The following is a 72089-nucleotide window of genomic DNA, read 5'->3' as shown; positions in this document are numbered from 1 at the left end:
GCCACAATTTTGACAATATTGCAGCATTCAGACATACTGAGTCAAACTCATCATTAGTGTAACTCCATTGCTGTTGGGTTTGCAAACTGGACCATTAGTGTAACCCCATTGCTGTTGGGTTGGCAAACTGGACAATTAGTGGAACCCATTGCTGTTGGGCTGGCAAACTGGACCTTGGGGGGTTGATTCATTTAGCACAAGACCTTTGGCTAGCCTAGTTGGCTGCAGAGGGCAGAGCTCAGTCATGTCTGCACTGAGCTGTGGTAGTAAAACAGAAAGGCACCATCATATTATTTGAAGAGTGATGCTTTAAAACATCTGGGGATTTGGTCTAGAACTGTCATGCATTTGGAAAGTGGCTTAGTGACCTAAAAGGGAAAAGACCATGCTCTCGTGTGGTAACTTCATTGTACTCTGTCTGGGAGATCCTGAAGGTACTGAGAGCTTTCTCATGTGTGATTCCACAAGGTTCTTGCCCTTGAAGTGCGCAAGGAGGCTTGCCTGTTCAGAGGTTGTGGCCCTTTCTCATGGATACAAGCCTTGCTACCATCACTTGCGCTTTTGTCCTTTCAAAGCTCTGCCTAGCGTTACACTCTAAATCAGCTTTGAAAAGCACATTGCTGCAGCAGGTGGTTGCAGTCCATTATTAAGTGAGCTATTGCATCAAGAATATGTGACATCACTGCTTTTGAATAAGCAATTAGCTGCTTCTCAGTTTCTGAATGGAGTTAAAGGTTGTTTCTGACCTGCAAAGCCCTAAATGGCTTGGGAACAGCTTAGCTGAAAGAGCACCTCTTTTCACAGGTGGCAATGCCATTGCTGAGATTTGTGCTTCATTTCTTTCTCACTCATGTAAAGGGGGAGCCTCTTGCATCCTGTTCTTGGGACTTGTGTACATGAACTTTGGAATTTACTGTTTGGAAATAGCTCAGATTTGGGACATGATGCAAACTCATCTATTTGGGCAGATGTTTTGAGATGTTAGATATTTAGAGACTTAAAAGGAGGCCCTGTTTTCCTTAAGGGGAAAATGAGCTAGAGATATTTTGTTTTTGCTGATTGACTTCTTTTGTGTGTAATTAAGTTGTTGGCTTGCTAATGCTGTTTCTGTCTTAGTTGGGTCCTAGTTTTAATTAGCTTTCAAGGATCTCCATCCACCTGGGAGAGGTTATCTTAGGACACATCTACATGGGCAGCTTCTGTTGACAAATCTGGGCTTTTGTCATCAAAACTTGCCAAGCATCTACACAGTTAAATGCTCTCTCGAAAGTTTGTCAGCAAAACTCAGCTGTTCAGTTGGCGGCGTTGTCCCTGTTCCTGATCAGGTATCTGTTTTGGAATAGGTGCTTTTCTCATAAAATGAGGTTTACCATATTCAAAATAACCGGACTGCTATTTAGTAATTATTTTGAAATAGTGATTGTGTTGTGTAGATGCTCACAATGTTATATGTTATTCTGAAATAATTTTGCTATGTAGAAACACCCATGGAGCCCCACTGAGGTTAATGATACTACAGAAAAGTGCAGAAGTTCAGAAACGAGTCTTTGGGATTGTCTCCATTAGAAAGTTTTGTCACTTGAACCATACTAGCTAGTAAAAATAGCAATACCTCCCCTTATCCAGCATGGATGCAGTGACTTTGGTATAAATGTGGTATGGTTTATTTTGGTTGGGAAAGGCATTTTTAAACATAAGCACATCCACACTAGGACTTATACCAGTATTACTACTGCTCACTCTGTTGGTAACAAAAATCATACATCAAACTGAAATATTTATATCAGCATAACTTTCTAGTATATGTCAGCCCATAAATAAGTTAGAGATCCAGGAATACAAAAGTGCTGATTTTAGATAATAGATAGTTAAAAATAAAAACAACCTTTGATGCTGTTAGACAGAGTTTGTTTTAAACTATGGTTAAGTGAGAGGCTTTTAACATACATAAGCAATATACATATATATGTATTTTTTCTGCATCAACAGCTATGTCTAGTCTAGAGGGATTTGTTGGCAGATGTTGTCAGAAGATATCATCCAATAAAACTTCTGTCGACAGATTGCAGCCAGACCATAGGGCTGATTGAAAGAGTGATACACTCTGTTGACAGAGAGCAGCCAGACTTCCTGGCTGATCTCTCAGCAAAGCAGCCAACCAGAAGTACAGCAGACAGGGTTGCCAGGTGTCCCAGAAGCCCTTTCTGTTGACAGAAGGCCCCCTAGAACATCCAGACTGGCTTTTTGTTGCCAGAGCTCTGTCAACAAAAGTGTTTTGCCTCATGGCAAATGGTACAGCTGTCGACAAAAGTGCTGCATTCTGTCGACTTACTGTTGCCCTTTGGAATCTGGACGTTCCACAGGTTTTGTAGGCAAAACGGCTGTTTTGCCAACAAAACCCTCTAGTCTAGACATAGCGTATTTTCCCCTGCTCCCCCTGCCACCTCCCCAAATATTCATGTAGTTTATAGCAGCTCGTAGAGTTTATTATGGTATTTGTAGTGGAAATCCCTAATCTGATATTTCTCTAGTGAGTTTAATGAGCCTGAAAAGTGTCATTTAGAGCTAGTTTTCTCTTTGTGCTTTGAAAAATGAAATACAAGTAGTTATCTGTTAAATGAGATAATTACATTGCTAGTTTGCTAAAGGCACATATTAGTGATTTTTAGCTTGTTTCACTTAATTAAAGCTTTACAAAATGCAGAGTGCCAAACCGTTAATAGACCTGTTGGAACAGTTACTGAGATTGTGAAATAAAACCAGTTGTTCTAAACAGGTCACAGAAAATAGACTGATAAAATGGCTGGTAGCTCAGACATAAATTTAAGCCTTGGCTGCATTAGAACAAATGTAATAATAGCTTTAAGTAAACCAATATTTTTAATTTTACTGATCTTACCGCAATAATTATATGGAACTTTTAATGTCTGTAATTAGAATGTTAGAGATAGGGTGGTTTAGACCAGTGCTACACTGTGTAAAATTGGATACTTACTATAATTGAGAATTAATCACTCTTCATTACTAGCAAGGGATGCAGTTATTATTTTCAATGGGCTAAGATATGTCATGCTAATTATGGGCAAATAAATTCACATATTTGAAGTTAGTAGCTTTTAGGCCAATAGGCAGTTTGCAGCAGTAGCAGACAGGCTGCTGACATAAAATTAGTTTATATTTAATCTATGGAAATTAGTATATATTTGTTTGACAAGAAATTGTTATGGTAAAAGTTCCTTTGTTAAAGGGTTTAATCACATTACAGTTACGTTCTATTAGTAATTCCAGTGCGTGATTTTGGCTTGTCTGAAACAATTTCATGTATGTGTTTACACTGAAACAACCTCATGTTGAGTGTTATAGTGGTGTGGCTGCCCCACTGCCACCAGAAGGGATTAAAGTAGGCTGGAGGAAGCCTGTGTAGAGCCCCAGCCAGTCCTATAAAAGCTCATAGGGAGCCAATCAGAGGACAGCTTGCTAATGATACGGCCAAGAATGACCTTGAGCAGGTTACTGCGGATTATGTGGCACTGGGAAGAAGGGTCAAAGAATTTGGAGCACAAGTGGTGTTCTCGTCCATCCTTCTGTCAAAGGGAAAGGGCTAGGTAGCGACCATCGAATTGAGAAAGTAAATGCATGGTTACGCAGGTGGTGTCGGAGAGAGGACTTTGGATTCTTCGATCATGGGACGCTGTTCTAGGCACAAGGGTTATTGGGAAGAGATGGGGTCTACCTAACCAAGAGAGGAAGGAACATATTCACATGTAGGCTTACAAACTTAGTAAGGAGAGCTTTAAACTAGGTTCGCTGGGGGACAGTGACCAAAACCCTGAGGGGAGAAAGGAACTTGGAGGCTGGGAAGAAATGCAAAGAGGAAAGTACAACAAAAATGGACCCCTGGTTCGAGTAGAGAGGGCAGGGAGATCGACTGGTTATCTAAGGTGTTTGTACACCAATGCCAGAAGCCTGGGTAACAAGCAGGAAGAATTAGAAGCCCTGGCCCAGTCCAAGAACTATGACTTGATTGGGATAACAGAGACTTGGTGGGATGACTCGCGTGACTGGAGCGCTGTCATGAAAGGGTATAAACTGTTCAGGAAGAACAGGCAAGGGAGAAGAGGAGGAAGAGTTGCACTGCATGTAAGAGAGCACTAGGATTGCTTGGAACTCCAGTAAGTAGAGGGAGAAAAGCCTGTTGAGAGTCTATGGGTTAAGCTTAATGGTGTAGGCAGCACTGGAGATGTGGTGGTTGGTGTCTGCTACAGGCTGCCAAATCAGGATGATGAGGTAGATGAGGATTGTTTTGGACAACTAAGAGAAGTTTCCGGATCACAGGCTCTCGTTATCATGGGGCACTTTAATTACCCAGACATCTGTTAGGAGACCAATAAGGCGGTACACAAGCAGTCCAGGAAGTTTCTGGAGAATGTTGGGGATCACTTCATGGTACAAGTGCTGCAGGACCCGACCAGAGGTTGTGCGTGGCTCGACTTACAAACAGGGAGGAACGAATAGGGAAGGTAGAGGTGGGTGACAACGTGGGAAGCAGTAATCATGAGATGGTAGACTTCAGCATCCTGACCAAAGGAAGGAACAGTAAATTACACACCTTGGACTTCAGAAATGGAGACTTTGGCTCCTTCAGGACCCCTGAGATGCTACCATGAAGGGAAAAGTAGTCCAGGAAAACAGGCAGTATTTTAAGGAAGCCCTATTGAAAGCGCAGAAAGAAACAATCAATGCACAGCAAGAGAAGTAGATATGGTAGGATACCAGACTGGCTTACTGGGGAAATCCTTGGAAAACTTACGAAAAAAGGGAGCTTACAAAAAGTGTAAACTTGGACAGATGTCTAGGGAAGGGTATAAATGTATAGCTTGAGAATGTAGGGCAGTTATCAGAAAGGCGAAAACGTAACTGGAACTGTGACTCGCAAGGAATGTGAAGGACAACAAGAAAAGTTTCTATAGGCATGTTAGCAAAAAGAAGGTGATCAGAGAGGGTGTGGGGCCCCTACTGGATGAGGGAGGTAACCTAGTGACAGATGATGTAGGGAAAGCTGAAGTACTTAATGCTTTGTTTGTCTCTGTCTTCACGGACAAGGACAGCTCCCAGACTAATGTGATAAGTGATGCACTGTGGGATGGAGGTGGACAGCCTTTGGTGGGGAAAGAACAGGTTAGGAGCTATCTAAAAAAGCTAAATATACATAAATCCATGGACCCAGACCTAATTTATCTGAGGGTTCTGAGGGAGTGGGCGTATGTCATTGATGAGCCCTTGGCCATTATCTTTGAAAAGTCATGGAGATCAGGAAAGATCCCGGATGACTGGAAAAAGGCAAATGTAGTGCCCATCTTTAAAAAACTGAAGAAGGATGATCCAGGGAGCTATAGGCCGGTCAGTCTTACATCAGTCCCTGGAAAAATCATGGAAGGGCTCCTCAACGAAGTCATTGTGAGGATCTTGGAGGAGGGGAAAGTGATCAGGAATAGTCAGCATGGATTCTTGAAGGGCAAGTCATGCCTGACCAATCTGATTAGTTTCTATGATGAGATAACTGGCTCTGTGGATAGGGGAAAGTCAATGGATGTGATTTATCTTGACTTTAGCAAAGCTTTTGATACGGTCTCCCACAATATTCTTGTCAGCAAGTGAAAGGAATGTGGATTGGATAAATGGACAGTAAGATGGATAGAAAGCTGGCTAGAAGGTCGGGCCCAGTGGGTAATGATCAATGGCTCGATGTTGGGATGGCGGTCAGTTTCTAGTGGAGTGCCCCAAGGTTCAGTTCTGGGTCCTGTTCTGTTCAACATATTTATCAATGACCTGCATGAAGGGTTGGCTTGCATCCTCAGCAGGTTTGTGGATGACACTAAGCTAGGGGGAGAGGCAGATTTGCTGGAGGGTAGGGATAGGGTCCAGAGTGACTTAGACAATTGGAAAACTGGGCTGCAAGAAATCTGATGAGGTTCAATAAGGACAAGTGCAGAGTCCTGCACTTGGGCCGGAAGAATCCCAAGGATTGTTACCAGCTGGGGTCTGACTGGCTCAGTAGTAGTTCTGCAGAAAAGGACCTGGGAGTTGTAGTGGATGAGAAGCTGGACATGAGTCAACGGTGTGCCATTGCAGCCAAGAAGGCTAATGGCATATTAGGTTGCATCAAAAGGAACGTTGCCAGTAGATCCAGAGAAGTGATTATTCCTCTTTATTTGGCTTTGGTGAGGCCTTATCTGGAGTACTGTGCCCAGTTCTGGGCCCTCCAACTATAGGAAGGATGTGGATACACTGGAGAGGGTCCAGCGGAGGGTGACCAAAATAATTAGGGGGCTGGAGCATATGACCTATGAAGAAAGGTTGAGGGAATTTTGACTATGTAGTCTGCAGAAGAGAACACTGAGGGAGAACTAGATAACAGCTTTCAACTTACTGAAGGGAGGTTGCAAAAAGGCTGGAGAGAGGCTGTTCACAGTGGTCATGGATGGCAGAACATGGAACAATGGTCTCAAGTTGCGGTTGGGAAGGTCCAGGTTGAATATTAGGAAAACCTTTTTCACTAGGAGAGTGATGAAGCATTGGAATGGTCTACCCAGGGAAGTAGTGGAGTCTCCATCCCTGGAGGTGTTTAAGTCTCACCTTGACAAAGCCCTGGCTGGGCTGATCTCTAGTGTTAGCCTTGGTCCTGCCTAGGGCACGGGGCTGGACTTGATGGCTTTTTTAGGTCTCTTCCAGCTCTATTGTTCTATGATTCTATGACAGCTCTGTTTATAAGAAGCATATCAGCGGAGCAGAGGGCAGGTGACTCCTGACTAGGGAAGGTGAGAGACTGATTTCCTGAGAGGAAGCACCTGGGATAAATCTGTGCCTGGCAGGTGCTGGGGAGAGGCTCCAGCCTGTTATCTCCCAGACTGTGTCCTTTATACAAGGACCAAGAAGTGCGAGGTAACAGGGGAAGTGGTCCAGGGAATGGGAAGCAGTAGAGGGGAATGAAGGCAGGCAGGACAAGGCTAACACAAGAGGGTCTATTGACAACTCGGAGCATGGCCTTTACAGACTAGCCCCTGGGGTAATGGGCTAGACTTTAGTTGGCTGTAGTTGGCCACAGTGGCAGGTGTGGAACTGAGGACTGCTGATACTGTCAGATGGGGGTGAAAGACTGGACTGGTGGCATTATTGGAGGGCAATGTCCTGAAGAGGACACCATGCTCCTGGGAGTGACAAGGGTCCAGAGCTAGAGAGTGGAGAGTGATGATGGGCAAGACACAAACCAGAAGAGGGTGCTCTGCCGAGTCACAGCTAATTCCTGGAGTGACCAGAAGGCAGCAATAATAGACTGAATAATTTGTGACTAGTGAGAGCCAGTCATAATTGAAATGAATGTACACATGGAATTGCCTTAGCAAAATTTACCAGTCAGCTCACCTTAATCATGATGTTAACTACAAGTTGAATATAAGTTGGTTAGCAAATGGCACAAATGATCAGTTAAAAATAGAGCTCACTCTGTGGTATTCAGTTACGTTGCAAAAAGGGTGTCATTTTCATGCTGATGGTGCAGAAGGAGGGCCACATCCTCAGCTGGCATAAAAATATATTGCTCTGTTGAAACCAATGGATAGCACTTGGGGAACTAGCCTGGAATGAGTAGATGGGGAAAAAAGAAACAACAATCAGAAGATCATCATTTTCTATACTGGCTGATGGCTAATTCCATATTGAGATTTCTAAATAAAAACAGATTGATTTTCAGAGGTGCTGAGCAACCATTCCACCAGAGGTTCCAGTAGGAGGTTTAGGAGCCGAACAGTGTTTTCATTTGCTAGAGCAAATCTAGACTCAGTCATTTAATTTAACACCCAAAGTTTGAAGACATAGAGTGTACAATTTATCAGCCACTCTCCACTGCTGTCCCAACTGTCCCGACACATGAAGTATATGTCCACATGAGTTAAAAATGGTGTTTCTATACTTACTGGGGTGTTGGTGCACCATGATCAATCTTCCAGGGATTGATTTTGCCACGTGTGTGAAGAAGCTGCAAAATCTCTCTCTCTGGGCGCGGCCATTGACGCTGGTACTCCATGCTGACACATAGAGTAAGGGATGTCAACGCAAGCCCAAAGAGATCCGATCTACACCAGGGAAGAAAATCGATCCTGGTACGTCAATTCTAGCTATGCAAATGGTGTGGTTAGAATTGTGTCTCTGGGATTGACTTTGATCCCTAGTGTTGACCAGGCCAAAGTTAAATTTATTGAAGTCAAGTTTATACCACTAGATTTTGTGAAATTGATTGTGACGCATGTTTAGAAAGTTGGCATATTGTATCCCCATTACCTTTGCAAAGTTTGACTGTGTCAGCAGTGCATTGTGGGTACCTATTCCACAGTTCCTGCACCCCCATTGCATTCTGGGTTTTTGTGCCAGTGTGTTTTGGGAAAAAATGCATGTCAAGTGTTGAGGGTGTCTAATGTCATCCCAGAGTGCATTGATCTCACTCCCCACTCCAGTTGAAAACGAACTGCCAAATGCATTTTTGTGCCATTTTTTCACAGCCTGCCCCGGCACATGCCATTACAAGGCTAGCAGTCCTGTCCTGAGGAATGTAAAGTGCAGAAATTAAAATCTGAAAAGCTTCAAGTTGGAGCTATTGAAAAGTTGTTTTTTTGATATTGTTGAAATGCTTCATTTTGACAGTGTTATTTTGACTCATTTCTTGTTGACCCGGCAGCTGCGTGGTGGTGGTGGTAGTGGGGGACAGCCAAAGAGCCTAGCAGCTGTGTGGTGGAGGGGCAGCTGCATGATAAGGGGGTTGAATCGGAGAACTTGGCAGCTTTGTAGTAGGAGATTCAAGCCAGACAGCCTAGCAGCTATGTGGTGGAGGGGCAGCCATGTGGTATGGAGGGCAGCCTGCGAGGCTGGCAGCCTCATGGTGCGGAGGGCAGCCAGAGAGCTCTGGCTGATTCCTGCTTCCTGTTTCCTATCTTCCTGATCACCTGGGGGGTGGGCAACAGTGGTGAAAGTGATGGTCAGAACGGACACATTGGGGACATTGTGGGATACTTCTGGAAGTCAATAAAATTGAATTAAATAACACTGTGTCTACATTTGCATTGTCAACATTGCAAATTTGAATTTGACGTTACTCCTCGTGAAAAACCTAGAGTAGAAAGTTGACCTGAGAACCCCTTAAAATCAACCTAATGATATTTGTAGTGAAGATAGGCATATTATAAATCAACCTAAGTCCCTTAAAATCAACTTTATGCTCTAGTGTCGACATAGCCTAATCTTTGCAAATCCACATTTGGAGATGTGATATTGTTTTGAGGACTGCTCTTTTTTTTTCTGTTTAAGGCTGTTTTTCAATGGAAAATTTAAGTTTTTGACCAAAGTGTATCCTTGCAGCAGAAGATTTTGACATTTTTCCAAAAAAAACAGAAAAAAGGTTGCACTTCCACCGATACAGCAAGGAGGAAGAATTTGAACACAAGAGTACAGGTTGTACCTCCATGATCAGGCATCCTTGGGACCTGAACCGACTCAAACCAGGGAATCTGCCAGACCAGGGGAGGTCAGTGTCAGTCCTTTTGCTGCTGCCAGCTATGGGGCCATGTTCCAGCAGCAGCAGCAGGACCAGCATTAACTGAGCAGGGATGGGGTGTGGGGGTGTGGGGATAGGCAGGGCATCTCCAGAACCTGACTCTTCCCCCGAGTTTCACCCAGCCCAGTTCCCACTCCTACCCCTCCCTTACCATGCTTGAGCACCACAAATGATCTGGTTGTAGTATCCTAGAAGCTCTGGGAGGCTGGGGGTGCAGCACCTGGATTTTTCCTGTGAGTGCTCTAATTTGATAGCCTCCATGGGGATGCTGGGCCATAGTTGTTGCCAGACTATGGAAGTCTGGACTAGAGAGTTGGAACCTGTATTCCCTATTCCTGTTTTATTTTCATATGCACAACAGTACTGGTTATATATGCTTTCTTTCCCCCTTGTCACCAGGATTAACAGTGATGTGGCACCACAAGACTGGGTGATCAATGACAAAATGTGTAGCAACATTAGAGCTTGTCTAAAATGGGCTAAGAATGTTATTCAATCTACAATCTTGTCTGAAACTTTCCCTCTAGTCAGTGTTATTCCTAAATTATATTTTTAAGAAATATTTTTAAAATTTCTTGGTCCATGATTGTTCCCCAGGCTGCAGAATTGCTGAAAACTGGAGAGAAAGATTCGGTAAGGCTAATGGTACAAAACAGCTCCTGTAACAATACATCTTCATATTCAAAAATATAGCTTATTGGCTATCCATATCCTTTGAGAAAAATCCAATGTTCTTAAGAGACAAACATTGCTTGTTATATAGACACTTATTAATGTTTATTAGAACCTCATCTCACTAACGTCCATGGCTTTATTGGAAGTTCCTTAAGTAGAAAATCCAATTTCCTTTCTTATGCTTATGCTTACTTAATTAGCATCAAGAATTGAATGAGTCAAACAAAGTCTGATATTCATTTTAATAAGATATATAAAATAGCCTCATTTCATTGCATGCATTCTTCCTAGTTCACATCATGCACATGCAATGTCTTTGTAACTGTTCACTTTATATTTTTGTATCATATAGGTTAGATAACGTAGCAACTAATGAGACAGGAAACAGAGGAAAGGAATGGGTGAAGAAAAAATCAGAAACAAAACCCTTTACATCTGATACTCTGAAGGCTATGGAACAGCAACAACAACAACGAAAGTACATTGTGCTGCACTTGTAGCTGAACTAGTTTAACAAAAATTGGGACCTGATACTGCAAACAGATGTGTCACCTGAAAACTGAACTCAATGGGATTCCATTTATGGATCCTTGAAGGATCAGCACCTAAACCAAGAAACACTTGTGGTTCATTCTTGCCAAAAGGTTACAAGGTCAAAACATTATTCATGATCAAGTAAATAAGCTGCATAATATTTTAAATTAATGGTCAACTAGTGCACTACAGTAACACTATTAGTTTGGGGGCCATTCCTGTGGAATATGATATTGAGCTTTTAAAATAAACTTGGTTATCTCATCCTACATTTCTGCCTCAGGTTAGCATCTAATACCATAAGCAGAAGAAAGATACAAGATTATATTGCTATCAAATAGGGCTTTCTATTATCACTGTTAACTCACGTGATTAACTCAAATTAATCATGATTAATAATACAAATATTATTTGAAATGCATTACATATATTTGGATAACTTTCTATATTTTCAGTTATACTGGTTTCAGTTACAATATTGACTACAAAGTGGACATTGGTCACCTTATATTTTTATTGCAAATATTTGCACTGTAGAAATGATTAAAGAAATATCATTTTCCAGTTCCCCTCATCCAAGAGTAGTATAATCTTTCTATCATGAGAATACAATTTACAAATGGGACTCACTGTCTTGTATTTGCTGCACAGGTGCAGCTGCCTGCTAGAGAGTACATTCTGTACATCGGTATGTGTTCTCCGCAAGAGAGGGAACCAGCAGGTTAGCTACTTTCCCCTTCCCTGAGGCTTGGGTTATGGGGAGTGCCCCAGCTGTGCCATCCCTGCTGCTTTCCCGAGGCTTGGGGAAGAGGGGGTGGGGAGCACTGTGGCTTCTCCCCCAACAGCTACTGCTCCACGGGTCACCAAGTCGCCATCAGGAGGTCCACCGTCAGGGCCATTGTGATGCAGGTAAGCAAACCATCTGGCCACAGGCTGTACACAGCGGGAGGGAAGACAGGGGGCAGAGGGTGAGGACCCTTCTGTCAACAGAACTCGCCAGTGTAGACACAGCCTGAGGGAAGGGTTGCCTGGAAGGATAAGTGGAAGGAAAGAGTTCGTGCAAAATGTGTAGAGGACATCACCCTCTTCTCCCCAGGGATAGCCAGCTGCATGTCAGTGTCGTGATGTCTCAGGGCAGAGGCAAGCCAGTAGCACAGTTCCAAGAACGTGTCCTTGTGCATCCTGAAATTCTGCATCCATTGCTGGTCACCCGATTGCCCCAGTACCAGGCTGTCCCACCAGTTGGAGCTGGTTGGTTGCTACCAGATCTGGCCTGCTTACCTGAGGGGTGAGTGCAGAGGTGGCACTATGCTGTGAGGAGGCCTGCTCTGCAGGCCATCTCTTGGGGTCGTCCCCCCAGATGTGTTCATAGAGACCGATGATGGCCAGTGGCAGGGCCAGCAGCAGCTGGTCTGAGGTCCCATGTGCACCTGGGGGCTGATCTGTCATGGTTGCTGTCGGGAAGGGTGGGGGGTCAGGCAGGGGGTGTTGGGTCAGGGAGGGTGTGGGGGTTGGGGGTTAGGGTGTCAGGAAACATGAGAGGTCAGTAAGGTAGAGAGGAGTTTGGAAAGAGCAGTGTCTCTCACAAACAGCAAGGAGCCCTGCAGCCACTTAGCATTCCCTGCAAGAGGTAGGCTAGCCTCGGCATGGGCAGGGAGCATGGTTTAGTGGGAGCCCTTTAAAGGGCACGTGGAGACTGTGTTCCAGGAAGGCCTTTCCCTCCATGTACGCCTGGCTTCTGGGGTTGCAGGGCCGGTTCTCTCGACAGAGCAATCAGTGCATGTAGATGCTCTCTGTTGACCGAGCAGTCTGCTATTGTGAGCAGCTTTGATGCATGGATGTAATCTGTCGACGGAGGTATTGTCGTGGTCTCTCTATTGACTGTTACCTCTGCCGACAGAGGCTGCCTGTGTAGATGCAGCCTCCAATAACTGGCATGTTATTTTCAAATGCATTACTGAAATACATGGAGCACAACATTTTAAAATTTAAAATCCCCTTTACAAATTCATATAAATTTAAAGAGGAAACTTTTGAAGACAGACAAGAAATCAATAGACTGGCTGGTTCTTCCTCAGTTAAGTAATGTAATTTGTTCAATTTGTTTTGTCTGTAAGGCTATGTCTAATCTGCAGGTTTCTCTTGGCAGAAGTCTGCTGGGTTGGGAGCGTTCTGCTGGCGTCCCTGTCTTCCTCATTACACTAGGAAGTAGGGGTGTCTCAGCAGAGGGGATTTTCCCAACATGAGGCCCAGTGTGGATGGGCCAAATGCTGGGAAAGCCTCTCCTGACACAGCTGCCAGCAAGAGTTATGCAAATGCGTGCAGAGTTTGGGTATCTTTTGCTGACAGTTCTCAGAAATCTATACGCAGCCTAAACAAAGAACCTTTTCTTCATTTTGATTCATGGAAGGAAGTTAGAAAATGGTACGGTATAAAGGAAATGAGCATTTAACCTGCCTGACTGAATATCCTACCTGATGGCTCAGTGTGACTGCAGCTGTGAGTAAACTCTCCTGATAAACCAGAAAGAATATCTATAGTGTTAGCTTAGGGTATGGCTACGCAGAAAAGTTATTTCAAAATAATTGCTGCTATTTCACAATAACTTTATGAGCGTCTATACAATGGAAGAGCTATTTGGATATAATTTTGAAATAGTGGTCAGCTTATTTTGAAATTAGTACACCTCACTGTAAAAGAGAGAGAGCCTATTTTGAAATAGATATCTTGAAATATGGGCTGTGTTGACAGGGAATGGGGCTATTTTGAAATAAGCTATTGCTACTTCAGAAGAACTTATTTCGAAATAACGCTGCTGTGTAGACATAGTATTTTGGATTAGAGCCCCTGGAAGCAGTGTGGACACACTATTTCTGAATAAGGTTTACTTATTTGTAATAATAACTCTTGAATAAGCTATTCCAGGATAACTCTTTAGTGTAGATGCACCCGTAGTGACTGGTGCCATGAGGAGAACTTGAGTGGGATGTGCGGCAGCTGCAGACCGAATTATGAAAAGTGAACTAAATAAAGTACTCTGCGTACATTTCTGTTTCTTAATATCTAATTTTGTTTTTCTTTAGTGTTATGCATTGCTAGGTACATCTCTGTATTATCCAGAATATTTGAATATGCGGCAACCTCGTGGTCCCAGGACTGCTGGATGTGAAAGCGTTTACTTTGTACGTTCTTTATGAGGTGTTGAGCTCAGAGCACCAGTTCATGTCAGAAGCAGACCACCAAATAGTCATGCACTGGGTGAAAGTCCAGTACCAGTCAGCTACCTCAGCCCTTTCTTTTGTTCCTCCGTAAAAATATGCAATTGTCTGACAACTTGGTCACAAATACACCACCAAGCTTGGTCCATGAGACATTCAAGTTCAGGAACACTTTGAAAATATGCACTCCTTGCTGATGCATTGTGGATATGATACACTTAATTTTTAGCAGCTTAAGGAGACCAGTTCTTTGATTTCTCTGCTTTCTGGAGCAACAGTGCGAGTTTTGAGTAGGGTGGCCATCCGTCCCGTATTGCGTGGGACAGTCCCATATACAGGACACCAAAAAGGTGTCACAACTTATTTTTTTAAAAGGAAAGAATTCTCCCGTATTGAGCCACCCTCCCCACAGGCTCAGGGAATTGTGTGCAGCTGCCACTTCTCCAGGGCTTGGGGAGCACTGGGGTCTACTGTTTCCCTGGGCCTTCTAGGGAGGCTGGCAGCTGCTGCTTCCCAGGGGCTCCTAGAGAGGCTGGCAGCTGCCGCTTCCCTGGGGCTCTGGGGGAGGACCAGCAGCTGCAGCTTCGCTGGGCTGCGGGGATCGTGGGCAGCTGCAGGCTCCCTGGGACTCCTGGGGAAGCTGGCGGCTGCCACTTTCCCGGGGCTGTGGGGAAGCACCGGCAACTACCACCTCCACCCCAGCTCCCTGGGGCTTGGAAGAGCCACCCTTCCCCATATATCTCCCTGTCCCATATTTGGGACAGGGAGATATGGTCTCCCTAGTTTGAGCCAGACCAAACTTTCCATATTCCTCTCCTCTGCCTGCAGGGTCAGGAAAATGAGACCCTATTTACTAGTATCTTGGAGTGAAAAGGATAAAATGTTGGGGGCAGATTCTGGACCCAGGACGACAATAGAAGCTTTGCTCAATGTGTTCCAAAATAAAGAAATGTGGAAAATCCAGGGGCTGAATCATGATCTCACTTACATTGTTATAAATTGGGAGGAATGCCATTGCAATGAAATTCTACAAGTGTAAAGCCAAAGATCAGAATCAGTGCTTTGGAATTTCACTTGGTTAAGGCATTGCATGTGGAGAGCAAAAGGGTGAATGTAACTGACAGCTTTTGACATTTAAGCTGTGCAGCACTTCCTTACGCCATTTCAAACCCACGATAACAGGCAAAGATTTCCAATAGCAGGAGGCCAAAGAAAAGTCAATGTACAGCATTAGAAGAACAACAGAAATTAAAGAGCAAGATAAAAATAAGGTATTTTAGCTATGCCCTTTGTTGTAGTGATAGAAGGAAACATAAGACTAAATAAAAATCACAAATCCAGCTCCCTTCTGGAAAGTGGCTGTTTGCTAGCCCTCTCCAGAAATTTATGGAATTGGCTTTTGCACTGTCAGAGCGAAGATGGAACTTTATTTATTTCTGTGATCATCACCATGGAAGCCAGTCTGATACCACACATACTCGATTCCTGCATCAATAAGCGAGCCAGACAGGAAGAAGAGGGAGGTGGCTGGTTATAAAAGGAGAAAGCTTCTGTTTACACATCAATAATGTACACCCTGGACAATCAGCTATGTGAAGGAAAAAGACACAGAAAGTGCATGTCACAGTTTCAGAGGTGTTTCCATAAAATATTAGTTTTTTCAAAGTTGGCCAAACTGTGGCTGTGTTTATTAAACAGAAAGATTATAATTGGTGCGGAGTAGGTTTTCATAGCCACATTTTTTTCCTGTAAGTAACAGCAGCATGATCACAGGATAATAAAATTTGGTTCCCTTCCCTTATAAAGTTAACTCATGACTGCCAGAGTAATGAACAAAAAGCACCTATATCTTTCTCCCTAGAAAAGGGCAGACGATATTTCTTGGACAGCATCTAGGACCAAACACATCTAAACAGCTCCCCGCACAGCTATATAAACAGCTTTCCCCCACAGTGCGTCTGGAGCACCCCCTGTTCCAGCCCTGCCATTGCCTCTGGCAGCACCCCACAAGCGGGGAATGGTGAGACAACATCGTCCTTGGAGAGTGGGATGACAACCACTGGCTCTGCAACTTCTGGATGACTCGGACCACCTTCAGGGAGCTGTGCCATTAGCTGGTACCAGCACTTCACCACCAGGACACCTGCATGTGGCCTGTGCTCCCCCTGGAGAAATGAGTAGTCATTGCACTGTGGAAGCTGGCCACCCCGGACAGCGACCGCTCAGTTGGCCACCAATTGGGGTTGGGGAAGGTCACTGTCGGGGTTGTCCTCCTTGAGGTAAGGCACCTGGGGCCACACGCCCACAGCGGGGTCTTGGGGAGATGGGTCCCAAGGAGTAGGGCCCTGGGGAGTGGGGTTCCTGCGAGGGGGATCCCAGGGGGCAGGGAGCTGGGGAGTGGAGCCCTGGGGAAGGGGTCCCCAATATGATACCACACACTCATGGGTGCCTGTGCCCTCTACCCCTACAGGTTGTTGCTGCCATCAACAGGATCCTCCTGCACCACCTGATCTGCCTTGGAGATGTGGATGCTGCCATGGCTGGCTTCCAACAGCTGGAATTCCCCAGCTGCATCGGTGCATTAGACAGCACCCACTTCACCATCCAGACCCCACCACACAGCTGGGGACGATACATCAACTGAAAGGGCTACCACTCTTTTGTCCTCCAGGCCCTCATGGATGCCTGAGGATGTTTCACGGACATCTGTGTCGGCTAGCCAGGCAGGGCCCACGATGCCCACGTCCTTCAGAACTCTTGGCTCGGCCGCAGGATGGCAGAGGGCACCTACATCCCCCCACGGGAGCTGCTGGTGGGGGGACATGACCATGTCCCCATGCATCATTGCCAATGCTGCCTGCCCACTCCAGGCCTGGCTAATGCGCCCCTATATGGGACACACCAATAAGAGCCAGGACCTCTTCAGTGCCCACCTCAACCAGGCCAGAAACACCATGGAGTGGGTATTCGGCCGTCTGAAGGCACGTTTCAGGTGCCTCCTGATGCGCCTGGAGGTGGGCCTGCCCAGTGTGCCTGCAGTCATGGGTGCCTGCTGTGCACTCCACAACCTCGTGGAGAGCAAGCAGGAGCTCTTTGTGGCACACTGGGCAGCTGAGGCCATGCCGCACTATGAGCAGCCAGGTGCAGTCCCGTGTCACCAGGTGCACCAGGACGGGGTGAGCGTGCAGGAGGCCCTCTGGGAGACCTGTGCCTGGGGGCCCCCATGACCTGGCCTGGCTCACTCCATGTAACCCTCCTCCAATGTTCTCACCCGTGCCCTACCCGCACCACCCCCACCTGATGCAGGACACATATCACTGTTAAATAAATTCAACTGATATTTTTGGAGCATAAAGAACGTGTGACTTTTTATGGAGGAGGGGGTGGGGGTGAATTATATACAGGGGGAGGCAGAAGGCCTCAGTCCTCTGTTGAAGTGGCTGGTCAGGAGCCACGATGGCCCCTGGAGCTGCAACTCCCCCAGGTCTGTAGACCACGGTGGGGCCAGGATGGGGCAGGTGGACTGGGGAGGTAGGGCTGGACCAGGGTATCTAGGGGCTTGGACTCGTGGGGCAGAGGGTGGAGCCATGGACAGGCAGGGCTCACCCGGCCACAGCCAGCGTGCCAGCTCCTGTCACTTGGCCAGAGTCATGTCGTCTGGGAGCAGAGCTGCAGTGGCGGGGGGAGGGGACGGTGTGGAAGGGGTATGGGGGGGCTAGGGAAGAGGGGGCTGGTGCAGAGGGGGGTGCTGCAGGAAAGGCCATCCATGGAGTGGGCTGCTGGGCCAGGCAGTTGGCGATGGCCTGGGTCAGGGTGTTGAGCTACCCAGCCGCCCAGTCCCAGGCCTCCTGCTCCATGGAGAGCCATCCCCGCAGCAAGCGGTTCCGCTCCCGCCATGCAGCTGGATGCCACCAGATCATCTGCCCAGCTGTAGTGATGGCTCCTCCCACCACGGTGCCCAGTCCAGGGAGGCGTTGCCCCCTCACCCTCCTCTGCTGCTGTTGGGCTCCTGGGCATGTCCGGGGGCTGGGGTGGCTGGCAGATGTCGAGGCTGTGAAAACATAAGGTGAGAAGGTGGTGCCCCATTAGTCATAAGCCTGGGTACCATGGGCCAGCGGTCTTGTCCCCACCACCATCCCACCCTGCTTATGGTGAGGGGCTCTGGGGTGGCCTGTCTTCTGTGGGCTCCATCAATGTGGGGACGTTAGACTGGTTGCCCCAGCCCTCCCGGGCTTCTGACCCTCATGGCACCCCATGGCCTCATGCGGGCCCCCCCAGCAGCAATGACAGCCATCCCTGTACCAGCTGCATCAGGGACCGCTCTCCTCACATGACCAGGGCACCCCATGCCCAGTCCTACCTGAGGGTTCCTCAGGTGGTTCAGGGGAAGCCTGGGGTGAAGGTAGCCTGGCTAGGGCCCTCGGAGGGCTTGGCAATGCACAGCAGTCCCTTACTTCCACTGTTGCTGTCCCCAGTTGCAGCAGATACTTAGGGGCCTGCGGTGTGTGTTGGGGGGCATCGAGGGTCCTGGCTGGGGCTCCTCAGCCTGCCCCTCTGGCTCCACTGTGTCCAGAGTCTCCTCAGGTGGTGCAGCCTTCCTGGGTCTCAACAGCTGGTGGAGCTCCCTGAAGTAGGGGCAGGTGGCCGGTGCTGACCCTGGCTGCCTGGCTGAGTCCCTTGCCTGTGTATATCCCTGCCACAGCTCCTTGACTTTGGAGCAGACCTAGTTGGGGGGTCCGGAGGGGGTGGCCCCTTGCGGCGAGGTTGCTGGCGAGGTGGGTGAAGGCATCTGCGTTTCTCTTCTGCCCCTCTGTCCTGAACAGGATGTCCTCATCACCACAGCCACCCAGTAGGTCCTGGACTTCACCTTCCAGCCAGAGGGCACCCCTCCTCTTTGGAAGCCCTGCTGCCTGGACCTCTTGGCTCCACAGGGATCCTGGGGGTCTTGGCTGCTAGCTATCTGTCCGGCCACAGAGGGGTGTCTCTTTCTGAGGGTGCTCGGGAGTGTTGTCTGGCCACCTCATGCTCCTATGGCTGCCAGCACACTCTCAGCTTCCTGCATGGTGTTCCTGTGTCAGGGAAGGAGGGGACCGGGTGTGCGGCCGGGGAAGGAGAGGTGCTGGGGAGGGGGAGTGCCTGGGGAGGTGCCGCTGGAGAGCCACCAGGAGCTGGGAGTTCACGGGGGTCATCCCTTGGGTCTGGCGGTAGCATGCCTGTCCTGCTGGCCTTGGAGGTGTCCCCGGGCCCAGGATGGGAGGAGGTGTCCTGGGGGGCCCCGGATGGCCCTGAGCTCCCTGTAATAGGAACAAGCAGTGGGGGCGGCTCCAGAGCGGTTGACCAAGTCCCGGGCCCAGGCATAACCCTGTTGCAACTCCTTCACCTTGCAATGGACATGATCTGGAGTGCTGGCAGAGTGACCCTGGGTGGCCAGGCCCTTGGCCAGTCAGGTGAATGCTTCTGCATTCCACCATTTGTTCCTCATCACGTGGAGCACCTCTTCCTACCCCAGAGCCCCAGCAAGTCTCAGAGCTCGGCCTCCTACCAGGAGGGGTCCGGCTGCTTTTTGGTCCCCCATTTGGCTGCTGGGGGTGCCTGGGTCCCCTCGGGGGCAGCCCTTGGGGCGCTCTGGCGGCTGGTTGGATGCCATGGCACTCATTGGAGGGGTCGGGGTCTGTGGAGGGTGTGCAGGGCTGCCACGTGTGTGTGCTGCTGCCTGCACGCTCTCAGCTTCCTGCCACAGGAAATCCAGGTCTGTGGTGCTTTAAGGGCTGCTGCACGCGGCGATCCTAGAGCCCCACAGGGGCTGTACAGCACATCTCAACCCCTCAGCTGATTGCCACCATCGAGGACCCCGCTATTTCGAAGTAGCCGGACGCGGATCGTCTACACATGCCCTACTTCAACGTTGACCATCAAAGTAGGACACTATTCCCATCTGTGGATAGAAATAGCGATTTCAATGTCTTGCTGCCTAACATCGATTTCAACCTTGAAATAGTGCATGGCGCATGTAGGCGCAACGTGTACTATTTCGACGTTTTGCCGGCTACTTTGAAGCAGCCAGCTAGTGTAGATGCACCCTAGAGGTCTCCTAAGAGCCCAGTAAGCAGTGGAAGTGTTGGTAATGTTCTAGTCAATATTGACCTCTTGTGGTCCAGCAAATTCTCTTATTTGGCACCAGTGAGGTTCCCAGGATGCTGGTCGAAAGAGGTTCAATCTGTAATATGGAGACAATAATTTCATGAACACTTTACAGACAAAACAAATGCAAGGTGCCTGCCCACAAAGACTTTGAGTGCAGGTACAACTGAAGAGTAAGGAACACAATGATGCAGCAGAAATCTATAGACAAGATTTTGCACAGGTGTAGAGAGTTTGAGTTTCTGTTTGTATTTTGGTTGACTTTCAATTTTTTTGGTCATCTAACTTATTAAACTGTTTTTACATGGAGAAGCAGCATTCATAATCTTTTCAAACTAGCACTTGTGAATGTCTTCAACTTAATAAAATGCATGTTTGCTGACCACTTTTTAGAAAATGAATTAGATCTTTTTCATTTCACAGACTTATAGGTGTCACCTTTGTGTGCACACTCTCAATTTCTGTTCCTTAATGATGGTGAGTTATATGCAGCTATATGTGGCTACACATGGCTTATTAGTTTTGAGCTAGGCAGCCTCACATATAGCAGCTTTGAAAGAGTTGCTAGATCATACATTGTTTCAATAATATATGGATTATCACTCTTTAAACACACAATGATGTAAAAAGCAAAAAAAATGCCTTTTATGGATCCCATGTGGCCTATTACACTAATGATCCATGAATAATGGGGTCACTGGATGGTTGTGAATGGTGTCTTTCTGTGTTGGTTATATTTCTCACTTGTTTACTCAGGAAAATTTAGTTTTAAGTATCTGCTTTTCAGTGAAGTCTTACTATTGACAGACTTTTTTCTTTTTCGTGTGGGTAGAGGGATGCAGCAGGAGGTCAAGTGACTTCCCAAAGGCCACAACATGAGTCATAGAAGTAATTGGGAATAAAGCATATCAACCGCCTAGTTTTCAGTCATTTGCTCTAACTGCTGTTAAACCAGAGGCTTGCATGGCCTCTCTTAAATCCCTGCTATGCTGTTTTGGGAAGTGTTGAAGAGTAATGAACCTTGAGCACCAAAATAAATGTTTCCCACAGTTTTAATCAGAAATATTTCATTGCACCCATATCTGATTTAATCTCTGTGACCTATTTTCCATTTTCAAAACGCAACAAAAAATAAAATACAGATGCACAAGAACACAGTGTATATTACCATACTATTAAAGCCACATCAGAAGAATGTTTAGAATTTATTATGTTTCATATATATTTTTCTTTGTTCCCATCCTAAATCCCATAAAGATGACAAAGGAGATTGTTCAGATAGATCCCTTTCTATTGTAAAGAGAAACAAGTTTTTTACAGCTTTTGTGTTTGTAGAAATCCAGATTTTGTTAGTTTTATTGTCTGAAAGTAAACCAGATGTTATCTGCTCTTATTACAGATTTGTATCTTGTCCTTCCTTGTTGCGTAACAAAGGCAGTTAACATGTAATATACACGTGTCATAATGTAGCTGCACAAATTATAGAGCTAGATTGTATTGTTTGAAGGGCTAAACTGAGGCTTTGCTGTAAATCCTGAACAAGGGACAGAGTACAATTGTGCTGCCCCAGAAGCAATCCAGAATTCAGAAAGCCACAATCTGAGACACGGTTTCAGAGAGGTAGCTATGTTAGTCTGTTTCAACAAAAATGACAAGAAGTTCTGTGGCAGCTTAAAGGTTAAACAATTTATTAGGGCATAAGCTTTTGTGAGCTGTAACCCGCATTGTCAGATGTATGAAGTGGAAGATTCAGATTGTTTTAGTCTGAGACACAGTTAAACACAGTGGCTACAGTTACACTAGCAAGTTTTGCCAACAAAACCACAGTTATGTTGACAAAACTGGTGGAACTTCCACACACAAAATGTGTTTTATCAACAGTTTGTCTGAAAAACTCAGCTCTTTTGCCAGCAGTGTTCTGCCTCGTTGCCATGAGGCGAAATGCTGCTGTCAACAGATTCTCTTGATGAAGAAGCTGTGTGAACACTCTGGGGGCCCATCTTTAGACAGAGAGGGCATCCAGAGAAATGGGCAGCCCTGTCTGCTGTGCTTCCTGGGCCACTTTGTCAAGAGAGCATCCAGGCGGTCCAGCTGCTCTGTCGACAAAGCAGAGCGCTCTTCCGATTGACTTTTATGTGTGGCCCCACTCTGTCAACAGAAGTTTAGTTGGGAAATCTCTTCTGACAGTGATTTCTGTTGACAGAGCACTGTAATGTAACTGTTGCTAATGCTTAGTTTCCCCTCTGTCTCATGGTAAAGCCAGTAATGGCCAACTTCCACAATCAGCCTTGAGGCAGATTGCCAAACACTGCAGATCTAAGGGAACTATGGAAGGATGTCTACATGTGACACTCAACAGACTGTCTCCTAATGAAAGACTTTTGCTGATGCATGTTATGGAAAAGACAATCTATAGGCTACCTTAATGGAGTCATCGGAGGGAACAATGATGTAACCCCAGGCCTACTCCTGACCTACCAATTTCTCTTCCACTCCCTACCCTTTCACCCATGTGGACCCCTGGACCAGCAAAGAGAACTCTGTGGGGACTGTTGCTGTGGAGTTGGCTTATGACCCCTTCTGAGTGGTTTGGAAGGCCAGATTCCCATTAGGTGATTCAGGAAACTGTGCCATATTTTCTACACTGCCATGGGATGGTGGATAGGGTTCATATATTATATCTTTATAATAAAGATTTGGTATGGAATAATAATAAATACTTTAGCACTGCACTGTGAGAGATGTCATAGGTGAATTTCTTGGATTTTTGTATGTTTGAGTCAATACATAGGCATAAATACTGACCACAGGTACTGGGAGATGGGAACTCCTGTTGCTGACTTGCTTCATGACCTTGGGAAAGCCACTTACCATATATGTGCTCAATTTCCCAATTGTGAAATTGAGATGATATTTGCTTACCTCTCTCTTGTGGTTTTTTGAGTATTAATGTTTGACAGTGCTTTGCATTCTAAATTGTTCATTATTGAAAATTCCATACAGAATCTGTTCTAAGCATATGATATAGCCTAAAGCAATTACCACACATAGCTCTTTACAAATAGATGAAAAGATCTACCTGCAATAATATATTTTTTGAAACATTATTGTTAAAACTTCAGAATAAGATTTTAGTGCAACATATGGACTTCTACCATAGCTCCAATAAATTTTAATGCAATGGAAAAAACTGTAGAGCAGGTAGGAAGTATTCATTTAATTAACAAATAATTTCTAATAAAATATAGCTTTCAAATGTTAATTCATCAAACAGTTGTCAGCAATGAATCATGATCTAGCCCACTTGTCTGAAAGCTTCTAGTATACGAGCTTTCATATTCATAAGCCTTGGAGCAGAGACTGGGTCATTTATTTGTCTGGAAAACACCATGTAAGCCTACGGTGCTGTACAGATATATAAATAATAGTAGCAAAATCATGGGAAATTAGATTTGAAAGGATAACCCAAAATTATAGGAAACAAATCCTTGAACTAGTGATGTCATAACAATGATTGAAAAGTCTTATATTTTATTGCAAGTTGTGCAAACATAGGGGAAAAAGAGAGGGTGGGGCAATAAATAGGATTTTTAGTATTATATGAAATGATAAGGCAGTCACAGTCAATTAACATTGATAGTGGTTATTAAAACTGCTGATATACTTTGTGACTATTTTGAGGAAATAAGGTGAGTGTGTATGTGCAAACACACTCAGGTATTATGATGAGGACAGCAATCTCTATACATAGGAGTGCAAGAAATCATGCTAGTAAAAACACATTGAAGACTAAAATCATACATAATATGTAGGACAACAATAGCTTTTTGAAACTGCATTTCTAAAGGACCGCACATGCTGTTCAAGCCAGTGGCTTTTAGAATAATTTGTTTTATAATTATTTCTTTACAGCTAACTGGGCTATCCAAATGATTTCCTCCTTACCCTTCAGTCTACTGACCTGTGGTTAATGAGATTTGTGTTTCGATTAGTTGTAGAACATAAATTAACTAATCAATGAGAATGCATTCACATTATTTCTTGTAAAAGAGCTCTGTGGCAGTGATCTGTATTTAATATTCAAATCAATTTCAAATTCTAAGGATGATTTTGCTCATAGGGCAGTCTGGGAGTCAATGCAGCTGCCTCTTCAGCACAGTCTGTAAATATGAAATACATACGGAATCACTGACTGACCTCCAAAACCTATTCTGTTCTCATTACTATACTTTACTAAATAGTAATCACCAAAAGATTAGGGAACTACCATGAAGAACATCTGGAATATAGGCTAGCATCTCTTTTTTACATAAAAGGATACAGGCACAAACAGAAGTCTTGGACATATTTTTGAAGTGAATATTTAGGGTCAGATTTTGCCTTCCTATGCAAAGTTTGGTGGGAATTGTGTTCAAATACTAAGGCTACGTCTACATGCGAGGTTTTTCGTGGCAAAACTGGGCTTTTGTTGGAACAAACCACAAAGTGTCTACCTGCAAAATGTGCTTTGTCAACTGTTTGTCAACAAAACCTGGCACATCCGCTGGCAGCATTATACCTCTCCCCGTTCAGGTATGCCACCTCTCTCAACAGTATTCTGTTGACAAAACAACCTTGTAGACACTCTGGGCTCTTTTGTCAACAGACAGGACTTCTGGTTCACTAGGAAGTGCTGTTGGCAGAGCTTTTAGTTGCTGTTCTGCTGAAAGAGGGCTGAGCAGTCTAGCTACTCTCTGTTGATAGACTGAATTGCTCTTTCGATTTGCTTTTATGTGTAGATGCTATCTGTTGACAGAAGTTTTTCCAGAAAATCCCTTCCTACAGTCACTTCTGTCAACAGAGGCTTCTCATGTAGACATAGCCTAAGGCTATGGTTACGCTATGGTGCGGTGCTCTGTCAACAGAAGTCACTGTCGGAAGAGATTTCCTGACAAAACTTCTGTCAACAGAGTGCAGCCACCCACAAAAGCCAATCAGAAGAGCACTCAGCTCTGTTGACAGAGTGGCCAGACTGCCTGGCTGCTCTCTGGACAAAACAGGCCCCTGGATTCCTGTCTGTTGAGAGGAGGCCCCTGCTTTCCAAGAGTGTCCACACAGCTTTTTTGTCGATAGAACATATCGACAAAATGCGCTCTTCCTCATCTGGGAGAGGCAGAAGGTTATTGGTGGAAGTGCAGACTTCTGTCAACATAGTGTCGACAAAGCACATTTTGTTGTGGAAGTTCCACTGGTTTTGTCAACAAAACTCGCTAGTGTAGCTGTAGCCTAAGTGAAGGGTAAAATATAGCCCTTATAAAACAGAAATGTTCTGAGGTCAAAGTTCTTTCATTCACTTTCAGTATACAAGAACTTTATTTTAGCCTTGCTGTAATTGTCTCATCTGTACAATTAACCAGCATCTTGGCATAAAATGTGAAAATTTGTACAGTGTTCAAAGCATCTGTGGCCTTTATGGTAGAAGTTCTGTTAGCATTGAAGCCACAGAAAATTAAATGTTCCCCAAAGAACTTCCAGATGTGTTTTATTCTAATAGGGTCATTATACAGTAAATTAAAAAGCAGGGTAAATGGAACTGTAAAATTTAAATTACTCTAAAACCACATCTCTTTGCTTTGAGCATTCATTTGTGGGGTTGCATTTGCAATAAATGTGAATTAGGCAGCTGCAATAACTGTTAATCATATATTTATAAAATAGTAATGAGGAAATGAATAGCAGAGTAAGACAGCTGCACATTTCTCTAATAGTATGTCAACTGTGAACGTAATAAGATGTAGAAAATTGTTTGGTGCTATGCTGATAATGCAGCCAAATGTAAGAGATCACTTCAACCTCTTAACTTTACAGGAAATTATCTATAAATTTCATAAAAGCCATAATAATACATTAGGCCTCTGAATTGTATTCAGTGTTTTTCTTTGCTTTGATTTTCTGAAATGGGCCATACTTCCCCCAAGTAATCTGCCAAAGATCACTCAGGCTTTTGTTTCAGGCTGCGCTATATTCACCATCTTGCAATTTTACTTAAAAGACAGTGCTTCTAAAAGCACAGACTGATCTAACGTCCATGTTTAGTGTTGCATGAGGTGGCTGGGAGGCCATCTCTAACCGTTCATAATGGAGTTTTTGTCAGGTCTTGAGTGTCACACCTTCCAGTCACAATCATGTTGTCAGTACGGAAGTTAGTTATTAAATTCAGAACCCTCCCTTGGACAAACGCTAACCATGAAATTAGAAAATAAAAATCTATTTTTTCAGGATAAATAAATTGTTGTTGACATGGAACCAAAGCATCTGTCCCCCTGGAACCATGATAAGAACGTTGAAAAAGGTTAAAATATCTGCAAAAACAAAACAATCAAAAGACAACAAAGCAAGCCTAGGTATTTGAATTTCCCTCAGGTTTGCAGTTTGTGCTAGCAGACGTTTTACAGCCTGCACTCATGCCAGGTGCTACTCACTGCTCTCACAGTTTTTAACTAGAGATAATTGAATTTTGCAACTGAATTGAGGTGAAGAGGAGAATTAGGAAGTTAACGGAAAAAAAAATTAGGGAAGTGCTGGGCTGCAAACAGCTTATCAGCAAAGCAGGGAATAAGTGCTCAATGTGTAATAGCAGGACTGGTGTATGAAATGTCACTTATCAAAGTGTCAATAGTTAGCAAGACAGAAAAAAGAGATGGAAACAAGGGGGCTGATCCAGGACTCACTTAAGTCACTGGAAAAATCTCCTATTGCCTTCACTGGACGTTAGATTGGATCCTGTGTGAATTAGGAGGTTAGATTTTTGCCCCCTCAGTCCTCCAGTGTTGCTCCATTACTAGCAGAGAGATAATTAGAAGGAACAGAGCTTTGATCTACTTCTATAGGCAGCACACAGATACCTTGCTTTTGGAAAACCTGACCAAAACAGATAATAATAATAAATAATAATAGTAATAAATAAATAAAAGATGTACAGCAAACGTTTTGATGCCAAGATGCAAAAACATGCATTCACTTTCTATAAGGGTAAGCCTTTGATATGAGGCTATTTTATCCTCAAGGGTTTGCATTATTGAAATATTTCCCTCTACTGTATCATTAATTTCAATATGTTTTTGCATTTAAAATGACATACCTAGCATAATTAGATTTTTGAAAATGTAGTCCTTTCTGACAGAAAGGGATGACTGCAGATTTTAAAATCTTTAGTTTCATAGATTAGGGATTATGTATAGTAGAAGAGTTTTAATTTACTATATATTTTAGAACCTTCTGTGTGTCTATTGAAGAACTCCTCCTAAACAGTAAGAGCTAGGAACACCAATTCTGGTGTGTAGCTTCCTCTTACCATAACTTCAAGCAAGGCAAGGGTTTGGTTGTGCCAGGACAATAGGATGTGCCTGGAATTCTATTGTTTTTCATAACATGGAAAGGGATATGTAGGATAAGAGGGACATTTATGTCACAGAATAACCATGGGTGGAAGCAAGGAACCACAGATGGGGATGAAGATGGCTACAAGCCCATTGGTCCAGAAGGGGGCAGAGGTGGAGAAAGGAGAAGCTAGCTATAATATATTTCAGAGAGTTTGTCTGTCTGTGTATCTATCCATCTGTGTGTCTATCCAGCCAGGGGACACGCACCTCTCCCTGGCTGTGCCCACTATAGCTGCCATGGAGAGGTGCTTCTCACCTGGCTCCAAGGTGCTGCAGTAACAGAGGTCTGGGGTTGTCCTCTGTCCCTGAGGCAGCCTGCATATTGAACCCCACCCCCATCCATAGCACCACTCCAGAACAATGAATTAAATAAAAAAATAAAACAAACCCAAAACTCATCTAAGTTAAGGACCCAAGCAATGCCAGGTAAATCTTCTAGTAAACTATAAAGGCCAGTTAACGGAAGAGAAATTCATTCTTTTATGGAATTTTCAGTTTGCCCACTGTGTGTTTAAGGTTAAGGTGAAGGGACAATCTGCTGTTTGGATGGACTCATAGATGCCATTAGCTATACGGCAGGATGAGTTCAGTTAATGTTTGCCAAAACTTTTTTTAGCCACTCAGCAGACCTAACCTTCAGCCTTCAGCAAGCAGTTGCCATTAAAACACATTTCCCCTTTTTTAAAGAGATGACATACATTTCAATCTTTTAAAAACTATAAAGGGAACCTAAGTGACCATATGGGAGTCAATTCATCCCAGGTGTAACTTCCTTAATGTAAATATCATTCATGATAATGGGCCTGTGATATCTAGCTAGCTAGAGAGTTATGGAGTTATACCCAGTGTGAACTCAGCCTGCACACTATTTGCCAAACCAAAGCAAAAATTGGCAATACAAATTAAACACTCAAAGGAAAATTACTTGTTTTCAATCTTTTTTTTTTCCAGACACTTCAGCTGGATGTGAGAAGCAGAGTTTAAGCTCCCATTTCCCAATGCATATCTTTGTGGTAGTGCCTCACAAGACAGCAATTTATTTCTGGAAATCCTATTATTGTCCACACCCAAGCAGCAACTTTAAGACATGCACACATCTGTTACTGTGCAGCTTCTTCTGCTGCAGTTCCCAGTTCTGAGAGTTAAAGCTTACAGTTTTAAAAGGAAAAATAGCTCAATTTTGAGCAATGCACATTGAAGAGGAAAAAAGAACACCTGCCACTGTCAGCTACAAGATCTAATCTAGTATTAGATACTTATCTGGGTAGAGGTAGAAAGCAGAACATTACATTATCACTATCATAGATGTTCACTTGGCTTGTGGACACTCAACAAAATAAGTAATGAAATCACAAAGTTAAAATATATGGTCTGGAAATACAAATTCATTAGACATAAACATAACCTATACTGTATTAGATCTGTCATGTAAATTACATTTAGACAATTAAATGGATCGTCTGGCTGAGATGATGTATGGTTTGTTCACTTTATCCACAGTATGATTTAATTGTTGCCAGGGATGCATAAGGAGAGGACCGAGTGCTCTTTGTTCTGTGTTCAGCTGGCGCAGGACTGGACCCCTACTGTATATTTTGTAACAGCTTGTTGAGGTTTTGTAATGTGTTTTTATAAAATAAGCCCATTGTTGCGTCCATTGAGGTAAACACAAGTTTTGCCACGGACCTTAATGGAAACAGAAACGTAAACCTTACTGTGCAAATTCCTGTTCAATATTTCTTTGTGATAACATCCTATCAACAATACCTATGGAAAGTTTCATCACCTAAATTTAAGAAAAACATATGGTGGCAGGCAGAAACTAGACTTCTCTCTTTCTCTATAATATTCAGTAACTACACATCAGGCAGCCTAGTCAGGATAGAAACCACCACACCTATCAATTTCACTAGCACGGCAAATTTCAATCTTTTCCATACCATCACTTGTCTTACAGTCAAAAAAGTGTGGGGACCTGTTTCACCCCTGGGGTTTGTAATAGCCACATTGGGAACTAACAAAGTTGCACAAAACTCAGTATATGTCTCCCCTACAGATGCTTTGGTGTTGCAGCTGTGCCACTGCAGTGCCATAAAGTAGACAATTGCTTCAGTGACAGGAGTTTTGTTTGTTTGTTGTTGTAGTTAATCCAACCCCATAAGAGGCAGTAGCTAGGTCAACAGAAGAATTCTTCCATTATCTTAGTTAAGCTGACCTAACCTTCAGTATAGACACGTCTAAGTCTCTGGGGTCTGTTATGGTTTCTGGAAACAGCTACTTGATCTGCTCAGAGGCTTAACAGAGACATCAGCATGCTCCCTCACTCCCATTCTAATATTTGTCATCTCATTTGTATAGCACTCCTTTACGCCTAACTTGATACCTATTTATCTTTCTCTTTCTGGAAAAGTTTACCAGTCACTCTGCTAAATACTAATAATACAATAAATACAAAGCAGTATGGCTTCCTATTACCCTATTCCATCTGTCTGCCTAGCTATCTCTTGAGATACTTGTACAAATAACCCCATCTGAAATGTATTAGCAGTGTCTTGTTGGGCAACAAACAATCCATTTAAATAGGTTTGTGAATTAAAGATGCTGCATGAAGCATTGTTTCACAGAACATTTCAAATAAATCACAGCAACATTCATTTTTCTTTTTTGGATGTTGAATACATATAAAAACTATTAAAATGGAAACATGATTTGATAACTTCTTACAAATGCAGTAAATGCCACTTCTGACAAATGAACACTTGCAATCAGTTTAATTTCTCAAATAAAATGGTTAAATTGCTGTTATTGTGGAACCATTATTTTATTGCTAAAACCTTTTAAAATGTTAATTACCATGCCCCTTGAAAAGCTTTCATCTTGACTGACTTTGCTCTTGTACAAAATATGCCTCCCTGTTCTAACTTGCAGATAGAATGGAAATTCACATTTCCCTCATACCGCCTCCCACTTTTTTTTACACCTGCAACTATTCTCCTTGGCTCTAATATTTATATGAATTTAACTTTAATTTTTCTCCCCTTTCATCTTCTGAATTAGGCAGTAGAATACATACATCACTCCTTCTTTGCTGCTTTCCTATTTATTTGCCTTAACAATAGATTCATTAAATAGATTTTGGTGCTCAAGCAATATGGACACATCCATTTCAAAGGAGGCTTTAATGGTATTTCATATTTTCCTACATTAAAGAAGATTAAAGTATATTACAATACCCTTTACCACTCTATTTTCTTCAGTTTAGAAGTGGTCAGTTTTTAAATTTTTTTCCTCTTTTCTTTCATCTGCTGTGTTCAATAAATTGTCCAGGCCTTTCAGATGATAGTTCTAGCAAATTGAGTTCTATATTACAACTCTGAACCATTGTTTAGCCCATCATCAGTCAGATAAAGCACTCCTATTCACACAAGACATCAAAAGAACAACTATATGTTCGAAGTGGGTAAAAAGATTACTGTGACTTGGATATATCACTTTGTTAATTGTTAGTGATTATTGCACTAGGTTAGAGGTGGTGAATTTACTGACTCTAAACCCATACTTGTGATGTAATCATAGAGTATATATATATATTTTTTTTTCTTTTTTTCCACAGCTATAAATTACATCATTCAGACCAGGGTACTTTTAATAGCTTAAGGTGCAGTAGTGCTAACATTTTAATAGCAGGCAGAGATTTAAAAATGAGATTCACACTGGTGCCTTGATTTGACTTATACAATACCAGAGAATTTCAAATACTTAGTATTTAAAGGAATCAGAGACAACATGCTGTAAGTAATGAGCCACATTTTTTCTTGCTGTGACTTGATTGAAATCTATGGAATTAGATCAGGGAGGAATTTTTGCTAGGCAAAACAGGGGTAAATGCAATGTATTAATGTCCTGATCCTGCAAAACTTAAGCACAGGCTTAAATTTATGCAGAGTGAGTCACCTGTTTGAAGTCAGCGGGTAAGTCTTAGACTGGGTCTACGCAGCACACCATTTGTGGTGATGTGTAGGTTATGTGTAGCTACATGCCGCAGTGAAAAGCAGGCTGTGTCCTCTATGCAGTACACAGCTACACAAGCAAAATGGGATGGGGGAGGGGCAAAGGGAACAGTTGCACAGGGGCCCAGCATTTGTGGTAGTGATAGTGGCCGGAGTTCCAGGTCCCTGTGGAATGTCCCAGCAGGACTGTTCCACTGCTTCGTGCAGCTGTAGGGGGACCCTAAGTGCAGTGGCTCCCATGGTGCTAAATGCTGACTGCTTTAAGCCCTGCCCCTTCCGCCCTTGGACTTGCCCCTTCCAGAAGTGTGGAGCCAGGCTCCCCTTCCACCTTGCCCCAGGGCCCATGATGTCTGTTGGCTCTGCTGGTTGCTACTGATGTACTGTATGCACTATGCAGACCACTGAAAGGAGTGTGCCGTGTATACTCTGTGCCACGTAGATACTGATATGGCCTCTGTTATCATAATATCTGAGTAACTCACAAACGTTCCTGTATTTATTCTCACAGTATCCCTTGCCACAAGGAAGCATTTTCATCCCTATTTTACACGCAAGAAATTAAGACGCAAAGAGATCATGTGATCTGCCAACAGTCATACAGGGAATTTGTGAGAGAGGAGGAAACTGAAGACAGGTTTCTGAAGCTAGTCCCAACAATTTGTTTTTCTACATTGTTATTAGTAAGGAATGGAAGGTTACTATGTTGATGTGGGAGGTATAGGTGCCTGGATAGCCGGACAGGCACTCACAATGTACAACATTAAGCACATACATGCCTTGTTGCCAGAACATGGCCTTATAAAAGCAGTCGTAGAACACTGGTGGTTAGGCAAACTATAGTGTCGATTTTAACTACAGTGCCTAAAATTGCATTTTGGATTTTTTTTCGTGCATAATACTCATCCTATACAGAGTGTAATGGAAAGGAATTTTTTGAGGATACTGAGAAAATGTGAGACTAAAGGGCAGAAGATAGATTTTACAACAGAACAATCACAGGGTGTAGGTTTTAGGCAATAAGCAGGTAGACTAGTTTTCTCAGAAGAGAAAGAAAATAATGGAAAACCGTAACATTCATTTGGAGGCCTCAAAGGCATAAAAAACCCAATTCCAACTGTTATAGGTCCCTGCAGGAGTCTACAAAAGAACTAAGCTTTTTAAGTAAGAAAACTAGATTTTGGCCCAGAGGGCCCTGTCATTGCCGCTTAATAGATGAAACTCTTTTGATACAAATATGCTGTTTACTTCTCAGCTTCAGCTTTCATAAAATATAACCTTTTTATGATTTATGACTTGCAGAAAAAGTGTAGGATGGATTTTTAGCTCTGAATTGGTTGAATGTCAACAAGAAAAATATAGATAACATATAGAAATAGCGGCGCGTTAATGCCACACAAAATGATGAAATTATTTTTGTTTAGAAAGTTAAGTTTGTTGTTCAGACTTATTTGTGGGAGACATTGAAGAAAGGTTTTGTCATTATAGCCATGTGAAATACCTTCTTTTAAGTCAGTATTGGGGCTGCTTAGACTTTGAAACGCTGTCCTAAGTGTGTCTTGAATTTTACGATCTAGGGCTAGATTATGCAGTCTTCACCCAGACAAACATCGCCAAGAAAATCAATATAAGTTTCATCTGAATCAGGGGTTCAAGGCCCTTTTCATGAATTCGGTTTTAAGATTTAAGGCATGATCCAAAGTTGATTAAGTCAATATAAAGACTCATTGGCTATGATGTACTTTTCACCGATACTTAAATTATCAGATGTTTTACAAATGTAAACATAATCCTTCCTTTTTGACTTGTCTAACTTTTTTTCTCTGTGACATCCATATTATATCATCAAACACTCAGATGAACTTATTAACCTTCTATTGGCCTGTGATTGAAAAGAAATGCAAGCAAGTTCTTGGTAATGGGAAATGAAAGTAGACGTGCCAAGCTTTCAGGAATAAGACAAAAACATAGAGTGGTGAATGACCGTATGGGAGAAGAGAGTACATTTTTTTTTTCTTGCCATCTCTTGGTTTGAATTGATTTTTGCAGCTTCTTTGCCTAGTACTGGCAACAGTTTTATTTTTTTCAGATTGCCCTTTGTTCATGCTGTTTGTGAACCTGCTAAACATAAAAAAGAAAATGTTGATTTTTTTCCCTGGGTGCTTGGGGAAATAGCCTTCTCCCAGACAAATTGCCCAGGAAGTTGGCAATATGACTTAGGCTGCCACAGAGGCAAGCTTGTAAAAATTGAAAAGGTTTTCACTTTTGACTCTTCCAAGTATTTCAGAAAGAGATATTTGTGGGTGGTTGTACTTTGAAAACTGTCGCTCGGCAAATGAAAACAACCAACGTATCAGTCTTTGAACTCACACATGCCCAGTCCTTTCACTGCTATTCTGGCACAGTCTAGGGTTTTAATCCATCATATTTTGTATACTCAGTAATATTGGGTGCTGGAAAGTGGAACCATCTGCTGCTTAGCATCCATCTCTGGGCTTTCTAAAGGAAATGTATATAAATACTATCAGTGGGTAGCACCTGGCTTCAGATCTAATTGCTTTCCTCTTCTGCCCATTACAAAGCACAGAAAGGAGCATTAAGTGGATAAAATTAAACCTGTAGAAGGAGTTGACAGGTACCAGAGGGGTAGCTGTGTTAGTCTGTAACCACAAAAACAAGGGGAAGTCCTGTGGCATCTTATAGACTAACAGATTTATTGGAGCATAAGCTTTTGTGGGCATCTGATGAAGTGGGTCTTTGCCCGCGAAAGCTTATACTTCAATACATCTGATAGTCTATAAGGCGCCACAGGACTTCTTGTTTTTTAGAAAGTGTTGGGAGAAGCAGCAGGATCCCTTCTCCCCCTCTTCCACATAATGCCACAAGTCTCTGGAGTTCTATCTGCAGGAAATCTCTGGGTCACAGAAAGGGAGGCTGTGTTTGGCCTACTCCCCTCTCCTAACATTTCAGACTTATAAGGCTACAGCAATAGCTCTTGAGTTCATCTGAGTTTGGAAAGAGGGTAGTTCTTTCACACACATCCTTAGAGATTGATGCAGGGTGGCAGGCCTGTCATGTGATTGTGCTGGCTTGTGTTCTATTGCCTGCAACCAGTGAGTTGTGCTCCCGTTGGGGCTGAGGGTACGTCTACACTTACTGCATCATCGATGCTGTTTGGCTCCATCTTCCCAGGTTCAATTTAGTTCATCTAGTAAGGATGCGCTAATCTAATGCTGAGGATATCCCCGCTGGCTCTGGCAATCCTTGCCCTTGCAAGGAGTAAGGGAAGTCAAAGGTAGTTTTCCCCATCCACCTCCTGCTGTGGGGAAGGCGGAAAAAGTCAACCCTATGGTACATCTTAGGTCAATTTTCTCCCTTAGTGTAGTCCTGCCCCAAGACTCCTACACCGAGGGCAGTACTATGGGATTTAACACTGCATGGGAGACTGAGTCTACCTGTGAAGAAAATGGGATTAGGACCTACAAAGACAGGCACCTCCTTATCACTGCTTGGATCGACAGGTCAGTTTGGCCTAAGTTTATGAAATAAATAAGCTCTTAACAGACCTCAGTCCAAGTTACAGTATCACCAGGCTCTAGAAAGACAAGCCAAGAAGCTTGACTATATACTTGAAAACAAGGTTCCCTTCACAGCATTCAGGCTGGATGAAGGGAAGAAGTTTACATTGTTATTGAAACTACTTTGACAGGCCAGAAGATTGCTGAGAGGGTGTACCCTGAATCGCAGTGCGGATTCCGTGCAGAGAGGTCTACCGTTAACATGGCCTTCTCTCTAAGGCAGCTGCAGGAGAAGTGCAGGGAGCAGAGAAAGCCACTCTACATAGCCTTCATCGACCTGACCAAGGCCTTTGACTTGGTCAGCAGGGATGGTCTGTTCAAACTGCTCCACAAGATAGGCTGTCCTCCACGGTTACTGAAGATGATCCAGTCGTTCCACGAAAACATGAGAGGAACCATCCAATATGACGGCGCATTATCGGATGCTTTCAGAATCAGAAGCGGCGTCAAACAAGGATGCGTGCTTGCTCCTACATTGTTCGGGATCTTCTTCACACTCCTCCTGAAGCATGCCTTTGGATCTTCAACAGAGGGCATCTTGCTGCACACAAGATCTGATGGGAAACTGTTTAACTTTGCAAGGCTGAGAGCTAAGACTAAGGTGCGAGAAGTCCTCATCAGAGACATGCTGTTCGCAGATGCTGCTGCTGTAGTGTCTCACACAGAAGACCAGCTTCAAAAACTGCTGGATCAGTTCTCCAAAGCGTGCAAGGACTTTGGGCTTACCATCAGCCTAAAGAAGACAAATGTACTTGGCCAAGATGTTGCTGAATCCCCATCAATCAGCATTGACAATTATACGTTAGAGGTTGTCCACGAGTTCGTTTACCTCGGGTCCACCATCACTGACACCCTGTCGTTGGACACTGAGCTAAATAGGAGGATCGGAAAAGTGGCCACAACTCTGTCCAGACTCAGCAAGAGAGTGTGGAATAACAACAAGCTGTACACTCACACCAAAATGCAAGTCTACAGAGCCTGCATCCTCAGCACCCTCCTTTATGGCAGCGAGACTTGGACCCTGTATGCCCTCCAGGAAAAGAGGCTGAACGTCTTCCACTTGTGCTGCCTCAGGCGCATCCTTGGAATATGATGGAAGGACAGAATTACCAACACAGCCGTCCTCGAGCAAGCTGGAATCCCAACCATGCACACCATCCTCAGGCAGCGTCGGCTCCGCTGGCTTGGCCACGTCCACAGGATGAACTATGGAAGGATTCCAAAAGACATCATGTATGATGAGCTAGCCTCTGGCAAAAGACCCCCCGGACGCCCCCAGTTGCGTTACAAAGATGTCTGCAAGAGAGACCTCAGAGAGGTAGATGTCGAGCTGGACAACTGGGAAGAACTAGCAGACGACCGCGGCAGATGGAGGCAGGGGTTACACAAGGGCCTTCAGAAGGGCGAGTTGAAGATCAGACAGCTAGCAGAGGAGAAGCGAGCACACAGAAAGCACAATAATGACTTGCCAGACACCCACTACATCTGCAAGAGATGCAGCAAGGACTGTCACTCTCGTGTGGGTCTTTATAGTCACAATAGACGCTGTAAATGAAGTCTTAAACTGAAACTTTAAAGGGCGCGATCCATAGTCTGTGCGGACTGAAGGATGCCTACTACAAATAGCAATAGTTGGTTGATCATCAGGAGCTGGAGCACACCACAATGTAATTCATCCTATTGTTCCACAGAAATACTTCAAGGCCCTGTATAATGGAACAGCCAAAGGTCAGCATAGCTCATCCATAAATTTAATTAAAAATCTTTTAATCTTACTTTTAAAGCTGCTAATGGCCATATACTGATTACATGCATGTATGTGTAGGTATATCTGTGGTGTTATGGCTTTCAGAATCCTTTCATGAGGCAGTTTCAAAATATGAAAATTATTAATCATTACAAGTAGCCTCAGGGCCACTCAATGAGTGTCACTTGTCTGACAGCAGATAGAAAGGTCTAGTTCAGTGTGCTTGTTACCATAAATTGCCCATGGGTGGTCAGGATTAAAATCTACTAGTCACTCAATTCATATATGGTGATGGCAGTTATAAAGTACCTCATATGTCCAACAGTCCAGATGTGTTATTTTTCCTGACGTGCTTGGAGGAGGTGGGTTGAAATGACTGCCAGATGTGGTTATTTTATTTACATCTCTGGTACAGAGTATAAATTACTACATTTTGAATGGAAACTCTATTATATGTGGTCCAGACATTGTCATTCTTGTACTTTTTACTGCACATTTTTAAATGGGTGAAGAGTGGTTTGAAGCTGGAATAGGTGCTGAAATTATTAAAAGTTCTGTGGCACTGTATAGACTAACAGATTTATTGGAGCATAAGTTTTCATTGGCAAAGACCTGCTTTGTCAGATGCAGCACCTGACGAAGTGGGTCTTTGCCAATGCAAAGCTTATGCTCCAATAAATCTGATAGTCTATAAAATGCCACAGAACTTCTGGTTGTTTTTGTGGATACAGACTAACCTGCCTACCGCTCTGATGCTGAAATTATAAATCTAAATAAGTGATTAGAAAAATAAAATCATATCCCAGACTGCATAAATCCTAAATTCCCTCATCACTGCCCTCTTTGAAGCTATTATTCAGGAATGCACTTAAGCATGTGCTAAAATTTCAGACAGTTGCTTAACTTCAAGCACTTGTTTAAGTGTATTCCTAAATGGGGAATGTAAGCTCAAGAATTGCCTCCCAAATATCCTAATTTGCTTCACTTTGCCTGTAAAAGATATATCTGTGCAGACCTTTATAACAGGTACGGCGCTACAAAAAGCCATAATCATGCAAAACAACCCCCGCAACAAGGATTCTTGCGTGTGATCTGAGTCCTCTTGACTTCAAAGGAATATTGTGCAAGCAAAAGGATCCACGCAGGTCAGACCTTTGCAGTAGGGGTACCAGTTTTTCAAAGGTATTTAGGCACCTAAAAATGCAGAGAGGACTTGGTGAGATCATTTAAAGCACCTAATCAGGGGAGCATAGTAGAACTAAGAATTTAACTTGCCTAGGCACTTTCAAAAATTGCAGCTGGCACCTAGCTACATCCTTAAGCACCAGAAATCTAGCTGAGAGGTCTTTGAGACTTTTGCTACAGTTTCTATTTCTCCTTAGTGTATGCGCGATGTGTGTTGGACACATGACCAGGACTCATCACTGAATTTGGTCCACTGGGTGGATCATCAGCTTCTCAGGTCTGGGCACTGTCAGGGAATGCAACTTGAACTCTGATCCACCCTCTCCCCTCAACTTCCATGGACGTTATTATGGGTTGTACGTGCAAATCTACTACCAGAATGCATGCTTGATTCCAATGTATAGAAAATCTCTGCCGAAAGATAAAACAAATTGATATCTCCATCGGGGTGCCATTTCCGGAGAGGGGTCAGCAGCCATCCATACCAGGATATTGCTTGAGCTTATTCTCATTCCACCGCCTTAAGGGAGCATGGGGAAAGTATACAGATTGTGTGAATTATGCCGTTTCCACATTCCTTCAGTGCCCGGGAGTGAGAGGCATGAACACAAGCTGTGTACATTGCTCTTTCCCCCTGATAGTCAGGGGACAGGGAAGAGGAGCAAGCAATATCCTGATATGAACAGCTACCGCCCCCCGCCCTGACCCCTCCAGGGCTCTTGAAATGGTGCCCTTGCTTTTCAGATTGATGGAATCAAACATAACCATTTTCTTACAATATTCCTGTACACTTTGCACCAGCATTTCTTCCAGGTGTTTAAAAATGGCCTCATTTTTTGTGACCATTGTTTGGAGAAGCTAATAATTGTGGGCCTAACTTAGGCACTTATCTGTCTAAGTGCTTGATTAGTGGGTGTGGTTAGGTGCTTAGACGTTTAAATCACACCAATGAATAATTGTTCGTATACTTTGGCGCCTGCAATTATTTTCTCCCATAATGTACAGCGGCAGAAATGGGATCTGGCATTTGAAAAGCTGGCCCATTCAATACAGTGCAATATTATTATTATGACAACAGTAACACAATAGCAATGATCACATCGTCCAATATTAACAGAGAGGGAGCTGTGCTAGTCTACATACTATCAAAACAAAAAAGCAGTCAGGTAGCACTTTAAAGACTAACAAAATAATTTATTAGGTGAGCTTTCGTGGGACAGACCCACTTCTTCAGACCATAGCCAGACCAGAACAGACTCAATATTTAAGGCACAGAGAACCAAAAACAGTAATCAAGGAGGACAAATCAGAGAAAAAAAATGATCAAGGTGAGCAAATCAGAGAGTAGAGGGGTAGAAGGAACGGGGGAAGGTCAAGAATTAGATTAAGTCAAGTATGCAAATGAGCACCTATAGTGACTCGGAAAATTCCCATCCTGGTTCAAACCACGTGTTAATGTGCCATATTTGAATATAAAAGACAGCTCAGGTGTCTCCCTTTCAATAGCGGTGCGAAAATTTTTCTTCAGTAACACGCAAACTCTTAAGTCATTAACAGAATGGCCCACTCCATTAAAATGTTGACTGACCGGTTTGTTGACCTGGAGTGTTTTTATAGCTACGTCTACACGTGTATGCTACATCGAAATAAGCTATTTTGATGTAGCGACATCGAAATAAGCTATGTCGATGAATAGCATCTACACGTCCTCCAGGGTTGGTGCCGTCGACGTTCAACGTCGATGTTGGGCAGCACCACATCGAAGTAGGTGCTGCAGGGGAGCGTCTACACGCCAAAGCGGCACACATTGAAATAACGGTGCCAGGAACAGCTGCAGACACGGTCACAGGGCAGACTAGCACTTCTGGGGCAACAGCTAGTCACTCCCTTAAAGGGCCCCTCCCAGACACACTCAGCCTGCACAGCACGCGGTCTGCAGAGCCACAGGCACGCACACCTTGCCGAAGCAGTATGGACCTCCAGCAGCAGCAGCAGCAGCAGCAGCAGCAGCAGCAGCAGCAGCAGCCAGAGGTCCACACAGCTGCCCCTGCAGGAGCAGTGCTTGCCCTGCTCAGTGCTATGCAGGAGGCAGCTGACCACCTTTTGTTCACAGAAGAGGAGCTGCCCCCAGGGGAGGAGGAAGCAACCCCAGACCTTGCTGACCTCCGACCCCCACCGCCGCACACACCGACGGCTGTGGAGCTACCCCACGAGCACTGACTGGTGGGAGTGGCTGGCGCTCGGCGAGTGGGACAACGAGCGCTGGCTCCAGAACTTTCGCATGAGCCGGCAGACATTCCTGGAGCTCTGCCAGTGGCTCATCCCCACACTGAGGCACCAGGACACTGCCATGCGGCATGTCCTCACGGTGGAGAAATGGGTCGGCATCACTGTCTGGAAGCTGGCCACTCCAGACAGCTACCGATCCGTGGGGCAGCAGTTTGGTGTGGGCAAGGCCACTGTCGGGGCTGTCCTCATGGAGGTAAGAGGACCCGGAGGAGGGCAGCCCTGGGGTGGAGGGCCAGACACACCCTGCACACCCCTCACTGGTGCTCTCCTATGTCCTTCCCCTGCAGGTCGTCCGCGCCATCAATGCCCTGCTCCTCCACAGGCTCGTGCGGCTTGGGGACCCGGATGCCGCCATCGTGGGGTTTGCCAGTTTGGGCTTCCCAAATTGCTTTGGGGCTCTGGATGGGACCCATATCCCCATCCGTGCCCTGGAGCACAGCGAAGGACGCTTCCTGAACAGGAAGGGCTACCATTCTGTGGTCCTCCAGGCCTTGGTGGACAGCTGGGGCCACTTCCTGGACATTTTTGTTGGGTGGCCTGGCAGCATCCACGACGTCCGGGTGTTCATGAATTCGGGCCTGTGCCGTCGGCTGGAGGCGGGGACCTACATTCCCCAGTGGGAGATCCCTGTGGGGGACACCACAATGCCCCTCTGTGTCGTTCCAGATGCGGCGTCCCCCCTCCGGCCCTGGTTCATGCACCCTTACATGGGCCATCTCTCAGCCAGCCAGGAGCGCTTCAACACGCACCTGAAACATGCATGCCAGGTGGTTGAGTGCACTTTTGGCCGCCTCAAAGGGCGCTGAAGGTGTCTTCTCACCCGCCTTGATGCAGGCCCCACCAACATCCCCCAGGCTGTGGGTGCGTGCAGCGCACTCCACAATCTGGTCAAGAGCAAGGGGAAGGCATTCTTCCAGGGCTGGGCTGTGGAGGCTGGCAGGGCTGATGTGCAGCCACCCGCTGCCCCCAGTTGCCAAGTGGACCCCGAGGGGATCCGGGTCTGGGAGGCCCTGCGGGCCCATTTCGACCAGGCCACGGGGTGAACGCTGGCAGGCCCCCCACTGCACCCTCCCCATCCTCCACAACACTCCCTGCCCCCACACCCACACCACAGAGCACCCAAGAGCACAGCCCCCCCCCTTCTTGCAAATAAAAATGGAGCTGTTGTTTTTGAAACCAAAAACTGGTGATTTGTCTTATTATTCAAACAACAAAAAAAAATATATATATATAGAGCAGAACAAAAGGGGGGGACTATTTACATGGGGGGGCAGGTACCATATAACAGAACAGTGGTGTAACAGAAACTATATACAAATATATTATATGGGGGGATATGTACAAAGGGGGAGGGGGGGTCCACGTCCTGGGCCCCACACCCCTCTATTTCCAGCGCCTGGGGTTGGCGGGCGCGACCCTTTCCTCGGCCTGAGCCCTGGCCAAGGCTGGCTGGGGGCCAGGCGAACTGGCAGGTATGGCCAGCGGGTGTCAGCAGGACCCAGGTCCCGCTCGGCAGAAGGCCTCAGGGTGGCGGATGGTGGTGGGACAGCGGTCGGAGCAGCGGGTAGAGCGGCGGGCAGTGTGAGCAGAGCGGTGGGCGGCACAGCATGGGGGGGCCAGGTATTCCGCTATGCGCTCGAATGTGCGCATAAAGGTGCCCCATGCCTCCTGGGGCCAGGCCAGTGCCCGCTCCTGGAGCTCCAGCCGCCGCTCGTCCACCCGCGGGCACAGCTCCGACACCTCCAGCTGACGCCAGAGGGTCGCGAGCAGCTGGGGGTCCGTGGCCATCCTCGGGTGGTGGTGGCTCCATCGTCGGCCCCGTCCTGGGGCTGGTCGGTGCTCCGCCAAGGGGCTTGCCTGCTGGGATGGCCCCGGTGGGCTCTCCGGGACCACTGAGACCTCGCCGGCGCTCTCCGGGCCCTCTGATGGTGCAGCTGCAGAACACGGAGGGGAAGAAGAGTGGAGACAGCCATTAGTGTGGCCCCAAACTGTGGCCCTTGTCCCCCCCACCCCTCTGCTGCTGGTTCCCCATCCCCGTCCCCAGGAGATGCTGCTGCTGCTGCTGGGTGTCCCACCTCCTCCCCCCCCACCGGGGGACCCTAGGTTCCGCTCCCCCCATCCCCAGGGATGGGGCATGGCACTGTCCTGCTGGGGGGGTGGGGGCAGGGGCTGATGCACTCTTCTGAGGCACATGCCACTGCTGTCCTTGGGGCCATGGTCATCTGGGCATGTGGAGGGCCCTGGTCATGTCTCTTGTCCCCACCCCTCAACCCCGGGGGGGGTGCACCAGGGGGTTACATACCTGACGGTCCGCTCCCACGGTCGGGGGACACCCTCTGGGCGGGCGTCCTGCTGGAGCTCCGGGACGGCAGGATGATCCACAGCCCCCTGTCTCTGGAGGAGGATTCCCCCTCCTCCTCCTCCGGCATCCGAGGGGTGGGCTCCTGGGGTGGCCCCTGGGGTGTGGGGCTTGCCTCCAGGGCGGACTCCACCTCCGGGGCCTGCTGGGGCTCGTTGGCCGAGGTGTCAAGAGTGGCCGGCGGGGAGGAGGTGTACCGGGGGCTCAGGATGGACCTGAGCTCCCTGTAAAAGGGACAAGTGGTGGGGGCGGCCCCAGATCGGCTGGCCGCATCCTGGGCCTGGGCGTAACCCTGCCGCAGCTCCTTGACCTTACTCCTGACGTGGTCAGGAGTGCGGGCAGGGTGACCCCGGGCGGCCAGGCCCTCAGCCAGCCGAGCGAATGCATCCACGTTCCGCCTCTTGCTCCCCATTACCTGGAGCACCTCCTCCTCGCTCCAGAGCCCCAGCAGGTTCCGGATCTCGGCCTCTGTCCAGGAGGGGCCCCGCTGCCTTTTGCCAAGCTGGCTGGCTGCCTGGGAGCCCCTGGGGGTGCTTGGGGGGCTGGTGAGTGGCCATCGCAGCGGGGGGGGTGGCTTGGGGCTGCAGGGACGTGTGCAGCAGGCCGCGTGGCAGTGCTGCCGCCTGCATGCGCTCTCAGCTTCCTGCACAGGAACGCGGGGGGGGCAGAGCTTTAAGGGGCCGCTGCATGTGGCAACCATAGAGCTCAGGTGCTGGAGAGAGCATCTCTCAACCCCTCAGCTGATGGCCGCCATGGCGGACCCCGCTCTTTCGAAGTTGCGGGATGTGGATTGGCTACATGTGCCTTACTTCGACGTTCAGCGTCGAAGTAGGGCGCTATTCCCATCTCCTGATGGGGATAGCTACTTCGACGTCTCGCCACCTTATGTCGATTTCAACTTTGAAATAGCGCTCGCCACATGTAGACGTGGCGGGCGCTATTTCGAAGTTGGCGCGGCTACTTTGAAGTAGAGGGCACATGTAGACACGGTTTATGTCTGTTTTGTGGCCATTAACTCTTTGTCTAAGGGAGTTAGAAGTCTGTCCAATGTACAAAGCATCTGGGCATTGTTGGCACATGAGGGCATGTATGATGTTAGTTGAGGAACATGAGAATGTGCCCGTGATTCTGTGAATAACCTGGTTAGGTCCAGTGATGGTGTTTCCAGAAAAGATATGTGGACAAAGCTAGCAGTGGGCTTTGTTTCAAGGAAAGATTCCAGGATTGGTATTTTTGGGGTATAGACTGTGGCTGTTGGTGAGGCTCCTCATAAGGTTGGGAGGTTGTCTGTAGGAGAGAACAGGCCTGTCACCTAGGGCCTTCTGGAGTGTGGCATCCTGATTGAGGATAGGTTGTAGGTCTTTAATAATTCGTTGCAGTGGTTGAATTGGGGACCGTAGGTGATGACCAGTGGTGTTCTGTTCTTGGCTTTTTTGGGCCTGTCTTGGAGTAGCTGGTCTCTGGGTATTTGTCTGGTCCTGTTGATTTGTTTTTTTATTTCTCCTCGTGGGTAATTCAGGTTTATGAATATTTGGTAAAGATCTTGCAGTTTTTGGTCTCTGTCAGTTGGATCAGAGGAAATGAGATTGTATCTGCGGGCTTGACTGTAAACTAGGGATCTAGTTATGTGTGCAGGATGGAAGCTAGAAGGGTGTAGGTAAGTATAGCGATCAGTGCGTTTCTAGTAGAGTGTGGTACCAATTAGGCCATCCCTGATTTGTAGTGTAGTGTCCAGGAAATGTATCTCTTGCATATAGTAATTGAGGCATAAGTTGATGGTGGGGTGCAGATTGTTAAAGTCCTTGTGGAATTCTTCTAGAGTCTCTCTTCCATGGGTCCAAATCATAAAGATGTCATCAATGTATGTTAAGTAGAGGGGGGGTGTAATGGAGTGGGGGGAGTGCATGTGTGAGTCAGGCTGGATGTCTGAGGCAAGCAGCAGCTCCCAGTGGCTAAGGATGACCCTGGGGCTACAACTGGCAGGTAACACCTCTGCCTGAACAAAGAGGAGGGAGGAGCTGAGCTGGGTTTTGAATCGGGGGCGGCAGTTAGAGGCTAGGAAAAGGGAGAGCTGGAAGGCAGCCAGCCTGAGGAGGGGGAAGCTACACCCCAGAGGGGCACCCTCGGGGTCTTCTCCCCAGGACAGGTTGGAAGGACTGTCTCTGGCTGCTGTGCTGTCGCTTCTGTGAGAAACTGGGCTTCTGTTGCCTAATAAAACTTGTGTGGTACCTGCTGAGTGAGAGTCACTCCTGCCAGCGGACGGGGTGCAGTGCAGGGGGACCCCTGAACCCCATCACAGGGGGTAATAGGGGACGAGAGCTGAGGAATCGTTGTTCCAGGTCAGCCATAAATATATCAGCATATTGTGGGGCCATGCAGGTGCCCACAGCAATTCCATTAATCTGGAAGTATAAATTGTCCCTAAATCGGAAATAATTGTGGATCAGAACAAAGTTACAGAGATCAGACACCAGACTGGCTGTGGTGACATTAGGGATGCTATTCCTGATTGCTTGTAATCCATCTTTATGTGGAATATTAGTGTACAGAGCCTCTACATCCATTGTGGCAAGGATGGCGTTATCAGGAACTTTTCCGATGTTTTGTAATTTCCTCAGGAAGTCAGTGGTATCTCAGAGATAGCTGGGAGTGTTGGCAGCATAGGGTTTGAGGAGGGAGTCCACGTAACTGGATAGTCCAGTGGTAAGGGTGCCAGTACCTGAAATGATAGGGAGTCCGAGGTTTCCAGGTTTGTGGATTTTGGGAAGTAAATAGAATAATCCAGGCTGGGGCTCAGATGGTGTGTCTGAGTGAATGAGGTCCCAAGTAGCAGCAGGGAGTTCCTTATGTAGTTGTTGTAATTTCCTTTGGAATTCCAAAGTGGGATCAGCAGAGAGAGGTGTGTAAAATGTGGTGTTGGAGCGTTGTCTGGCTGCCTCCAGTTCATGGTCTGACTTATTCATGATGACAACAGCACCCCCTTTGTCAGCTGGTTGATAGTCCAATATGTGGAATGAGTGTATGAATGAAAGGTGCATATGGAAGGAGGACATGTTCAGAGTGATGGAAGAAGTAAAAAAACTCTAGTAGAAATATTTTGGTTGGATTGCAGTGGGGGAAAGGGGAGCATCAAGGAGGCAAGAGAAGAAAATGTTACAATAATCAAGACAAGAGATGACTAAGGAAGGCATAGACAAGAATTATAGTGGTGGGAAAAGTAAGGCGTGGGCAAATTTTGATGACACAAAAGGCACAGAAGCAACAGGATTTACCAAGGGACGATGTATGGGGGAAAATAGAAACAGAGGCAGCAAGCTTGGAGCCAAGAAGGCTGGTGACATTGTGAATCAATATTAGGATACATCAGGGTGCAAAGGAATCAAAAGAAATAACTGGTTCATTCAGTCTGCCACACATAGTTGAATGGCTTTTCACAGTCCTTCACAGACGGTCTTTACAAAACACTAATCTCTTCCCTGTCTACCTGTGAATTACCTTGTTCTGACCATCATTTGCTCTCCAGCATTATCACTGTCTTCCTCTTCCTGCCAATCACACTTCACTTTGTAATCTCCAGTCTGCGGATCATCTGTGCTACCATGTTCTCTACCTTTCTGTTGACGCCAGGGTTCCTACTTTTAACTCTTTCTTCTCTATCCTTGACTCCTTTGCTGCTTTCTCATAGGCTGTGGCCACACTAGCCCCTGCTTTCAGAGGGGCTATGATAATGTGGCACTTCAGGATATGCTAATGAGGCACATTCATGAATATGCAGCACCTCCTGAGCATAAAGGCTGCCACGCATGCTTTGAAACTGCTGGTTTTGAAATGCAGCCACCCATGTAGCCGGGGGTGGGTGGGGGCCGTTCGAAACAACCCCCTGATTTTGAAAGCCCCTTATTTCCATCTGGTTTTGGGAATAACGGGCATTTGAAATCCTGGGGATCTTTCAAAAGGCCCCCCCCAGCTACACGGGTGGCTGCGTTTCAACACCGTCGGCTTCGAAGCATGTCCGGCTGCCATTATGCTAATAAGGAGCTGCATATTCATGGCATTGTCTCATTAGTATATCCCGAAGTGCCACATTACTATAGCCCATCCGAAAGGAGAGGTTAGTGTGGCCACAGTCATAGAGTTTAAGGCCAAGAGAGACCACCAAGGTCATCTACTCTGGCCAACTGCACATTGCAGGCCACAGAACCTCACCCATCCACTCCTACAAGAGACTCCAATCTCTGAGGTCACATCTACACTAGGAAGTACATTTGAAATGAACATTGAAAGAAGCCCATCTTTTGAAAGTCCCCACAGAGCATCTACATGCAAACTGATATCTTTTGAAATTAACTTCAAAAGAATGGGGTCATTCTGTCGACGTCGGTCCTCTGTTCCCGTGGTGGGAAGAGCGCTCCCTTTCAAAAGATGCTTTTGAAAGAGAGAAAGTGTAGATGGGCCGCGGATGGCTCTTTCAAAAGAGGGACTCCTCCAGGGCAACAATCAGCTGGCAGGTGGCAGTGCTGCTCACAGCACAAGCGGAGCTCTACGGCTCTGGGGTCTGCCTGAGTTTAAAGACACAGGCTCCCACAAATCCCCAGGCAGGAAATTGAGAGCATGCAGGCAGCAGAAAGCCCATGCTGCTCTCCAGCCTGCTGCTTGTCGCGATGCCCCTGCCAGCCTGCTGCACTCCCCAGCCCCATGGCTAGCCGGCCAGACCCCCCCCCCCCACCCCAGGGCCCCCCCAAAGAGACAGGGTATCCCTTCCAGGAGGCGAGCCAGGCCCATAAGTGCTGGGCCTCATTCTGAACAAAGGCCGAGCTCTGGGACCTCCTCTCCCTCTGGGAAGACGAGGGAGAGGAGGTCCTGCGTCAAATGGGGGTCCTGCGATACAACACTGTGACTCTGAGTGGCTCTCGAAGAGCCACACCAGCAGGGGCCACCCCCCCACACTTTGGACCAGGTCAGGTCAAAAGTAAAAGAGCTCCACCAGAGCTACTGGAAGGCCCAGGATGCGGCTGGATGGTGGGAGGCAGCGGCCACCAATTGCCCCTACTATAAAGAACTAGACCACCTCCTTGAGCCCAAGGAGTCGGGACTCCCAGCCATTGTCCCCAATACCATGAAGCCAGAGACTGAGGTGTAGACAGGGATGGAGGGCGAGGACAGTGGAGAAAATCAGCGATGCCGAGGGCTCAAGAGAGGGGGCCCTTGTCATACAAGCCCCATCCTGGCTGTCCAGCCAGGCCTCCTTCACTCTTGTCTTGCCCGAGTTCCTGGAGGGACCCTCAGGTAGGTATCATGCACGCTGGGTGCCCCAGGGCCCTGGTGTACATGGAACCTGAATGGCCATGCTCCCCAGGCCCCAGGGGCCTCGCATATGGCACTCAGCACCACAGAGCCGGGACAACATCATGGGCCGCACAGTGGTGGAGGGAGCAGGGTGGGGGCAAACGACAGCCTGTGTCCACACCACCCATGTGGGGAACCCTGGGATCCAGGCTCTGTAGGGCCCCAGGATGGGGAGCAAAGGGGTGGGGTCATAGGGGCCATTGCATGGGACTAACGGTCTGTTCTTCTGTCCCCTTCTGCCTCCACAGCTCCAGTGTCCAGCAGCCAGACGAGTCCCACCCAGGGGCCAGAGAGCCCAACCACCAAGGGCAAAGGGGAGCGGCCTGGACCCTGACCAGGGACAGCATGCGGCTGCTGTCAGGCCATCCACCAGCACCACAAGGGCAGAGAGGAGGAGGTGGAGGACCCTGCCCGCACCATGGCTCTGCAGGACCTCACTGGCATGCTGTGGGAGTGGCTCGCGATGGAGTGGCAGGCCTGGGACAGGGTGGCAGCCAACTTGGCCATCCTCACCCAGGCTGTGACCATGCACCTGGCCCCACCTGCTGCTTTCTCGTGAGCCACTCCTGCACCCACCCCTCCCACTCCCACCACACCATCCCCCGTCCCCCCATCACCCAGCCCTCTCTGACCTCCCCACTCTGATCTCCCCCCCCACTTCTCTTCCCCCATCATCCTCCCTACCTCCGACCTCCCCCACTTGTCCAGCCCCCTCACCGACCTCCTGCCCCACACCACTCTCCCCACCACAAGCCTGACCTTGGTGCCCTGGTCCCAACCTACCTCCCTCCAGTTGGCCTCATGCAACTGGCCCATATGCTCCTGCCCAGCGCCAGTCATGGGGAGGTGGCACCCCGTGCACTCCATTCCCCCTGAGCTGACCCCGGTGAGACTGCAGAGGGTGTGACCCAGCTGCGTCCCTACCTCCCCATGCTCCCGGCCCTGACAGCACCCCCGGACACTGAGAGTAGGGGTGAACGTGAGTGATGGGGATCCCGTCCCTTCATCCCTGTTGAGGGGTAAGGCCCCTGCCCCTTACCCTCAGCCCTCCTGGGACATTGGATTCTGCCTGCCTTGGCCTGCACCAACCCTGTAAACAGTTCCCACAACCTCCTGGTTTCCAGTTCCCCCAACCCCCCAGGTCATGGCTCCCCCCAGCCTCCAGTTTGCAGCTTCCCCAACCCCCCTATACATAGTTCCCCCAGCCTGCAGTCTGTAGTTCCCCCCAACACACCTGTAAATAGTTCCCAAGGTTATGGAGAAACTGTTGTAATGTGCTAAATAAATTGTTTATTCAGGTTTAACCTTGTGTCCCCTGTGTATGTGTGGGAGTGGTGGTGGTGGTGGGGGGATGTGTGTGTGTGTGTGGTGGGGGGTCAATGTGGTTCCTGGGTGAAGGCCTGGTGACGGGCTTCCCTTACCCACACTTCACCCTGCTGGGCCTGGAGGCAGGGGGCAGCAGGTGGTTGCTCGTACCTGTGCCCTGCCTCAGCAGCCCACCCCGGCATAAATGGTTCTTGCTTAACCTTCACCAGGTTGTGCAGGGTGCAGCATGCCCCAGCCACTGCTGGGATACTGGGGAGGCCCATCTCCAGTCTGATGAGGAGGCATCGGAAGCACCCCTTCAAGTAGCTGAATGCCTGCTCTACAGCGTTCTGGGCCCGGTTGAGCCACCCATTAAAAATGTCCTGTATTGGCTGGGCATGACCCATGTACGGTATCGTGAGCCAGGCTTGCAGGTGGTAGGCTGTGTCTGCCATGATGCAGGTTGACATTGTGGTGTCCCAGATGGGGAGCTCCTGCAGTGGGACGTAGGTCCTCTTGGCCATCTGGTGGCCCAGCCCTGAGTACTAGAAGACCTGTGTGTTGTGGGTGTGGCTGGACCAGACCACACAGATGTCCTGGAACGATTCCTTGTCATCAAGGAGTGCCCGCAGCACCATGGAGTGGTAGCCCTTGTGATTCACCTAGGCCCCACCACTGTGCTCTGGGGCCCAGATGGTGATATATGCACCGTCTGGTGCCCCGAAGCAATTCAGGAAGTCCAACTCGTCGAACCCCTGGATGGCATTGTTGAGGTCCCTAGAGTGGATCAGCTGCTGCAGGAGGAACTTGTTGATGGCCCAGATGATCTGCAGGGAGTGAGGGGAGAACGTGGTCATGGGTGTGGACTGGTGAGCAGTGTACCTGCCTGTCTGCACCACCCTGTCTCTGCCTCTGTCCTCTACAGGGCATGCCTATATAGGGCATGCCTCCACAGGACACCTTCCCCCTGCCCCTGGCATGCCTGCCTGTCCCCATCCCCTCCCCCATCCTTGGTGGGGGCCTCCCCCCAGTTCCTGATGGTGCCCCTTTCTGGGAAGCTCCCTCCCCATCCCACCTGTGATGGGAGTGTGACCCAGGCATGACTTACCTCATTCAGGGTGGCCCTGATGGTGGCTCTGCCCACCCCATACTGGTGGCCACTGGATCGGTGACTGTCTGGGGTGGCCAGTTTCCAGAGGGTGATTGCTACCCTTTTCTGGAGTGGGAGTATTGGCCTCATGTGGGTGTCATGGTGCTGGAGGGCTGGGGTGAGCCAGTGGCACAGCTCCAGGAATGTCCCCTTGGTCATCTGGAAGTTCTGTAGCCACCAGTCATTGCCCCAGTCCTCCATCACCAGATGGTCCCACCAGTAGCTTCTTGTGGGGAAGCCCCACAAGTGGTGGATGGCCCAGCGGCCTGGGGGGAGGGAATCGTGCCCTGACAATGGCCTTCAGGAGGGTGACCACCGGGGTGGCCACCTGGAGCTGCTACTACACCGCAGTCAGCAAGCTGGCCATGGCTTTGGCGGGTGTGGTGGAGAGCTGCTAAGGGGTCACGGACTAGCCTGGGTGCCTCCTGCAGTTGCGCTTTGTCTGCCTGCTGGGGACAGCTACCCAGACCTCAGCTTATGCAGGCTGAGGCTTGGGTGGGGTGGGGGTGAGGGAGGCACTTTCAAAGGGGTGGCTGGCGATGGCTCTGGAAGGGCATGCCAGACATCCGACCCTGCCCACGACATATCCTGGCCCTGAACTTTCAAAAGGGCACCATGGGGCACGTGGACGCTCTCTTTCAAAAGTGTGGTGTGGCCTTCTGAAGTGGTAGAGTCGGGCCTTCGGGCCCCGTTACCTATGTGGATGCTCCTTTTCGAAAGGCTGTCTTTTGACATTCATTTTTGAAAGCAATCTTTTCAAAAGAGCAGTGTAGTGTAGAAGCAGCCTGATTGAATTACTAAAGTCCTCAAATCATGGTTTCAAGTTTCAAATCATTCTATCCTTCACTCTGATTTTGAACCTTGATTCTTTCCCTTCTCATTGTTCTCTGCTTGTCTCAAGCAAATAATCACTAGCGTAACAATGATAATCACATGGTCCAAGTCTACACGAGCAACTTTTCCTAGCAAACCTGGGCTTTTGCCAGAAAAAAACCCACGGCGTGTCTACACAGCAAATGCACTTTGTCGACGAAATCCAGCACATCCGCTGGCAGCATTATACCTCTCCCTGTTCAGGCAGAACGCCTTTCTCAGCAGTGTTCTGCCAACAGAACAGCTGTGTAGACTCTCTGGGGCCCTTTTATCATGAGACAGGACTTCTGGTTCTCTGCGCAGCCCTGTTTGCAGAGCCTCCAGTCAGCCATTCTGTCAAGAGAGGGCTGGGCAGTCTGGCTGCTCTCTGTCGACAGAGGGTGTATCTACACTTGCATTCCTCTTTCAAAAGAGGTATGCAAATGAGGAAAATCAATAATGCAAATGGGGTACATTTTTGCATATTTGACACCTCATTTGCATATTCTTATTTTGAAAGAGCTTTTAAAAGAGGAAAACCAGTGTAGATGGTGCTCTTTCGAAAGTAAACCTCATCTTCGAAAGAATCTTTCTTCCCATTAAATAAAGGGAAGAAGGATTCTTTTGAAGATGAGGTTTACTTTCAAAAGAGCAGCGTCTACACTGGTTTTCTTCTTTTGAAAGATGAATATGCAAATAAGGCGTCAAATATGCAAAACGCAGCTCATTTGCGTTTTCATTTCCCTCATCTGCATACCTCTTTTAAAAGAGGAATGCAAGTGTAGACGCACTTAGAATGAGTTGCTCTTTCAGTCTGCTTTTATGTGTTGATGAGATCTGTTGACGGACGTTTAGCCGGGGAATCCCTTCTGACAGTGACTTCTGTTGACAGAGACTTCTTGTATACATGTGGCCACGCAGTGCTGAAACGTAAATATTGTGTGCACATATTTTAACCAGAATTCATTTCAGTAATAAGAATCAGTAGGGGATCACTTTCCTTATGTTCTTATCCTGACAGTCCAGAGAGAATCCTCAAGAAAATTTCTCTGTTTCACTAACATGACAATTTTAATGTTCCAGCCCATCTCACCTGCCCCTGTATGCTAAACATGGAGAGGCATATTCACTGGACATTTCAACCCACAAGAGCACGTCAAGATTCAGTTCAAAATGGAAACATGACTAAAGGTAATTAACCACTGGAACAACTCACCAGCATACGCCTGGGGGGTGTCTATTACTTGAAATCTTTAAATCACTATTGGTTTTTCTAAGGGATATATTCTAGAACTACCAAAAGTTACTGGGCTCAGGGAAGGGGTTACTGAGTGAAATTCATTGGTCTGTTAAATGAGAAGTCAGCCTATGCCCATGTCTATACTTGCACCCACCTTTTGAAAGGGGGATGCTAATGAGGCACATCAGGATATGCTAATGAGGCACTGCAATGAATATGGAATGAATATGCAGTGCCTCATTAGCACAGTGGTGGCCACGCCACTTCAAAATTGCCTTTTTGAAAGGACCCCGCAGACACGGCAATCCACTGATTCCTGTAACCAAACAGGAACAAGGGGATTTTGACGTCTGCGGGTTCCTTCAGAAAAGGAGCCACGCATGATCGGAAGCAGCACTTTTGAAGTGCCGTGGCCACCATTATGCTAATGGTGCGCTGCATATTCATTGCAGTGTCTCATTAGCAAATCCTGATGTGTCTCATTAGCATCCCCCTTTCAAAAAGGGTGTGCTAGTGCAGACATAGCCTATATGATTCAGTGTTTCCTTCTGACTTTAGAATCCATGAATCTAAGACGTTTACCATCCATTATCAAACCCAGGCAGACTTTGTTGAGGGAGATCTTTTTGGGGCTTGGAGGTGAAAGAGTAGCACAAGGGGCTCTCATCTTTCATTCCACTGAGAATTCCACAGATTCACACAGGGCGTTCACTTTCTTATACTAGTCAACAGAGCGGCAGTTTCTGGCTCTTGGATTGGTGGCATTCATTGTTCTCGGTAAGTGGAGCATGTGGGCAGCCACCCAGGAGAGACTGATTCAGGCACTGCCTAGCAGAGAGTCCATAGCCTCCTACAAGTGGCAGCATGCATTTCTGCTTGTGGTGCACACCTGCACATGCCTTGGTGCAAATAACAAAATTTATTCCACCCATATATGAAAAAATATAGAACACTGCTGGCATTTCTCCAACAGTGAAAGTATTTTCTTCTTCCTATTAACTCATTGTGTAATTGCTCTCATAACTTCTACACGATGCTACTTTCTTCAATCACATCAAAGATGTTAATAGTTAGAAACATTTGCCACTTGATAATCCTGTTGCTACAACCTTAAATAAAAATGCTTAATAAGAGTATAGCCATACTGTTTGCTAGCATTAAAGTAGGTAGCATTACTTTTAAGATTTACTTACCTAACAGTTCTGCATTTTACACTTGTGGCTAAAGAGAACGTGTGGTGCTATGCTTATTGTACATTTCTGTTTTAAAGGTTGGAAATTTGGCTCTTTCAGTAGTTTTACATTCCCTTATGTGACAAAGCAAAGTGCTTTTCAAATATTCCCGCTGTGGGGCACTAAGAAAGTAGTTATAATAACTAAGGTGTCAACAATCAACCACTATTTGTTTAACATGAGTATTCTGGTGCGCTGAGGTGGGGGTTTCCAGGTTTCACCTTCTCTCTGGCTGGAATAAGGGAGTTAGGCACCTGGGTTCTCTGGACTTCAGTGAAAATCTGGCCTCTAGCAATATGGCAGATTACAGAGTATCCTCATTTTGCTGGAAGCCATTTTACAATCTTGCTCACTGTCTGCAAATGTAGGATAGGTTGGGCTTTATTTTGGGCCTATCTGAGCCATCTAATTCAGGAGTAATTAAGGCAATTAAAATTAAAGGCAATCTCCAATGCATGTGAGACTGTGACATAATGTCCACAGGTGCATTGTCGGTAAACTTCTAATAAATTCCGAGACTGATTGAACCAGACAAATTATACCAAAGAGGAGCTCATTAACCCCTACCCCCACCCCAAACACAGACTGGAAGTGTAATAAGTTCAGAATCAGGCCTATAATTTTTTTTGCTAAACCCCATGGAAATAAATTGGTCACTTGTGTTATTATTGTTACTAATTGTGTCTATAAAGAGTAATGACCACTAATACTGGGGCATGAAAATGCTAAAATCATTCATCCAGAAATAAGAACTGGAATAAAACTGTCAAAAACAATGAACTTCTTTCAGCACTATGACTATGATATCACTAAAATCTTGCAGCATACAATATGTATGACCACATACGATTTTAAGATCTCTTGGTATGGGGCTTTTTGGACTGTAGTGTGCCTAGAAAGGAAGATTTCAGTCTGATCTTTATTTCTGTAGGTACAAATCTTGCCATTTTCACCATGTCTTGCCTACAACAGCTATTGTGTGTGAGTAAAGGATGTTTAGACTTAACCCCCTGGAGTTTTTGTCAAACCACGCGGCCGGGGGAGATTTTCAAAGACAAAAATGGCAGTTAGACATTTAACTTGCATGGAAAATCAATGGATATGGGATGTCTGACTGCTTTGTGTACCTTTGAAAAACTTCCCGAGTTTTTTTCCTGAAACCCTAACAAAACAAGACAAACTAATCTGGAATAATTTGTCTAGTTCAGCCAGTCTCATTAATAACATATCTTGCTTTCTGTTAGTCTTTCATTTGCACGCAGAAAAAAATCTATTTATTATACTATTAAAGGGGTATAGATTGTAATGGCTGCTAATCCTGGTGTGTGTGTGGGAGGGCAAAGAGGCAGGGAGTAAGGCTCCTTGCAAACAGATACATAAACGCTAGGCCTAGACACAATCTGACCACAAACTCTACACATGTTGGTTCATGACCATAACTGTGACATACGTTAGTTTTACGATGTTGGTCAGAAATAGGGATGGATATTTTAAGAAATATTATAATGGTGGGTCAACTCTATAATATGTAGCACTCTGTTGTTTTTAATGGAGTTGCACCTTCTAATGCCAACAGGGAATTTGACCCATATTCTGCTGACTAGCTCTGCATCAAATCAAACTGATTCTAAAATTTTTACCAGTAGAACACATTGGCTGTGTCTACACTTACAAAAAAACGTTGAAATGGCCATGCTGATAGGAATAAGGGGATTTTGATGTTGGCAGGGTCCTTTTGAAAAGGACCCCCATGTAGAACAGCACGGGCGAGCACACTATGGCACTTTCAAAATTCTGCAGCTGGCGGCATGCTAATAAGGTGCTCAATATTCATTTCAGTGCCTCATTAGTATTCTCTGATTTGGCCCATTAGCATGGCCATTTTGAAGTTTTTTGAAAGTGTAGACTTAGCCATTGAGATGAATGGTTCAGTCTGTTCTACCTTGTTTTGTTCTATATTCTTTGGAACTGACAATCTCTAAGGCTGTGTCCACACTACAAAAATAACTTTGAAGTTGCTTACAAAGTACAACTTCAAAGTAAGCAACTTTGAAGCAGAGCATCTGCACATACCCTACTTTGAAGATAAACTTTGAAGTAGGGCACTACTCCATTCCCTGGAATAGAGTAAGGACTTTGAAGTTGGGCTCCCTTCGAAGTTAACTTCAAAGTAAGGGAAAAATGTATGTAGACTCTCTGCTGGCTACCTCGATGTAGTGCCTAACTTTGAAGTTAACTTCGAAGTTAGTTCCTAGTGTAGACGCACCCTAAGGGCTTGTCTACACTACCACCTTCCTTTGAAGGAAGGATGGTAATTAGGGTGTTGGGAGTTTACTAATGAAGTGCTGCTGTGCATATGCAGCACTTCATTAAGCAAAGTCTCCCCCCCAACGGCAACTGGCACGTGTCTAGCCGTGGCTCACACCCCCCTGTACTTCGAAGTGCTGGGACAACTTCAAAGGCCCTTTACTTCTCAAAATTACCTTTGAAGTTCCAGGGGGTGAGCCGTGGCTAGATGCATGCCGGTACTTCGAAGTTTAAAACTTCGAAGTTGCCATGCGGGGGGAGCGGGGGAATTTGCTTAATGTAGTGCGGCGGGGTGGTGGATTTGCTTAATGAAGTGCTGTGGTGCCCCCAACACCCTAATTACCATCCTTCCTTCAAAGGAAGGTGGTAGTTTAGACAAGCCCTAAGTGTAATGCCTTTGGGCCAGGGCTTGTCGCATATGATTGGTGCTGCAGGGGCATTGGAACTGGTGTGATTACATGGGTAAGAAACTTATTCACCACTGTGAGTAAGGGGTTCACAAAGTAGTCCAAGATTCCCTGACCAATTCTTTCTTTAATTTTTTTATATGGCTTCCGTGAAGCAAAATGTTCTTATCAATTTCTATACAAGTATTCCAGAGGTATATGTTTCCTTGAGGATATAGGCAGCTGGAGCGAGCAGTGGCAAATGAGGCTATGTCTACACGACAGCCCTATTTCGAAAAAAGATATCGCTGCTTCAGAATAAGCACTATTCCTGCTAGAATGAGGTTTAGTGGAACTGAAATAATGCAACTGCCATTTTGAAATTATTTCGAAATAGTGTATGTGTCATTTAGACAATGCAAAAATTATTTCAAAATAATGCCTGCTATTTTGAACCAGCTTGGCTGTGTAGTCATAGCCTGAATGAGCTAACTTCCAGAAAAAATACTCCATTAATTTTAGTACAACATCTCTCAGCAATAGAGAAGAGACTGGATTTGTTCAAATTGTCACTGACTGGCAAATTCTTGCCTGAACAGATACAAAGTGTAAGAGACTTCTGTTAATCTATCTGTTGGCCTGGGGAAAACTAGACAGAGCCTGCTTCAGCTAAATCCTTTTCACAATTACCATGTCCTGTTCCACTAATTGCCACTTCAACAAAAGCCACATTATATAGGTTCTGCTACTCTCAATAGCTGTTAGCCGCATTTTGTCAAAATTTCCACAGTTCTCTGATGATATCATTTCAAGTGTTGTGACATTCTGATCTTTCTACTTCCACTAAGGAGATCGAAATCACACTGTATGCAAGTTTATGCAAGATAATAAGAAAGTAACTAGTGCCAATTTGTCTATAGCTCTAACACTAGAGTGGCACTGGTGCATAAATAAGTTAAATTAAACCAGCGGATGACTTACAGATCTCTCCCTTCTCTGCACAGTAGTATCTTCGAAGCTTTAATATTATTGAAGATAATTCCACAGCTACCTTACAGCATAATTATTCACTGATAATGCTAGTGTCCCAAAATTGCCTCCATAACTTATCATGAAAGCCTACAATCCTGTTACATTTCATTGATTTGACTTATGAGTGAAAATGCACATTTTGTCCTGCAACCTGCACACACTGATATATGAGTACAAACTGTACATAAATTTACTCAGTTGCATAAGCATTTGCAGGAGAGGGGCTTTGGTTTTCTAGGATTGCTTCAGTTCAGATAAAATTTTAGGCTTTTTTTCAGAGAGGTATGTGTTTCAGTTCTTTCCTGAATCAGGGCTTTTAAGAACAAATGATATAACAAAGCACTGAGGCAAGTAATAAACAGCAATCTTCACTGAGAGTAAATAAAAATTATGAAAAGAAATAATCAATATGTTTTACAGTTCAAGAGTTCATCATACACTGGTTAAATGCACAGCACAATGGATAAGCTACATCCTACGGTTATGGATTCCCACATTTAGGTGGCAACAGAAGTAAACAAGTAAAACAAGAGTCATGTTGCAAGAATCTAAAACCAAGCTGGACTTAACGGAGTTCTATATTTCAGAGTGATGTGGACAAAATAATATTCACTTTGTCTTTTCCTTCAAGCTTGACTGCCTGCAAGGACCAGCTATTTCAAAAGAAAGCATTTTTCTCCATTTCACTCACCAATAAAATACAGGATGCATTACACTCTCCTGCACTGAATGACAGCACATGACATACCAAAATATGATGCTGAGCAATGCGAGGTGCTGGACATGTAAATAACCAATTATCCTAATTGTAATTACCCACTCACACCAGGTAACCTGCATGACAGGGAAATATGATGCAGTATTGTAGCAAAATGGTCAGGTGGGAGAGATATCTTAAGGGCTTGATACTGGAAAAGAGAACCTTTCACCTCTAGATTGTCTATTCAAATTCAGTGTAAGAGGGATGGAAATATTAAAGTGTGTGTTTATTTGTTTTCTGTCTCCTGACTTCCTCTTTGTGTTTCACAACTCTACAACTCAGCTCCAGTATCTTTGCTCCCTTTGGCCAACATTTGTGGGCAGATCAGCAGTGGGAAAGGAGGGAACCAAAATGCTCGGTGCTGTATGATCCTCAGCCAGTAGACAAGTTGCTAGAGAACTGCCCCATAGAGAATTCTGCTGGTGTAGTGAAACACTTCCTTCTTTGATAGAACTGTACCATTACCAGGTCCACGCCTCTTATCCTTTTGTCCTCAGGATAGTACCCATAGCATCATAGAACACTAGAACTGGGAAGGACCTCAAGAGGTCATCAAGTCCAGTCCCCTGCCCTCACAGGAGGAACAAGCATCATCTAGACCATCCCTCATAGATGTCTCTCAAACCTGCTACATTTGTATGTCCTATGCTCTGTGATAATTCAGTCCAAGCACCTATATATACAAACGTCTCATATCAGCAGTGTTTTTGAAAATTATACAAAAAATTAAAATTAAAAAAATAGTTCTGGCATGCAATGCTAGCATGAATTGTTGTGAAGAAAAACACAAAAATAATACATTTTGAGCACATGGCATTGTCAGCTATAGACCTTATGTAGAATCCTCAACAGGATCAGTCTTGTAGAAAGAGTAACAGCTGTGCCTTTTTCTAGTATGGCTAGAAACATTTTGTTACTTTTACTGCATTTGGTTAGGTGCATGGAAAATATATTCTAGGAGCAGGTGTTCTTTTACTTTATAGAGGAAGCATTAAATTGATACTACTTTCCTTTAATAAGACCAGATAATGGCACAAAATTTGAACCTATTATCATAAGGAAGACAGTAACAAGGACTGGAAATGAAACAAATGTAATTTGTCCTCATTACATCATTCATGTTGCAAACTTGTGGACTTTGTAGGGTCTGTGCTTTGCAGCAGCTACTATCAGTGTATTTAAAAAAATCATGAATAGCACATTTGGGGATGTGTTTTTGTGAGTTTATGGTGGCCCCATCTGTTTAAGTAGGTTGAGTTGAAAAACTACTCAGCAGGTGAGAAAATGTTCTGCTACTAACATAATTCAATTTTACATTAAATGGTTACAGAATAATCCTATATAGCAATGAGAATGGGATGCATTTCTACCTGTTGGGAGACAGCTTTACAAAGGAATAGGCATTAGTGCTGTGTGGACATAGAATTTTGGTTACATTGAACTGTGTGCATTTTGCTTTAGATTATGTTTTTTTCCCCAGCAACCATGCTACACTATGAAGAAAAAAGCAGGAGTCTAAAGCAAAAGATACAGCAAATATACAGGCAATGACATTCTTTTTTGTGCAATATATAAAATAGGCCATTAGTCTGCCCGCAACAGTTGTCAGTTGTGTTCTTATTTAGTGTAATTTCCTCACTAATATGGCATATTCAAGCCAGATATCTCACAATGGTGAATGTGGTTTAATAATTAGGTTTCAGGCAGAGAAAATGAGTCTGATATTTATCAGAAGTTGAATATTGTGTTCTCCAAGAATAAAACAGGGCTGTGTTTTTAAAATCTGTTCCTACAGAAAGCAAAACTACTCTCTTGATGTTAACGCGACTTTTTTTACTTGATATTTAGAAAGGTATAAACAAAAAAAGTTGTTTGTTTGTGCAAAATTTACTACCCTATATATGTATAATAGAGATACTAGAGCAGTGTAGTTCTGGCAATTTAAAATTCCTGTGAAAAGTTCAATAGTAACGTAAATGATAAAAGGTGCAGGTTACTCCTGGGCAGCATTCTCTCTACTTTTTCCATCCATGTGCGGAATTAATTTTGCTATGTGTGGTGAGGTGGTGCACATCCACACAAGCCAAGAGAAACACACGCTGCCAGCTGTGGGAGCTCTGGGTACTCTGCTAATCATCTGGGCACCATTTGAATCTCTCCTGGCTGGTTGCCCAAGTGCTCAGCTGACAGGAAGCGCTGCTTCTGGACCTATATGGGGAATCCGACCACAGGCCAGAAACCAGAGGATCAACATAATGTTAGCCTCTCCTCAGTGGCGTAGACCCAGAACTGCAGCCCCTAAACCGCCCCCTTCCTTGCTGCCAACTCAGAGGTGGCCTGGCTGGAGACAAGGGATGCCCTATTGACTGTTATCTGTGATTCCATCAGCAGGCGGCATAAATTAAAGAAATCTGGGGGCTGCTCTAATTTGTCAAAGGACCATAGGGGCACACGGGCAGCTGGGTTAATGTACAGGCTACTTTATACCCCCACAAAAAAATGAGGTGGGTCTTCTGTGCCTGAACATTTACAGAGCAATATCTTCACCCTCAAGCTTGTGTTCTCTGAGCTGGAGTCAGGTTAGCCATTTTTTTTTTAAATTTATCACTGTTCAGATATAACCTAGGTCATCCCTTATACTGAAGGCTTGACTATCAGGAGTGGCCAGATAGTTGGGGAAAGCAAGAGTTCAAGTCTGAATTTTGCAGTTGGTCCTTAACCCTAAAACTGATGTTATTGGGCATAGGCAGCACATGTGTGGTATGTAGCATTTGTTCACTTAACTGTAAGGATAATCAGAAGCTACCTTTTGAGCCTCAGTCTCTATTTTAAAGACTCTCTATAAAAATCTCAAAAGCACCTCTCTACAAAGTGGAACCACTTACCAGAAAATACTAAATACAGGAAAATAGTGAAATCCCAAAAGCTCTTTCCTGCCCTTCTAGAGTCAAATCAATTGAACTAAAATTGGAGAAAAAAATCACTTCCACTCTGAGAACTTTGTGTAAAGTTTCAGCCTGTGGCAAATTTGTACGATTGAGTTATAACCTCTTGAAAAACAGTGTTCATAATGGAAATCCTGACAGAGCCTTAACTACATCTATGTGAATGGTGCTGCTATAATTAAGTCTGCCTTCAGTCTACACCCATTAATATTTTAAAGATTTTTAATTAACATAATTACATTCATTTGTGAAAAATACTTTAGCCGTTAAATATTTTTAATATAGGAAACATTCCAGACCTTGTCCTTCATTTTCTTCTCTCCTTTTGATTTCTGATTCTCATCTGGAGCACTGGTTTCTCTACTTTTATCTCCTTCTGCTATCTTGTTCTAATGCTCCTTTTCTGTTCTGAATCTTGAAAATGTTCTCCCATAATATTGTGTTAGTGTGCTTTATGGAAGCTCTTTGGGGCAAGCAGCATAATTTTAGCTCTCTTCTGCAAAACCCTGTGTAATTTGTCCAGATGCAAAAGCTGGTGCAGATTACACAGCTTGTTGTTGCTTCATTGGTGTATCTCACCAGTAGCAAATGACACTACAGCTTGAACCTCTCTAATCTGGAACTCTCTCATCCAGCAACATCCGTAGTTAGGTATGACTATAAATAGTCATATAAGCTACGTCTACACGTAAAGCCTACATCGAAGTAGCTTATTTCGATGTAGCGACATCGAAATAGGCTATTTCGATGAATAACGTCTAGATGTCCTCCAGTGCTGACAACGTCGACGTTCAACATTGATGTTGCGCAGCACCACATCGAAATAGGCGCTGCAAGGGAATGTCTTCACGCCAAAGTAGCACGCATCGAAATAAGGGTGCCAGGAACAGCTGCAGACAGGGTCACAGGGCGGACTCAACAGCAAGCCGCTCCCTTAAAGGGCCCCTCCCAGACACAGTTGCACTAAACAACACAAGATCCACAGAGCCTACAACTGGTTGCAGACCCTGTGCATGCAGCATGGATCCCCAGCTGCAGCAGCAGCAGCCAGAAGCCCTGGGCTAAGGGCTGCTGCACACGGTGACCATAGAGCCCCGCAGGGGCTGGAGAGAGAGCGTCTCTCAACCCCTCAGCTGATGGCCACCATGGCGGACCCCACTATTTCGATGTTGTGGGACGCGGATCGTCTACACGTGCCCTACTTCGACGTTCAACTTTGAAGTAGGGCGCTAGTCCCATCCCCTCATGGGGTTAGCGGCTTCAATGTCTCACTGCCTAACGTCGATGTTAACATCGAAATAGCGCCCAACACGTGTAGCCGTGACGGGCGCTATTTCGAAGTTAGTGCCACTACTTCGAAGTAGCGTGCACGTGTAGACACGGCTATAGTCACTTATTATGGATATGGCCAAGTTTCCCGTGGTCCCATAAAGTTTGTTTGCAGCCACACATCCTGGCTCTCAGTGTTCTGTGCTGTTATTTAGCTCTAATCTACCCCAAATGTCTTCTAAGAGCCTAGTAAGCAGTGTGGTAATGCCGCTAGACAATATTGACCTCCCCTAGTTGAGCAAATTCTTTCATCCAGCACTGGTCAGGCCCTGTATGTGCTGGATTAGAGAGATTCAACATGCTGTGCTCCAAGATCAACACTGGCTGCTTTCTGGGTCTACTTGATTAAGGTAGCTGTCTTAACTTATAAAGCCCTACATGGCTCAGAATATGAGAGAATCCTCTTTTCCCACAGCCAGGAGAGGTGCAGAGGACTGCCAGTTGGGCAGGCTGTGTCATCTCTGGAATTCACTTTTCCTGATTTGGGCCTGAGTTCACCCACAATGCATTGACTTAAGGGCACCATACACCCCAAGACCTATCTCCTTATCGTGACTCTCGGGGGAAAAACATGTGCAATAATGATCAGTATTAGTAGGTGTGCGGGGGTATTGTTTTCGATCACTCTTGTTGGCTATTGCTTCTCTTCTGGTTTTATGAAAGCAGCTGATTTTATCTTTCTGTTGTATTTTCGTTGTCTAAACAAGAGCTATAATACAGAGCTGGTGCTATGAAAATATTAGTTTTAAAAATAAATGAATGCATATATTAACTATTAATAATATCGGCTATGTCTACACGTGCACGCTACATTGAAATAGTCTATTTCGATGACTAACGTCTACACGTCCTCCAGGGCTGGCAATGTCGACGTTCAACTTCGACATTGGGCAGCACCACATCGAAATAGGCGCTGCGAGGGAACGTCTACACGCCAAGGTAGCACACATCGAAATAAGGGTGCCAGGAACAGCTGCAGACAGGGTCACAGGGTGGACTCAACAGCAAGCCGCTCCCTTAAAGGGCCCCTCCCAGACACAGTTGCACTAAACAACACAAGATCCACAGAGCCTACAACTGGTTGCAGACCCTGTGCATGCAGCATGGATCCCCAGCTGCAGCAGCAGCAGCCAGAAGCCCTGGGCTAAGGGCTGCTGCACACGGTGACCATAGAGCCCCGCAGGGGCTGGAGAGAGCGTCTCTCAACCCCTCAGCTGATGGCCGCCATGGTGGACCCCGCTATTTCGATGTTGTGGGACGCGGATTGTCTACACGTGCCCCACTTCGACGTTCAACTTCGAAGTAGGGTGCTATTCCCATCCCCTTATGGGGTTAGTGACTTCGACGTCTCGCCACCTAACATCGAATTCAACTTCGAAATAGCGCCCAACATGTGTAGCCGTGACGGGCGCTATTTCGAAGTTGGCGCTGCTACTTCGAAGTAACGTGCACGTGTAGACACAGCCATCTAGATGCAAATGAAACAGTAATTAGAAGACCACAGACTAGGGCTGTTTCTACACAGGCAAGATCTTCCGGAAGAACGGTGCCTTCTTCCGGAAGATCTGTGGAGCTTCTACACATGTAAGATGCTCTTTTGGGTTTCTTCCGGAAGAAGGTGCCCCCTCTTCTGGATTTTTTATTCCGTTCCAGAATCAGGAAGAGGACCTTCTTCTGAAAGGTTCTTCTGGAACAAGGCATGTGTAGATGTTCCCGGACTGCTTCTTCCAGAAGAAGCAGTCCTCCAGGGCAGCAGCCTGCTGGAAAGCAGGGCTGCTCTAGACACCCCCAGCAAGCCTCTATGGTCCCCAGGTCTTTGCAGCCTTTACATCTGCAAGGACCTGGAGACCCCATGGCAGGAAGCTGAGAGTGTGAGACAGGCAGCACGTGCAGAGCTGCCTGCCACACTCCCTTGAGGCTCTGCAGCACCCAGCAAGTCCCGACCTGCAGGGATGGCTAGCTGCCCAGTACCCCGCACTGCCCAGGGGAGCCCCAAAAACCCGGACGAGGGGAGCCAGGACCCCGAATGGGCTCCAAAATGAAGGGCCCCCTCCTGGACTGAACCAGAGCTCCAGGACTTCCTGGGGCTCTGGCGTGATGAGGATGTCCTCTGGGGCACCAGTGGGCACTGGAGGAATGCCCCAGCCTTCATCCGCCTAGCCCAGGGCCTGGCTGCCCGTGGCCACCCCTCCTGGACACCGGAGCAAGTGCGGTGCAAAGTGAAGGAGCTGTGGCAGGGGTACATGCAGGCCCGGGACAGTGCCTGCAGGTCTGGCCGTGCCCCCACCAGCTGCCCCTTCTACTGGGAGCTGCAGGACCTCCTGGCTACAGATGACGCCTCTCCACCCCACGTCACCGTGGAGACAGCTGCAACTGAGCACCCTGCCGCACTGGAGGAGGGGCACGAGGGACCTGCCACCATAGATGTCCCATCTGATGGGGAGTCCACAGACAGGTCCCTCTTCATTGCGGTGCCCTCCACCGCCAGCAGTCAGGTCCCTTCCAGTCGGGCATCACCCGACACATACGAGGCCACCTCTGGTAAGTGCACACAATGGAAAAGCACAGAGGGGGGAGGGGGACACCTGGGCCCCAGCCCCAGGCCCTGAAGCCCTAAAGCCCGTCCCTGGTCAGGGCTGAGGGCACATCAATGTCTGCGAGCAGCATCTGGCTCCCTCTCCCCTGAAGCGCCCCCTGAGTGTGATGAGGCCCCCTCCAGGCAGCAGAGCTGCATCCGGAACCCCTCCACAGCTGAGCTTCCCCCAGCCCACAAGTCCATTGCTAGGGTGGGCCATCGTGGATAGCACCCTGGCTCTGGCATCATGCCCCAGTGGCCGCCATGGTGAGTGCATGCAAGCCCGCACGGTGGCCTCCCCTGGCACATGCCCATCCCATGGGTCTGTGGAGGGGGCAACCAGCTGGGGAGACTGGGGCCATGCCACCCAGGTCCCCGATGTGGTACTGACTTCCCCCTCTACTGCCACCCTCTCTCTCTCAACAGCAGTACCATCCGAGGGCCGGGGCAGCTGGATGAGGAGCCCGTCCAGGAGTACCATCCAGGCCGGAGGACCCAGCAGCCCACCAGCTGGACCCGCACCAGCCCCCGCTGTGTGGTAGCCACCGGTGTGCCAGATCTGCCACAGCCGCCGCGAGGAAGAGGTTGTGGCCTACATGGTGGCCCTCCACCAGCAGAACGCCCTCGCTGAAAGACAGCTGGCCCTCGATGAGGGTGAGCTCCAGCGGAGGTGGGACACTTCAGGGGAGGTGGTGGGAATGCTCCGCACAGTGTGTGGGGCCCTAGCAGGCCAGCCCCCAGCCCCCTCAGTTGCCCCACCTGCAGTCCCCCCAGAGGTCACCCCCGAGGCCCCCCTGGCTGTCCCTCCTGTAGTGTTCCCTGAGGCCCCCACTATTGCCCCCCCGAGACCCTCTGTGCTGCCCCCCCAGATCACAGATAGGAAGAAGGGCTTTTGAAAACGGGGGGGGGTCCTTTCGGAAGGTCCCGTCTCCATGGGCGGCACGCGATTTGAAAAGCCGCACTTTCGAATTGCTGGGGCCACCATTATGCTAATGAGGTGCTGCATATTCATTGCAGCGCCTCTTTAGCATATCTCAAACCTGCTTATTAACATGCCTCTTTCGAAAGGAAGGGGCACGTGTAGACCCAGCCACTTTGGCTACAGTGATCTTTTGAAAGTTGATCCTTCAGAAGACCTCTTCTGGAAGCTCTTCTTTTGAAAGAGCACATCTACATATAAAAAAGTGGATTAAAAGAGCAATCTGCTCTTTTGGAAGACAGTGTCCACACAGCCCCCTGCTCTTTTGAAAGAATGGGCCAGGGATCAAAAAATCCAGCACCATGAGGACCACTTTTTTGAACAAAGGGCCCCTGGAGCAACTGTGCACATTTTTCTCCAAAAGAATGTTTGAGAAGAAGGCGCTCTTCCTCATTTGGGAGAGGAAGAGGGCCTCTGGAAGAAGTGCCGTGTTCTTTCAAAAGGACTTTGAAAGAGTGCATTTTGTGTGTGGATGCTCCACTTGCTCCTTCAGAAGAGGCCCTGATTTTCTGAAAGGACTTGTGAGCGTAGACACAGACTTTGATTTCTGGAAGTAATGCTCTTCTTGAAATACCACGTATTTGGCTTCTTTAGGCATATCACTAAAATGTTGCTAAAGCAAAACTAAATCACTGATCTCTCAGATGTAAGGGGTTTGTTTTATTTCTGCATTGTTTGTTTTTGTTAATTCCAACATGATTATATCGAGGACTCCTATAATACGTGGGTCAGAGTCCTGGGAAATGACTAAGTAGGCCAGTGATATGGTCACAGGAATGTGATAAATTGCACACAGGCATGATTAATCTATCACATGCCCATTCCCTGTGCAATGCAGCACACAAACATCACCTCCACATATAATTATTTAATGACTACAGTGATGATAGAGAAAACTATTTGAACACAAGTAAAGGTTTGATGTGGATTATTTAACTAACCCATACAGACTGAAATAAAGCCAAATCTGGCATCCAAAGAAATGAGCCCCCAAAACAATATACTTACTGTCTTAGGCTAGGTCCATGTTACCAGATAAATTTAAATTTAAGGCACTTAGCTTGATTGTACCATGTCACTGTCTTCCTTGTAAATACCATTAGCTCGATTTAGGGAGCACTAACATCGATATCATAGCATCTTTGAAACCAGCTGGGTGTAACATCAAGTTCAAATTGAAAAGTTTGAATGAAAGCTAGTGCGGAAGCGCCACGCCTTTGAATCAAATTTATTAACCTCCAGAGGTGTCCTGCATGTATCCCACAATGCCTCACAGTCCTCAGCTCTGGCTGCTGCTGCTCTCCAGATGTGCAAGTGGCAGGGTGCTGGGAAATTGACTGGTGCTGCTGCACCAGGCTCTCTGCTGCACCTGGCTTCCAGCTCTCGTGAAACAGATGCAGCAGTGCTGGGCAGTTTCCCAGCTCCCCCAAGCAGTGGGGACCCGGGAACCAGGCAGCAGAGTGAGCACTGCTGGCGATGGGGGTTGCACCAGGACCTGGGGGGAGGGCACAGAATGCTAAGGGGATGAGGGAACGGTCGGATAGGTTCCCACAATGCATTGCTGCAATAGTTGATGTTTGGCCATTCAGTGTGGCAGCGCTAATTCAACTTTGTGTGGACTTTGTGGGGAAGTGAGGATACTCAAAATCAAATCTATAGAACCCATTGTTATAAAATTGAATTTAATAAAACTAATTTATTTGATAGTGTAGATGTAGCCTTATACTTAAATTCATATCATCTTTATTTTATTTCAACTGTACCCCTCCGCCAAAAAACAAAAACCAAAACCTCATACCCCTCTGTCCAAAATAAGACAAAGCTAACTTTGAGTAGCCTCGTCATTTGAATAATCAGACATTTAGTGACATGTCTAGCCCTGTTTAATGACTGAATCTGTAAAAGTATGACCTCAAGCACTGGTTAACTTTAAAATAGCAGTGCCCAGTGCATGACATAGCCAACAGGAAGCCATTAGAGCTCCAACAATTACCATTTACATCCATTGACGAAGTCCCTATTTTATTTTAATCTGCTTAAGTGCATTTTCTGCACGAGGTTAAAATATAAATCCCTTCTCCTGAACAAGACCGGTTTTCTGGCTGACTTGAGAGCACAATTTACAACTGATTTAATTTGTTCTTCACAAACATTCCTAATGACATTACCCTGGTGCATATACTGACTGCCTCCTCTTATTCCATTAACTCCCAAATCGGGTTTAAAGACCATATTGATGCTAGATGTTATTATGGGTGATTATCAAAACAACAGACAATGGGGCAAAGTGTTTACTAACTGGTTTATATATAATTTCTGTAATAACTACAACAGATGGTAATGCTACAAACAATAAATCAAGCTTTTCACTGCTGAAATAAATTGGCAGCCTGCAGTACAGAAATGCTGTATGTAACTATATACAGATGCTTCAGTCATCAACTGTATTGTTCATCTTATTAGAAAATAGGTCTGTTGCTGCTATTACAGGAAATCTTTCCATTTGCAATTGCAAATGTATATTTTCAATTAAAATTATTTTTAACTGTAAACTGGCTTAAGTATACTTTAACCTTTGATTACAAATAGCATTATCATGCACTGCCAAGCTGCTTTGAGGCATTTGTTTGTGTACATGGAAGTTCGTTTGCAAATTGAGTTTCCGCTCCATAAATCTATTTCTGTCCTTCAAGAATCCTCTAGCAAAAAGGCAGGTATGGTAACTTTAAACATTTAATTAAATAGTAGTTGTGGAAGAGGAAGCTTTATAAAACTGGTTAAAACAATATCAAAACCATAATGAATTCCAATCACTTTTGTTTGTAGTAATTTATCAAAACATTTGTCTCCTAAACTATCTTCTTTTATCTCCTTTGTTTTCACATTGATTTCACCATCTGCAGCCTTTTCATGGTGCATCAGAAGCAGAGGTCAAACTAGAGAGTATCTGCACCCCACATGACATAATTTTGTCATCTTCCCTCATAGAAGACGAGGGAAAAAAAGAAGATAAGATTCAAGAACGCACAATATTCCTACTACAGGAAATGCCAGTATTTTTGGTTCCATACCCACTAGGCTGTCATTTGTTAGCAGAAACAAATGAGAACTTTTACAATTTCTGGAAAGCATTTAAGAAAAGAACTATACAAATAATTCACAAAAAACAAGCGGTCCTGTAGCACTTTGAAGACAAACAGTTTTATAATGTAGGAATGAGCTTTTATGGCTAAGATGCACCTGTTACCCATGAACATTCATTAGCTAATAATAAAATGGTTAGTCTTAAAGCAGTCCTGTAGCACTTCGGTGCGCGTGTGTGTGTGTGTGTGTGTGAAGTTACTAACATGGCTACCCCTCTGAAATAATACATACCGCTGCTGTCTGTCCTGAAATGTCAGTTATCTGCGCTTCAGAAAGATAATTCACAAATCAGTCGGCAACATATTCAAAAGCAAATTTTGAAGCTACTTTCAAAGTGACAGGCCCAGACCCTCAAGTGTGCCATGCTGGTTGCCCTTCTCGTCCAGTGGCATGGCTGGGTCACTCACATGGGACCCAACCTGCAGGCCCTGGCCATGGCATTGCTGCCCCTCCCGTGGACCTCCCTCCAATCTGGCGCCAGTGGGCCTTTGCCACCAACACCATGTGGTGGGACTGACTGGTGCTGGAAGACTGGGATGACAAGTGGTGGCTGAGGAACATTCGGATGACCCACCAGACATTCGAAGACCTCTGCCACTGGCTCGCCCCAGTCCTTCAGCACTGGGACACCCAGATGAGGCCAGTTTTCCTGGTGTGGAAGAGGGTGGCCATCACACTATGGAGGTTGGCCACCCCCAACTGCCTCCAGTCTCTTAGCCACCAATTTGGAGTCAGCAAGGCCACCATTGGAGTGGTGATGATTGAAGTAAGTCCAGGCCCCACCACAGACCTACCATGGGAAGGGGGCTACTGGGCAGGGGGCAGGGGGCCCCCTGGTGGGGAGCAGATGGGGACAGGGGGCTGTGGGCTTATCTGGCAAGGGGACAGGCTGTTGGGCGTGGCGGGTGGCCAAAGCCTGGGCCAAGGTGTCCACGCTGCCAGCTAGCTGCACCCACACATTCCGCTCCATCGCCAGCCTGTCCCAGAGCACCCTGGTCATCTTGTGCATGACCACCTGGTTGGTGGCTGCCTCCTCATCCCTCCAGCACTGTCTGTGGGAAGCCTTGTTGCAGCCAAGGGGAGGCTACAGGCTGGGGTGATGGAGCGGCCTCCCGGCCCCCTATGGCTGCAGCCCACTGTGGTGGGCTGCGGCGCCTTCCTGATGATGGACCTGTCTTCTGGGTCTGAACCCTCGGTGTTGGGGGGTTGGGTCCCCTGCTCTGCTGGTCCCCCACCCCGTTCCCCTGCTGCCCAATGTCCCATGAGTTCCATGGGATCCTGGGTGCCCCGAGGCTCCTGCTTGGTAAAGGTTGGGCCATGTTCCCTCCCCTGCCCCATCCCCAGATGTGTGTGGGCTGCGGGGCTCTTCTTAGGGGGAAAGGGCTCATCCCTGTCCCTGGCTGTGACCTCCTGGGGTTCAGGCGAGGCTCAGCTTGATGAAACTCTGCTGGGTGTCTTGGAGGGGAGGGCGATGAAGTGGGTCCCATCGCTGGAGCTCTTGTCATCGCCCTCAATTTTGGTCAGCCACTCCCCGCATGGGGAGCTCCTGGTGCTGGGGTGGCTGCGTCCCTTGGCCACAAAAGCCTGTGCAGCTTCGCATAATGGGGGCAGTGGTTGGGCTGTGCCCCTGACCGGCTGGCAGCATCTTGGGCCTTTATGTAGGTCTGGCGGAGTTCTTTCACTTTTATCTGCATGCTGCTGCCAGTGTGGTCGGGGTGGCCTTGGGCAGTGAGGCCACTGGCCAGCTGGTCAAAGGCCTCTGCTTTCCTCTGTAAGGCGAGGGCTTGCTGAAGGACCTTCTCCTCCCTCACAGAGTGAGGAGGTCCTTCAGCTCATCCTTGGTCCACAAAGGTCCCCTTTTTGCATGGCTCTTGCCCGGGTGCTGTGAACCCTCGGACTTATTGACTGGGACCCCCGGAGGGGCAGGAGGGTCCTGGTAGGCTGCTGGCCAGGTGGTGCAGAGGCAGGTTGCTGCTTCAGGCAGGGGAAGTCTGAGGGCGAGCTTGTGCTGCCCCCGCTTGTGGTGCAGTCTCAGCTTCCTGCCTGGGGTTGAGGAGGAGCTGGATCTTTTAAGATGGCCAGCAGGGACCATACAGCCTGCTTGGGCTGGTCAGACTGTCTCCATCCTTGGGGAGTGGGGAGGCTGCTACTTGGTGGACCCCTTACTTTGAAGTAAGGAGTGCAGAGCGTCTACACACACTTAGCTTCGAAGTTAAGCTTCAAAGTAAGCCACTACCCCATTCCCAGGAATGGACTAGTGACTATGAAGTTAGCTTCTCTTACTTTGAAGTTACCTTTGAAGTAAGGAAAAGTGTGTGTAGATGCTCTGCATGCTATTTCAAAGTAACAGCTTACTTCAGAGTTAACTTTGAAGTTATTTTGTAGCATAGACTCATCCTTTGAATTAAGTGGGAGTTACACACTTAATTACCTCTAAGGATCTGGGCCTAAGTTGCTGTTGCAAATGACACTGAGCTGCCTAAATTACAGGCTTTGTAGGAATGAGTTTTGCAGGGCCTAAATATTTTTAAAAAAGCAATCCTGTAGCACTTTAAAAACTAACAATATTAATATAATATTATAATGTTCTATGTATAACATATATGTGGCCCAGAAAACAAAGGAAGTAAATTCTAAAAGTCTATAATATTGGAAGTTAATCTAATTTCTCCATCAACTCCTTCCAGAGTTGCTCTTAGAGACTCAAAGTGCTTTTGGCTTATTCACAGTTCCCCCAGCAGCATTTATC

Source organism: Carettochelys insculpta, chromosome 7, assembly GCF_033958435.1.
Source record: "Carettochelys insculpta isolate YL-2023 chromosome 7, ASM3395843v1, whole genome shotgun sequence".
NCBI lineage: Eukaryota > Metazoa > Chordata > Testudines > Carettochelyidae > Carettochelys > Carettochelys insculpta.
This window is presented reverse-complemented; position numbering follows the sequence as displayed.